The sequence below is a fragment of the Abramis brama genome, assembly GCF_963993115.1.
Source record: "Abramis brama genome assembly, chromosome: 10".
Taxonomy (NCBI): domain Eukaryota; kingdom Metazoa; phylum Chordata; class Actinopteri; order Cypriniformes; family Leuciscidae; genus Abramis; species Abramis brama.
This window is the reverse complement of record NC_139972.1, coordinates 34,951,386-35,023,474: the sequence shown is the minus strand read 5'-3', so window position 1 is coordinate 35,023,474 and position 72,089 is coordinate 34,951,386. Positions and strand designations below refer to the sequence as shown.

Below are 72,089 nucleotides of genomic sequence, written 5' to 3'. Positions count from 1 at the left end.
GCATATGTATTCATATAAAATTCTGTATACCTACCTACATGAAAAACTAATGAATTGGCATCATGGTGACATTAGAGTTACATTCATGTGACCCATAATGATCCTTTTGCACTCTAACAAATTATTGACCTTTCCTTTAGAAACACTCTTATGCCTAATAATGTCAGCTTGCTTTTCACCCTGTGTGGCACTGTTACACAACCTGTTGGTTTAGGGTTAATCCTCTGCCCAGTGCAAGACTTTGCTATCATTGGCATAATTCTATACAAGTTGCAGCTGTTTTACCTGAAAGTAACTTGCACTGACATATCTTAAAATATGTCAGTGTCATTGTTTTGTCTCAAGATGCACACCAGTAATGTTTATTTTTTTTTATTTTTTTCTAAGGCACATCTAAAAGCTAATTAAATGCACTAAGGCCTAATCCTGGCTTAATCTAAACTCTGTCTGTGAAACCGGGTCTGTGTTAGAAATTAAGGGTTAAGGTTAACCCTAACTCTAACCCTAACCCTTGTCTACAGACCTTTATTTAACAGCATGGATACTCCAAGGTGTTGACTGCAGTGGTTAGGTCTTTAGCGTTGATACAGGACGAAGAACTTCTCACTGTGACAGTCTGTAATGTATTTTAGCAAAGAGTGTTTGTATGGATTGTCCCTAATTAAGCTAGAGCTATTGGTGCATTCAAGTCATGTCATAAATATCATATTTACAAGTTGAACGCACATGAACGCCAACACAATGATGAGAATATGAGTAGGAAGCTCAGGATTTTCTTTGAGCCCCGATCTTGAAGAGTTAGGAGTGTGTCAGTGAGAAACATTGTGGAATACCACAATACTTAGGTATTCAGCAGTGACATTGTCAGGCTTTTTTACAATGAAGTAAGCTAATGCCTGCACAAAATATGATAGCATTATAATATAACAATATAATATGTGATGATAAAGTTTACAGTGGCTTCATAAATTAATTTAAAACATTTTAAAAAAAATTGTAAAACCTCATGAATTCAAACTTCCCAGGAGGACTTAAACACACCATATGTTCCATCGTGAACCCTGTTGGCCTGCTGTCTGACCAGCAAGCTCAATTTAACAATAATTGTGTAGTTTGCTTGCTAAATGTTACATTTAAAATGTTAAAGCTAGTTTTGTTAACACATCACATTACAAGAACGTTTTATAAAAAACACTCCATCATCTCAGGCCTCAATAATATCCTCAAAACATTTTACGAACGTTGATTTGATAATGTTCCTCCTCTGTTTTTATGGAACATTGTGCCAATGTTTTATAAAAGATCATTCTACAAACTTTTACCTAAACAACATCCTAAATACATCCTCAAAATGTTACATTTACAATGTTCTAGCTTTGTTAACACGTCACATTACAAGAACGTTTTATAAAAAACACTCCATCATCTCAGGCCTCAATAATATCCTCAAAACATTTTACGAACGTTGATCTGATAATGTTCCTCCTCTGTTATTATGGAACATTGTGCCAATGTTTTACTGAGAACATTATATAATCTGTTATCTCAACAACATCCTAAATACATCCTCAAAATGTTACATTTACAATGTTCTAGCTTTGTTAACACGTCACATTACAAGAACGTGTTATAAAAAACACTCCATCATCTCACACTGTAAGCCCGGATAAGTTGAATTCACTTAAAAAATTTGAGGAAACCGGTTGCCTTAAAAACTTTAAGTAATGGGTTATGAAAACTTGAGTGCATTTAACTTAAATGCATGAAAGGGTGGACTTATTATTTTAAGTTCAAAACACTGAATGCCAAGTTGATTTCACTTACAATCTCTTGTAATATTAATTGTCTTGTCATATTAACTCCACTTACTATTTTAAGTTAAAGTAACTAAACCTTTGTATTCATTGAATGTGCTAAACTAAAACATTTAAATTAAGACAAATACGCAATACAAAAGTCATTTTTTTACCGTTTTATTTGAAAACAGCATTAACTTACAGGTTGTTGTCCCCTGCTTTAACAACCTTGAATCATAAGCCTGAAACAGTGACATAATGTGTGTCATTCATGCCCTGAACATTGCATAAAACAAAGCATCATCATGCCAACAAAAACACTTATTTTGCTCAAGCATGTGTACATTATTATCACAACAAATCACTGTCAACAAATCATCTGTTAGGGAAAACTCCAATGTTACAAACTGTGGCAAACAAATCTGGAACAGTAGTAGAGCCACTTCGAACCCCGTTTTATGCTTCCAGCTGATTTTTCAAAGTTTTTGGGTACCAGCTCACTTCTACCCAGTTTGAGCATTACTTGCTGAATAAAGTTAAAGTGTTTTTCATTCACTTGGGGTAGTCCAGGTACAGGGCATAGATCAGTCCGAAAAGGACACAGAAGGCCTGAGAACCATTACCACAGACCCTTCCAAGATGATCCCTACTCTGGATGGGTTGAGCTGGGTATTTTCTTGACCAAGGCAGAGAATTCCCACTGGAGTTTCAATGTACGAGTCCTTGTCAGTTACATCCTAACAGTGAAAAACGTTTTGACAAGGAGAGAACATAAACATGCCAGTTAGACAATGGTGTTTTGTCCACCAAAAATAACCTGTGACTGTTTATAATGAAAAGCATTGTACAATATAAACCACACTGAAAGTAATTTATATTAAAAGGACGATAACAGTCTTGAATTTTTATCAAATGCCATATTCGGATCTGTACAGGTTGCAACACTTTGCCCAAAATATGGAGTTTACCCACTTTCAGTCACAGTCATGCTGAAACATTTTTTTTTTTATGACTCTCAGTACCTTTCACCTTAATTGTTTTTTGTTTTTTTTTTACAATACCAGTTGAAAGTAACACACACAATAAGGCATTTGATGACTGGAGCAACCAGAATATAACAAGTGCAATCAGAACTCCCCATTTGAGTTTTACACCCAAAAACAATTTCACAAGTTCCAACCGGTGACAGTAAAAAACTAATTGGGCAATTGTAAAAGGATTCATACAACCTTAGTTATTGGGAGCAATTTTCTACTTTTTCAATAGGACTGGGACTGAAAGTGGGTAAACTATCTTTGTTCGGCCATAAAATAGAGACTTAATGGAGACACTGATGCTGATCAAATAATTCTGAAAATGAATGGCAGTGTTCATGAGACAAAAGGAGCATGCACCTGCAACATTTACAAAAACAAATTAACTTACAGAGCATGTCTTGAAGAAGACAGAAGAATCATCCACCAAGATGACAGGCAGTCCCCGAAGACATAGGCACCAGGGGCCGGTTTCACAAAGATAGACTTTGACTATGGCTTAGATATAGTAGATAGTCAGACTTCAGATAGACATCTAAATCAGACCGTTGCACAAAGCACTTAAGACTCTGACTATCTTAAGTAGGACTACAGTGAAATGCATTCTGGGTAAAATAAGACACTTTTCAAAACAAAAAACATGGCGGATCGAGTAAGCGGCGCATTCAACCGCTCAGTGCAGTTTACCCCAGCGGAAAATATGTGTTTGTTGGAGGAGTATAAATGACGGCATATGTTTTTATGTTTCCACTGTTCGATCGCGCCCGTGCCTCTCTCTCTCTCTGACACACACACACACACACACTTCAGCATTGCAATTTTGACATCGCAGCCTGTTGCAGCATTCACACCAAACGCGAATAAAGCGTCAAATTCGCGTCTAGTTCGACACTTGAACATTTTGAATCCATTCGCGCGTCCAAGGCGAATAGGACGCGCGTATAAAGCGAGCGTTTGAAGCGAAATAGACGGGCGTTCAGAGCTATGACTCCACTATGACTACTAGCTACCCCAGTTGCGTGAGCGGTGTATTGCATTTCACGCATCGCCCGTGCCGTGACGCTTGCGTCCACTGCTCAGGCTATGAAAGGGAGCGCGTCGATCGTTGCTCGCGTTGACTATGTAACGGCCCTAACACTACAGTTACAAGGACATTTTACTTGGGAATGTAATAACTGGAAGAAATGTTTAAATTATGAGCCATTTTCCCTTTTCTTTTGGCAGTTTGTAACTGATTGTTACTGCTGGTTGCCAAGGTAACAGAGTCTTAGACCTAAGTTAGCCTGGGGGTAAGGTGTCTAATTTTTTTGGTCTAAATTAAGTCAGTCTTTATTTTTGTGAAACAGTCTAACTTGCATTAGACTAGTCTATGAGCAAATTTTAGACTTGTCTAACACTATAGACCGGTCTAAAATAGCTTTGTGAAACCGGCCCCTGACGTCTGTTGGCTCAGTGGTCTGCAAGATAGTGCACACAAGAGTTAAAACATATCTTGCTAAGGATACTCACATCAGGGTTTCCCATACATTCATTAATTTGTGGTGGCCCGCCACAATATCAACGCTGACCATCACGGATTGATTCAGATTTTTTAACTATTTAATATGGGTAAAATTGTATTTTATTGTAGAGCTGCGCGCAGCTTGCTCTCTCCCTCCCTCTCTCGTGTGTCCACCTCCAGGTCGGTGTGTGTGTGTGTGTGTGTGTGAGCCTGTGTGTGTCTGAGTCTGTGTTTGAATCTGTGTGTGTGAGTCTTTTTGATTGTGTGAGTGTGTGTGAGCCTGTGTTTGAGTGTGTCAGTAAGTTTGAGTGTGTGTGTGTGTGTGTTTGAGTTTGTGTGTGTGTGTGTGTGTGTGTGTGTGTGTGTGTGTGTGTGTGTGTGTGTGTGAGTTTGAGTGTGTGTGTGTGAGTTTGAGTGTGTGTCTGAGAACAAGACTCGGCAAACCCACATGACAGACAGCAAAATTTAACTGGTGCATCTGGTTGCTGCTGATCAGGAGTTTTGGTGTGAAGGCGGGATAAATGTACTTTTAGTGCATTAAGTGATTTAAATGTACATGGACATTCCTGATGTAAACAAGGAAAAGGCTCTGTTCTTGCATAACTTCCATGTTTTAGCCTATAATGTTTAAATAGCTGTGCTCTCTTTTCAGTGTTAAGAGGGCAATACTTACACTTCCAAAGCATATTTTTCAGAGATTGGTATTGTTTGTTGCTAATTTCAGGATATTGGGTTCAAAAGAATCTCTTCCCATGACCTGCAACACAATAAAACAAAGAAAATAAGACAAGGGAACTTATATTAGCTACAGTAGTCTATTGCAACAATATACCTGTATTTTCAAATAAGCTAACATTAAAGCCATAATGTCATTATTAGGGGTGTGTATTGCTAATATACCCAGTTTGCATAATCCGGTTGCAATTCACTTTCTCTTATGTGCTTGAAGGTAAAATAATCACTAAAGCGGAGCCTATGTCATGACTCATGCATAAGACAATAATAAAATGAATGGTCAAAGTTGTCATTCACATTTATTACTAGGAAAAAAACAATCAAATGTGGTCGCTAACACTCCTCTTTCCACCGAATGCGTGTCCCTCGTTCAGCGTGGATCGGGCGGTGTCACGCTAAAGTTACAAGTGAAAAACATCCAGTTGAACTGGTTACAACAACGGTTTTACACTGCTCACAAAAGCCCCTCTAGTAAGAAAAAAAGTTAGCAACGTTACAACCATAGACCGTAAAGGTTACAACGTGGTTGCGCTCCCTTCCCCGCCATGAATGCGCGTGGTTTTCGTCCGCAGCGTCTCTTAATCTGCCGAGAGGCGGTTCAAAGCGGGGCGGCGTCCGCCAAGGCGCTACAGGTGAAAATGTCCCGTTGAACTGGTTAAAACGACAGTTTTCCAAGTTCACAAACAGCGCGTCAAGTGAGAAAGGCAATTTGGCTAGCTAAGCCATCAAACCGGTGGCTACAGGTGATGTCCGTTGACCTTGACGTTGAAAACGTCTTTCACTAAGGTTACTCACAAAAAGCCCCTCCAGTGATAAAAGTAACTTACTTAGCTTTTAGCTAGCTAGCTAAGTACCTTAACGGGTGACAATGTCCATCGACGTCAAACTGCTTCACTTGGACTTCTCACAAACAGCGCACCAAGTGAAAAAAACCTTTCAAACTATAACGTTAGCTAGCAGGTGAAAATGGCTGCCGACCTAACGTTAGTTAAAGTTATAGCGTCCCACTACTCACCAACATCCCCTTATATCCACACACAAACACGTTAGCTAAACAATGGAGGGCGAGACCAAAGCTACTTACCGTGTCTGGCGAGTTTTAGCAGCAACTGGACTGTCCGGTGCGCAGCAGGAAAGTGACGTCTTCGTCTCAGCAAAAAGCATAGACGGCGGCAAAGTGACGGCTTTCACGTTCCCATCGTGCATTGCATGACTAAAACTTGGGAATTTTAAGCTATTTCACTTAAAGTTATTCACAGACTCAACTAGATCTACAAATTAGTTTAACATACTTACATTTGCTAGTAATGCAATCAGAACTTAATCGATTTGAGTCATGTAAGTACATTATACTTTAAATGTTTGATTAGATATGAAATCCGGGTTTACAGTGCAGGCCTCAATAATATCCTCAAAACATTTTACAAACGTTGATCTGATAATGTTTCTCCTCTGTTATTATGGAATATTGTGCCAATGTTTTATAAAAGATCATTCTACAAACTTTTACCTAAACAACATCCTAAATACATCCTCAAAATGTTACATTTACAATGTTCTAGTTTTGTTAACACGTCACATTACAAGAACGTTTTATAAAAAAAACACTCATCATCTTAGGCCTCAGTGACATCCTCAAAACATTTTACGAACGTTGATCAGATAATGTTCCTCCTCTGTTATTATGGAACATTGTGCTAATGTTTTACTGATAACATTATATAATCTGTTATCTCAACAACATCCTCAAAACATCCTCAAAATGTTACATTTACAATGTTATATTTTAGTTTACATTTAATCTTATAGGAACATTATTTGAAATGAGAAAACATCCTTAAAACATTCTTTGAACATTGCATTCAAATGTTTTCTTTAAAACATTAACCAAACTTGTAGGGAATGTTAGCCAAAGTTCTGAGAACGTTCCCTGCTAGCTGGGTTATACCACCCCTTTAACATTATTTATTTCATACATTTCTTTCATATAAAGTACTTGTTGAGAATTAACAGAGATTTAGATGTTGATGTTTTATTGAAAATAATAAAGTTTATAGTCACCATGATGGAGATCAGTATTTGCTTTAGTTGGGCTCTTGACTCTTTAACATTAGCTTTTCTCTGGCTGTTGTAACTGTGTGTTTATAAAGCACATTTCTCATGGCAAGAAAAGACAAGTCAAGGCTGATCATGTGTTTTTGGCTCTAGTGATAATGCCATAATCTTCCTGGACATGTCTTAGTATAGGATTTATCATCCTGTGTATAAGATTTGAATTTATGGGTAAATTAATATTTATTAATTATGTCTGTGAATCTACCTCACCAGATCCAGCAATGTTTCTGTAATCAGTTATTCTGTAGAATATTAAAATCATATAGTGTATTAAAACATTTTGAACTACTGCTTGACATCAACAATCATATGAATCTCAACAATGGTGACAATCAAAAGTCATGTCGCATCTTAAACTCTGTTAATTCTCAATAGTAATAAGTGAAGCTGGTAATGCTATTTGGAGTTGTTTAATCTTGAGAGATATAATGTCTTCTGTGGCCGGAAGTCAGTTGTAATTGTGTTTTGCTTTTTTCTCTTCTTGTTGTTCCTCTGTCTTTCAGTGATTCTGCTTATTAACATCAGGTGTTCATCACTAATGCTCAGTCATCAGTTAATTAATCACTGAATTATATCATTAACTTCTAACTGGAGATTTTGCAGTGGGATTAAAAGGGCATCAAACTGTAGAAAAACAGCAATATACTGGCAACCACAGCTGCCAGTAGATTATCGTAAATTCAAGGAAAAACTAATATACTGTAAAACGTAACAGTCTGATTTATTAAACAAAATAAGTTAATTTCACTGAAATATTAGGGAAAGTTCATAGAAAAAAGTTATGCAAAGTCAATAACTAAAAAAAGGAGAGTAAATATTAAACTGAAGTGCTTTATGTGTTTTTGCACAAGATGATATAGGAGAGATCTGTTAGTTTAATTAATTAGTTTTGTGGGTCACCATTGTGCTGGAGAGAGCCTGTGCTTCAGTCACTGATGTTATGCTGCCTGTTGCTTTATTTAAAGGCAGTTACTTTGCTTATACAGTGACAATCTTCTTGCTAAGTACTTTAGCACATACATGTGTTCTCTTGCTAGATAAATGAGAACTACAAAGATTTAAGTTAAAGTCATGTTTTTAATTAATTCATTATTACGCATTTGGTGTTTGCAGTTTTATGTTAGGAAATGTTCATTTTCAGTAGACACAACTGATGTAAGTTCACAATACCATCTGTATAAATTCTAGTTTTTTTAACTCAAACTGTTTGAAGCAATCGGTCTTCCAAATGATATGCGTTACCTTCCATGGTATTATTAATGTAACATTCTGTAAAAAAGGAGAGCTGTAAATAATGGTAGAGGGCTGTAAATGTACAGTACATTACTGGCAACCACAGCTGTCAGTAGATTACTGTTATTTTACAGCACAATATTTTACAGTGAAACTCGTTTAACCATTATTTATCATGTAATACTTATTTTGTTTGCTACACTAAAATACACTAAAACACAACATTAATTCACAAAAGACATCAATTTAATGAATGCGCTATAATCCAATTCTTTAGAATCCATACGACTGTGAGGAACAGATCAAAATTAAATTATTTATTCACTGTTCCTTATCTCCATCCAGGGAATCATAACTGGGTATCATAAGTATCATTTGGGCAAGATATTGTAGTGAGTCACAAATGGCTTTTTCTTGTGTTAAACTGCAACATAGATGTCTGTCAGTGTTTGCTATGGCCATCAACTTTTCTCTTTATTCTATCTACAAATGTTACCCCCTGACTTCAGAACAATGCACTTTCACACCTTATTTCTCTCCCAGGGACTTCTGAAACTAGCACTTGACTGACATTCACTGTCATTGCAATCCTGTAAACTAACACCCCACTGAAACACATTTAACTGAAATATTTGGTAACACTTTATTTTACAGGGGATTTGTTACATGTTTCATGCATTTATTATACCAATAACATTAAAGTATGCTTAATTTTATGCAACTAACCCTAAACCAAACACTAATTCCAACTAACCATATAGTAAGTACATTTTGTGACTCTGTACTTAATTGTATTAAGGACACATTAAAAAAAGTGTTAACAAATATTTACATGTGCTATGTGTGTGTCTTGGACATAAAAATGCAATACAGATATATTGAAATATAAATATATAAACATATTGTTTGGTCCGAATCAAATTTCAATTTAACCCCCTTCCTGCTTGTTTCAAAGGCATAAAGCAGTTTTTATCTCATTTAATTTTATTCTATAAATATATTGTTGTCAGAGAAAACAACTAAAAAAGAAAATCTGAAAAGTATACATTATCTCTGTGTCATCATCCATTATAATGACGCAATATTCTTCATCTAAAACATCAGTCATAAGCCTCACTTGGACAGGTTTTTTGACCTTTTGACCAAAGGGATTAATTGTTGTTGTAATGTCTAATTAAACCTGAAGGTCTATTTATCTCAGCCCACTGGGAGATGTGGTGGTCAAGATGTTGTCCTGGAATGGTCAAGGGACCATATTAGGAGTGAAAACAAGTTAATGAGTTGTTAATTACATGTTTTGAGTTACATCATTTGGTGGTGCACAAAAAAAAATAAAAAAAATAAATGTTTGCTATTAAACCACTGAACGCTATTTGACATTGAAAATTAGCACATTTAGAGGTCACTAAAAGCTATGATCAGCCCGAAGGGATCTAAGTGTCATTGTATGGTCAGTGGGGTTTAATTAAAGTGTTATCATTGCAAGATAATTATCTGTTCTGTTATCCCACTGAGAGCAGCTCTGGACAGAGAAGCCTTCTGGGTATAAGGACTAAGGCAAAGAGTGGAAACATACATAATGACCTTTAACAACCATGTTTATTAAAGTCAAATTAGTCCATATGGGGCCCATATGAATTGCATCATTTGGTCCATTGCATGATGATTTCAGTTGTTAGCCATGAGCTAAGCAAGAACCATCATACCTGTCCTTTCAAAATGTCTCCTCTTGAATTTTGTAAAACCTTTCTACAGATTTCTTTCAACATGAAATGAAATGAACTGAGATTATTAGACTATTGTTTGTGAATATTTCTGACATTGCATATGACATCTGAATTATTAGCTAACCCTATCACAGGGTCTCTGGCCATAGGCCGGGAAAAACCTTGGACACATGGCCAGTTCATCACAAAGCTAACACACACACACACACACCATTGGTTCCATAGACATAATGAATTTTTACTGTCTAACCCTTTTACATAAAAAAAAAAAAGACATATTTTGTTTCATAAATTTCATATGATTTATAAGCGGTTTTCCTCCCGGGGACCAAAGAAATATTTACAGGTGACAGATAGCAAGCAGGTTAAACAGATGAGAGTTTAGAGTTCGTTTGCTGCGGTCCGAGCCCGAGCACGTTTGTTCCTGGCGCCCCCCGCAGCGTTGGTCTGGTTTCACAACTTGATTCTATCGAACCCTGGTGCATTTGCGTCATCGCAAACGTGCACGGTGCATGATAGAAAACAGAACGCGAGTCAATATATTGTGTTTTTTTATTAATTTGGTGCTATTATGCACAGCTGAGTGAACAATACAGGTTTACTGTGTGTGTGTGTCTGTGACGCATAAGGTGGTTTTCTGCTGCTTGCAAAGAACTCTTTTGAGGAGACAGTGGATTTCCATTAATTTGTTGTCCTGATTCCACGTGCTATGCGCGAATACACTGCAGGCTCACTCTTGCTCATATCCAAGGTAAATCATCAACACTATCATCCCTTACATGCGTTTTATTTAAATAAATACATAATAATCAGCTAAAACGCATGTGCAGGTCACTTTTCTTCCTGAACAAGTGCGCACCTGAGTGGCACGGTTCGAGTGCAACCGAACTCAGACCACCTCCTCCAGGTAGTCTCGGGTTCGGTACCCCAGTGCGCACCCGAGTCCACATGACAGCGTTCACATTAGCGATTTTTCATGCGAACCGTGCCCCGTTCCGAACTAAACTGCCAGTGTGAAAGCACCCTTAGCTGGAATGTAGCAGTCTCTGTGTCTTAGCAAAAGTAAAAGAAAGGGAATTGTGAAGGCAGATGGTGGGAGATCTGGTGAGGAGATGAAGGAAGGAATCTCAATGGTTGCCGGTAAGTTGTAGAGATGGTAACAGCAACATTAAGACCAGACACTGAGGTGAGGAAAGTGGCTGCAGATATATTAAGTGCTAATGAGAATAATGGCTTGCAGGTGCAGGTAATTGGGGAGCGAGAACAGGTGTGAGCCAGAGAGGAGGATAATGGGAAGTGTAGTGCTGAGGGTGACAGAGCTGGTGACTCTGACATTAGTTTTACACCATTATATTTTCGTATGACCTGCTTATGCCCCACTGACAAACCAGTTTGGAGGTAAAGTAAAATGGGGTAGCTTCATGCTTACTTTGTTATTACCAATTGTCTATTTTTCTATGAATAACTAGGAATTTGTATAAAAATTGGAAAATATGTTTTTGTTTTCTCATAAAATCAGGTTGAAAAAAAAAAATCTCTCTTATCAATACATTCCATTCTATTTTCTCATTTTAAGATTGCCTGAGTAATTCCACAACTCTCTAAACTCATATATCTCTTGTGAAAGAATAAATATCTTAACTCTGGACATTTTCACTCATCCTTTCACAGTCACACAAATGTCTCTCTATAGCAGAGATGGGCAAACTTTTTAGACCAGAGGGTCACATCAAGTTTTGCTAACCAACTGAAGGGCCGCATACTAAATCCGTAACAAAGAACTTTTATTTACACTGGAGGTATGCATGGAAAATATATTATCTGACAGAAATATGTGTCACATTTAACAACAATTCTTATTTAATATCTATTATTGAGTCAAATTTACAACAGATATAATATCATGTGCACTGCTATTACTATTTACATATCAATCATCAATCATAAAACTATGTCTGATTAAAACTGAGGGAGAACCTTAGTATTTGTCTTTCCAAGACATGGTTATCAAAGTGTTAATGGCCCTCATTTATCATTCTTGCGTAGAAACGGGCGTATATGTTGGCGTAAGATTATGCTTACACTCCTCTCACCGCCTGATTTATGAAGCTGTGCGTACCTTTGAAATCCAGGTGTACGCAATACCTGCCCTTGATAAATGCCGCGGCTGAAAACGATCGTCATTAGAATAACACGCCCCTATATATTCAAGTCTCCGCTTCCCCCACACCCTCATTTTACGCCATGGACACACGGAAGACGGCAAAAAAGAGAAACTTTTTTCTCTTTCACTTCTGTTTGGATGAGCAAATGACCTATCACAATGCATTATTTTACAGCAGGTGTTTTGAAACAATTAGCATTTAAAGGGTTAGTTCACCCAAAAATGAAAATTCTGTCTGTAATTACTCACCCTCATGTTGTTCCAACCGCGTAAGGCCTTCGTTCATCTTCGGAACATAAATTAAGATATTTTTGATGAAATCTGAGTGCTGGATCACTCCTCCATAGGCTGCTAGGTGGCCGAAACTTGCTGGCCCAGAAAAGTTATTAAAGAGATCGTTAATATAGTCCAAGTGACTACAGTGGCTCAATCTTAAGTATATCAAGCGACGAGAATACTTTTTGTGCGCAAAAACAAACAAAAATAACGACTTTATTCCACTATTCATTTCCTTCTCTCTCTCATTTCCTTCTCTTTATTATTAATAAAGGTTTTTAAATGACAAAACACACTCGCTTACATGTATTTGAGAATCGGAATATCAGATAGTTGTTGACATGGTAAGCAAGTTTGTGAATATTTTGAATAAAAAAGGAAAAACAATATAAAACAATGTATGATATATCTATCATACGGTGTTATTCCTTGCCACTGTTGCCTTTGGCTTGCTCAGTTGGGGATATTTTGGGGATATTTAATTTTATTCTATCAATCAATAAATTCCACTAGAAACAAACTTTGTTGTATTATTTTATTTTAATACTGTGAAGCTGCTTTGATACAATCTGTATTGTGAAAAGCGCTATACAAATATACTTGATTTGATTTGATTTGTTATTGTGGCTGCGGTGTATTACGTGACAAAGCGTGACGCGTCGCCATGGAAACATTAAGGGGGAACGTTCTAAAATAAGCTCGACTTGAAAAAACTCGCTCGGGGGGGTCAGTAAGAATATTTTAAACTTACGCGTGAAAGAGTTAAAGTTACCGAGTGCATTCTAATAATTCTACAGTAGTACAGAGCCGCCTAACTGTACTGCGTGCTATAATGCCATCTAGTGGCGTTCGCTTGTATTGCATCAAATTAGTAATTCTGAACCAACATATACTCAAGTGTAATATTTTTTTAAAACACCCTCGTGGGCCAGATGAAAGTGTTCGGTGGGCCGTACATGGCCCACAGGCCGTAGTTTGCCCCCCTCTGCTCTATAGGGTCACTGAATAATTGCTTTTCTTAAAGGTGACATATTATGCCCCTTTTCACAAGATATAAATCTATGGTGTCCCCAGAATGTGTCTGTGAAATTTCAGCTCAAAATACCCTCCAGATCATTTATTATAGCTTGTCAAAGTTGCCCCTTTTTGGGTGTGACCAAATTCGCGCCATTTTTTTGGGTGTGTTTAATTGCAAATGAGCTGCTGCTCCCCCGTCTCCGTTCAGAAGATGGCCGATCCTTTACACGAGCTTCGGATACTCCAGCAACAACAAAAGCGAATTTCAGTCAAATCTCAGAAATAACCCGTAGTGGAGTGCAGCCTAACCCCTAATTTCCACCAACTGCGGAACGGCTGCGGATCCGCTCCGGAAAGGCGGCGAAGTCAATAGGTTTCCATTAAAGTCAGCGCTCCGGAGCAGACACGCAGAGCTTCTATTTTTGCCGGATGCCAGAGAGCTCCGTAGCAATTCAGCACTTATATCGCGCGATCATACGTGAATTTGCGAGGTCTCGTGGGTCCTCGTGACTTCAGCTGTTAGTCATGGCTGCAGCCATTCCGCAACAAATCCGGACCTGGTGGGTATTGAAGGACAGCTGAGCACGGATCCGACACGCAGCGGAGCCGATCCGCAGCCGTTCCGCAGTTGGTGGAAATCCGGGGTAACAGACCCAGGTAGCAAAAATTTAGCCGATTAAGGCTAAAACACTCGGCCGATCCTCGGCATGAATCTAGGTCTGATTGCTCTGCGAGCGCTCTGTTTTAACGCAGCCCGATTGCAGAACCCCGAGTGAGAGGACATAAAGCCCCCCTCCAATCCAGTTCCTTGTTTGGGCTTATTTAATCTTTATTCATTTCCATTCGTGTCAGGTTAACACTAAAATTGCTGAGCAGCCAATAAACAAGATAAATGCAAATATACATGCAAGATAAACTGAAAATAAGACAGTTTTCATGTTTAAAGCATTTTTTTTTAATTGGACCACACTTCACTCTCCCCCTCCCCTCTGGTAATTTAACGAGTGTCCTTCCTTTATCCAACTGTAACAGGCCTACCACCAAGAGATGGGATGCAGGGGGCTGGTGCAAGTGGAGTGTAAGATTTATTTTTGGTTGGAGTACGAGGTGCAGCAGTCCTCCCCTGCTCCTCTTTCTCCTCCTCTTCACTGCTGCTTACTATTCTTCTACAGCCTCTAATATTGATTACATTGGGATGTCAGTTTGTCATTGCAGTGAAAAATAAATTATATTTAATACATTTTTTAAAAAGTTGGTTTTGTCAGGAGGTTGGGGGGTGCATTGTAAGGCCCTCTAGCTTGCAGCCTAATTGTTTGCCCAGGTGTATTGGACATACACGTATGTCAACACAAATGCAGATTAGGCCTAAATGGAAGGGCTCCTTATTATGTTACTTGTGCAGTAAGGTTTCAATTCAATAAGTGTGGAATTGTGGAATTTGAGAATGAAGCATTACTACACCATGTGAATACATCACACGGACTCTGAATCGAGTCCAGTCAGCACCTGGCATCACCTCATCTTTAGTTGCCCTGCGCAGCTTTGCAAGAGATACAAAAGGGGGCCAGAAACTTTGGCCTCCTTTCAGCCAATTAGAGTGGATAACTTAAACCTCCTTTGAAGTGACAAACTCCATAACATGATACATTCTATAAAGAAGAAGAAATGTAGGCTGGCAGCTATAGAACAACAACATATTAACATACAGCAACATTTTAAAACAAAACATTAAATGGGGCACCAATTATGATCAGCAATGAATCACATAGGCTAATACAAAAGGCAAAGTCACAAATCAGGTGAAAAACCTTCCTAACTAAGTGGTAATCAGTGGCATAAGTAACAAGCCAGAACAATATCTCTAAAAATTATACATAATATATCTCAACACAACAATTAAGCCTAATGTAAATGCAACAAAGGCAATCCCACATGTTTGTCTTTAAAGGGGGAAGGACATATTTATGAAGGCCATCATCAACTTTAACTCACTTAAAACTCTCTGACAACTGTGAGAGAAGAAATACGCCTAGGCTGACAAACTGATGGGATATACGGCCTTGACTGTAATATGTATTTAACTACTCTTACCTGTATACATTGGAGAGTCTAAAAAATGTCATTGTATGTGAATTGTACAATGGCAAATAAAGAAATCTAATCTAATATGTGTAGAATGGCTCAGCAGCATGGAACTGATAATACACCAAGCGCATATTACCTTCAAGCAAGATGATATTCTGAAGCAAGCCAATGTCATTACCTATTTTAATACAGTTATCCCCCTCTGTAATTTTAACACAACATTTATCAGTGTGCAACTCTTTAAACTCCTGTATTCCTCCTGGTAAGGGGCTACCAACATGCTCTTTCCTTAATACAGTTCCAGCTTTCACATGATCCTCATGGACCCTTCTGTTACTGGTATGCTCAGACAAGCGACGGACAATCTGGGCCCCCTCACCATGCTCTTTACCTCACCAAGGAAATTCTCAAAAGGGAACCCAGATATTAGTGGTCGACCGATATTGTTTTTTTGATGGCCGATGCCGATGCCGATATCTTAGAGAGCAGGATGGCCGATATAAAGCCGATATTTTTATATATATTTATTTTAATCAATATTTAATAAATTATAAATAAATTATAAAACAAATCTTTAAAATAAACATGCTTTTATACTTTAGATGGCAACTTCTTGAATCTGCAATCCTATTACAGTATTTTTCACAAAGTAATTGTTTAGAAATATATGAATATGTGAATAAAAAGAAGGTAAACACTGTAACAGGGCACTCAGTAATCTGGTAATATTGTGTGCACTGGTAATCATATTTTTTCAAATAAAGACAAGGTAACGCTAATTTTACATACAGCACACAGTGAAAATGATATGAATGTGACAACAGTTGGCAACTGGATATATCACAGATATGAATATGACACAGTTGGCAACTGGTTATATATCAGCATATTTTAAAATGAAGGATTTAAAGTTTTTCGATTGCGTCTCCTATGAAGCCAATCTTCTGTTCGCATTCACTCACTTCGCACGGACCGACCGTCACTTGCAGACAGTAATGCACACTTCACAAGATATCACAGCTGGATTCGATTAAATCGGCAAGGTTTGTGAAATGAAATGTTTATTAGATATTCAGAGATTTGTTTAAATGACGTAGATGGGCATTTGCTGAATGTTGACGGCAAATGAGAAAGTATTTTAGCCTGATTGTTTGCCTTTTCTGTTACAAATAATAAAAAAGCAAACGCTTTACTTACTTCGCATACCATTTACTTTCTTTGTTTACCAGTTCTGTCTAACAAAGTATTAGATATGACTGACAGAGATCGTAAATTAATGAAGACGGAGAATGTGAGTGAGCGCTGTGTGATCTGAGAAGCTGCCATTGCCGTTCTCTTCTGGCGCTGGTGTTCTCAGCGCCGCCTGTCAAAATAAAAGTCCGGAGCGCCGTCAAAATAAAAGTCCCGCTTCCAACACATCGGCCAATCAGAAAAACTTATCTTGGCGATATATCGGCCTTGGCGATATATCGGTCGACCACTACCAGATATCAAATCAATACATCCATGTCTCTTAACATCATCGCTCAAATGAACAAGGCCATGCAAATTGTACACCAGAAAGCCCTCACCATAAAGTCTGGCAAAATGTTCAACAAATGACACAATAGTGTCTTTGCACAGTCACATATCCCTACATCCACCTCAGGATTAGCCAGCATAAAAATAGTAACTGACAGCAGCATAAAGTTGTGGTAGACTGGAGCAGCCAGAACATCTACGAGAACGACAGGGCCTGTATACAGCAAGAACTGTCGTAGCTCCGTAGCCTTCCATCTCCCTTTCTCCTCAAAAGCTCTAGGCTTTCTAGCAAACTCGCACGGAATGTTATTCGTCAGTTCCTGTAGGTTCTGATATAGTGATTTAACCAGCTGACCAGACAAGTTGGCAAATTCCCACTACACCACAGGTCAAACAACCGACATACAACCCCAAGACACACCAAATGCATGTAATCTTGAGGAAAATCAAGTACCATGTCGATACCAAATCCATTTATCACAAGCCGAATAGCCTGAATGACTCTTTATGCCTTTGAACCAAAACCCTGGCTGAAGACTACTCAACTCACTCACCAGGTCCCTCAAGTACTCAGTGAGTGATTCACGAGTTCACACTTACGAATGATCAGAGAATAAATAGTTATGCGTATTTGGCGTGCTGTCCACGGGGAGGGCTCTGAGCTCGGAAATAGGGCCCGAACCTTGTTAATAAAACATCATTTTGGGTTTGCAATCCCCTCCAAAAAATGTCAATAATGAACCTTCCTTCAATAAACCTAGAATGGGCCACAGCTGCTGGTTATTACTCTTAAACAATGGGAGCCCGTCAAAGTTTAACTGTAACTGCAGGCAATGCTTGCTAGGGAGTTTCATCCACACATTTTCAAGAAGGCCTGTTATAGTATTCAATAACCAAAGTAAAAGAAGGCACCTCCTGCTACAGGTAGTATTTTTGTTTTGTTTTGTTTTGTTTTGTTTTGTTTTGTTTTGTTTTGTTTTGTTTTGAGGAGAGTCCTCCCATCTCTTAGCAAATTGGGGTGGTGAAAATGTAGGATAGACAACAAGGCAGTTAATGAAACCATGGTGATTTTAAACTCCAAAGCCCAATTGACTAAATCATCAGCAAGGTCAGGTCTATGCCTGAAAGTTCCAGTCACGAATCAAGTCATCACTGTCGTCAGAGTTTACAACAACAAATATATATATATATATATATATATATATATATATATATATATATATATATATATATTAAACAGAGATAATAGATAAACAATTAAACAAAGATACACATTATATAGGCCTACACAGTGCTTTAATTTCAGGAAGGTCTACTAACATAACTGTTCAGGTATGGTCTAAAAATAAATCTAATAATAAAAAAAATTCTAACTAACCCACTGATGTCACATGGACTACTTTGATGATGTCTGTATTACCTTTCTGGACATGGACAGTATACCGTACATACATTTTCAATGGAGGGACAGAAAGCTCTCGGACTAAATCTAAAATATCTTTAAACTGTGTTCCGAAGATGAACGGAGGTCTTATGGGCTTGGAACGACATGAGCACGACTTGTGCTTCTGCTCATCTCTTTTTCTTCAGATTCTGCTTGTTCACAGGCTTATTAAGGCTGAGATGACTCCATATATAATATACACAGATTTTGTGGCTCAGATAAGGTCCAGTTCTAGTTTATTTCATTGCTCTTGGCTGACATGTGGCATTGCTATGGCCTTGTTTGTGGCCCAGATCTGGTAAACAGGAGTGACCCACCCAAGGGCCGTCATTCCACGCTGCATGTGGGCCAGATCAGTATTCCACAAGTGCCAGATATGGGCCGGATCTGGGCCGAAACAATGTTGTTATCTGGGAAATTATACACCCATCCATTGATATATAGAAATGAATTGATATCTACCTACCCAAGCTTTATCTAGCTAATCGTTCATAAATAATAAATGTTCCATCATTGTTAAACAACAATAACTTAAGCAGATTATTTAACATACCTCAATTTGTGTCGCTGTACAGCTCCTCCACCTAATGGACGCATCAGGAACAACAGGGGCGTAAAACGCCTCGGTTACGACTGTAACCTCGGTTCCCTGAAGAGGGAACGAGCGTTGCGTCGAGAATGACGCTATGGGGAACGCTTTGCGTAATGACGTCTTGAAGCACATGTAAAATCAGTCCAATGGTGTAGCGGGACGTCAGAGGCGGGTGACGTCACGTACCAGGAAGCTATAAAAGCCGGCCCGAAACAGAAAACGAAAGCTTCGTAAAAGTCTGAAGTCGAGCTGACAGGCATGAAGGAGATATGGCAAGGCGACGCAACGCTCGTTCCCTCTTCAGGGAACCGAGGTTACAGTCGTAACCGAGGCGTTCCCTTTCAAGGGAACTCCCGTTGCGTCGAGAATGACGCTATGGGGAACGTCTATACCAACGCCTCCATAGCTACGAATGTCTGTCCTGTGTGTAATCTAATAGAGCAGCACTAGGATGACAAAACATGAGACCCTGGAGCAGAGTCTAGATCCAAAGAGTAAAACCTGACGAAAGTGTGCGGTGAGGACCAGCCTGCCGCATCACAGACATCCTGTAGTGAAACTCCTGAAATAAGGGCCTTAGAGGCCGCCATACTCCTTGTAGAGTGCGACCGGACAGCCAAAGGAGAAGGCTGCCCAGCCGCCTCATAAGCAAGTGAGATAGCCTCGACCACCCACTTGCTCATCCTTTGCTTAGACACTGGACCTCCTTTGTTAGGGGACCCAAAGCACACAAATAATTGATCACTTTTTCGCCACAGGGCAGCATTGTGGACATATGCGTCTAACGCCCGCACAGGGCAAAGCAAATTATTAGCCTCCTGGTCCGCATTTTGAAAGGGAGGAGGACAGAAGGCCTGCAGAACAATAGGTCTGACCACATTAGTGGGGACCTTGGGGATATAGCCCGGTCTCGGATGAAGAAATGCTTTGATCATACCCGGAGCAAACTCCAAGCATGACGGAGCAACCGACAACGCTTGGAGATCCCCAATTCTCTTGAGAGAGGAAATAGCAAGAAGGAAAAGAGCTTTCAGCGTTAAAAACTTCTCAGGAACCTCCTCAATAGGCTCAAAGGGGGCCAGGGACAAGCCTTGTAATGCAATGGACAAGTCCCATGGTGGCACCCTAGAGCGAACTGCAGGCCTCAGCCTCCAAGTGCCACGAAGGAAACGAGATATCAAAGGGTCTTTCCCCACAGACATTCCACCCAAAGGAATGTGGTAAGCACCTATGGCCGCCACATAAACCTTTAAAGTGGACGGGGTCAGACCTGCAGTGAACCGGTCCTGCAGGAACTCCAGCACTGTACCAATTGGGCAGTTAACTGGGTCCAACCGACGGTCACTACACCAAGAAGTGAAGACTCTCCACTTCAGGGCATAAAGTTTCCTCGTGGAGGGAGCTCTGGACTGTAGAATGGTCTCAACAACCTCAGTTGAGAGACCTGACTCTATGAGCTGGGCCCCCTCAGAGGCCAAGCCCACAGGTTCCACAGTTCTGGGCGGGGGTGAAATATTGAGCCCCCTGCCTGGGACAGAAGGTCTCTCCTGACGGGTAACTCCAGAGGATGCCCGTCGAGGAGGGAGACCAGATCGGGAAACCATACTCTGCCCGGCCAGCGCGGGGCTATAAGAAGCAGGCAAACCCGGTCCCTGCGAACTCTCTCCAGAACTCCCGGGAGCAGAGCAACTGGGGGAAAGGCGTACAGACGTAGCCTCGGCCACGTCTGAACCATAGCATCCAGTCCCAGAGGAGCTGGATGCGTGAGGGAGAACCAAAGTGGACAGTGAGACGTCTCTCGAGACGCAAACAGATCCACTTGTGCTTGGCCGAACTCCCTCCATATCAGCTCCACCACCTCGGGGTGGAGCCTCCATTCCCCGGGCCTCGGCCCCTGCCTCGACAGAGTGTCTGCTCCTATATTCTGGACCCCGGGGATGTAAGCTGCCCTGAGTGACAGTAACTTCCCCTGGGACCACAAGAGGATATGGCGTGCCAAGTTGGATAACGGGCGCGAGCGCAAACCCCCTTGGTGGTTGATATAGGCGACTACCGACGTGTTGTCCGTGTGTACTAACACATGGTGTCCCCTGAGATCTGTGATAAAGCTCCTCAGAGCCCGGAAGACAGCTAACATCTCTAGGCGATTGATATGCCAGGAACGATGATGGTCTTCCCACAGACCTTGAGATGAGCGACCCTCCAGGATCGCTCCCCAACCCGTGAGGGAAGCATCCGTCGTTAGCAGTTTGTGATGACAAGGAGCTCCCAACACTGGGCCCTGGGACAGGAACCAAGGTTTCTTCCACATAACCAGGGCACGTAAGCATCGCCGCGTGACCCTGATTGTGCGAAATGGGTTGCCCCTCGGGGAAAACCCCCTGGTCCTGAGCCACCACTGCAGGGGCCTCATGTGCAGTAGTCCAAAAGGTATCACGTTGGAAGCTGCTGCCATGAGACCCAACAGTCTCTGGAACTGTTTGACAGTGAGTAGCTGGCCTAGCTTTACACCTTTCACAGCTGCAAGGATGGACTCTATACGTGGCGGTGACAGGCGCGCCTGCATCGACACTGAGTCCCAAACCACGCCTAAAAAAGTGGTCCTCTGGAGTGGAGAAAGCACACTCTTCTTGGCGTTCAGCCGTAACCCCAACTCTTTCATGTGGGCGAGAACAACATCTCGATGTTGAACCGCCAACTGATGCGACTGAGCTAAAATCAACCAATCGTCGATGTAGTTCATGATGCGAATACCCTGGAGGCGCAGCGGCGCCAGAGCTGCATCCATGCATTTGGTGAAAGTGCGGGGTGATAAAGCTAGGCCGAATGGAAGAACCCGATATTGGTATGCTTTGCCCCCGAAAGCAAACCTCAGGAACTTCCAATGACACGGACGGATGGAAATATGGAAATATGCGTCCTTGAGGTCTATCGTGACAAACCAGTCCTCGGACCTGATCTGTGGCACGATCTGTCTCAATGTTAACATTTTGAACTTGAGCTGCATGACTGACTCGTTCAGAACTCGAAGATCTAAAATGGGACGCAATCCCCCGTCCTTCTTTGGAACTATGAAGTACCGGCTGTAAAACCCGGCTTCCCTGTCGGAGGGAGGTACATATTCTATGGCCCCTTTCTCTAACAGAGTGTTTACTTCCTGTTCCATAACCAGAACCTGCTCGGGGCCCACCACTGTGGGCAGGACCCCCATAAACCGAGGTGGGCGTTTCTTGAATTGTATCTGATACCCTTTTTCTACGGTCTGCAGGACCCAACGAGAAACATTTGACAGTAGCTTCCACGCTGTCAAAGATTCTACTAGAGGTACCAGCCTCTCGAGACTGGTTTCTGGATTTTGTTGTTGTCGAGTAGTCAATTCGTCGCCCTGTAACGGCGCACCGGCAGGGAACGACCGAACAGACTGCTCTAACACCCTCCTCGGAGGGGGCGGGCATCCCGAGGCCACTACGTTTCCGGGTGGTCCTTGAGATATGTGCTCGCCGGAGACCGCTGCGCCCTGTAACACCTGAGGCGGCAGGGTTGGCAGAACGGTCCCCTGAGGGTACCGAAGAGAGACGGGCACCGTAAAAAGAGGTGTTAACCGCTCTGCTTCGGGGGGGACTACCCTCATTAGTCCTGAGCCCTCGGACGTCAGGATTTCTTCCCAGCAGCCTTCTTGGCAGTAATAACGGTCCGCAGATCCGCTCTACCCCTCGAAGACTGCTGGGTTTGAGCGCGCCCTCCGTGTCCCCGAGATTTTTGTGGGGGAGCACGGGAGGACACACTCTGCTTTTGAGTGGCACGATGATCAGCGCTCTTTTTAGAGGAGTGAGGCTGCTCCCGCTCAGCAGCCTCAATGAAAGAACGGCGGGGGAGAAGTTTCTGGAGTGCAGCAGCCTGTTTTGAAGCTTCTTGCGATTTAGCTACCGCACTGTTCACTGCATCTCCAAATAGCCCAACAGTAGAAACCGGCGCATCTAAAAGAACATGTTTTTCTCTATCTTTGATGTCACTCAGATTGAGCCACAGATGCCTCTCAGTGGCCACCAGGGCTGCCATAGACCGCCCGACTGATTTAGCGGTCTCCTTGGTGGCCCTGAGAGACAAATCTGTGGCTCTACGCAGTTCAGCTACTGTGTCAGGACCAATACCCCCGCCCTCCTCTAAATCACCCAGTAATTCTGCCTGATAAGCCTGCATAAGGGACATCGTATGCAGACACGCTGCAGCTTGACCAGCGGCTGCATATGATTTATGAATCAGGGAAGATGTAAACTTTACTGGTTTAGTGGGGAGTGTAGGAGTCTTCAAGGAAGATGCCGTTGCTGGAGAGAGATAGTTCGCCAACGTCTCCTCCACCTTCGGCATCTCCCCATAACCATGCTCTTTATATTTATAGATGGAAGAGTAATGGGATGTTTGTGGTGTGTATACTCTGTATGACATTGGTTTTCCCCACGATCTCGACACCTCGGTGTGGAGATCGGGGAAAAACGGAAGACTCCTGCGCTGAGGCTGTGCACGAGATGGCAGGAAGCGTTCGTCGAGTTTGCTTTTCGAACGAACGTCCTGCCTATCCTCTGGCCACTCAATAGAAAGTCTGTCAACTGCTCTAGTAACTACATCAAGCAGCTCTTCAAATGCATGAGACTGAGGTGGCGAATCCTCAGACTCAGCTTCAATACTGACAACATCCAACTCCTCAGAGCTGGATAGTTGTAGTACTGGTGCCTCTATCGGGGGGGAAGAAACCGCAGCGCGTGCTTTCACACCCTGATGAGAGGCACTGGATCTGTCAGTAAGAGGCTGAGATAAGGCAGAGCCCGTCTCAACATCCACTGACAGATCCATTTGCGAACCCCAGGTCTGAGATCGCCGCCGAGCCTCAGCCGCGGCGGGACCCGAGCCCTGGGGAACGTGGTCGGGATTGAACCGAGCCAACCGGGATCGGAGCGTCCGCAATGGAAGCGCACAGCAATGCACACAGTCACCACCCTCGAGTGCTGACTGGGCATGCTCCTCTCCCAAACAAACAACACAAAGAGTGTGTGTGTCACCTCCCGTTAAATAACGCGGGCAGGGATGGACACACACTCGATACTGCTGCTTGCTCGCCATATCTGAATAAATATATATATATATAGACAGACAACACCAAATAACAAGGACAGATTTCAACACAGAGCGCGACTGAAGACTCAGAAAGCTTTCGTTTTCTGTTTCGGGCCGGCTTTTATAGCTTCCTGGTACGTGACGTCACCCGCCTCTGACGTCCCGCTACACCATTGGACTGATTTTACATGTGCTTCAAGACGTCATTACGCAAAGCGTTCCCCATAGCGTCATTCTCGACGCAACGGGAGTTCCCTTGAAAGGGAACTGTCTGGACCATAAAACTGCCTGGGGCGTATATCTACCGGCTCCAGGTCTGCAGCCTCCCCCTACTCAAAAAAACAAAACAAAAAAGAGGCCTCCTAAGACTTGTTAGATGATATAAGAACACTAGCATAATGGTGACTCGCAGTTCTTGCAACAATCGTTATTTCAAGGTGTATCACAGAAGGTATTTCAATTATGTAATGTGTGTTTTCAGGTATAGAAAAATGTGCCTGATGTTCAAAATACATTTCAAAGTTGTTATTTAATATGTCACAAATCTATTTTTAAACCAATTTAACCTGAAGATTATATGTATACACAATTATTTAAAGTAAATATTAATCTAATGTTAATTTATAAATATATTATTGTTCATTGATGATTCATTTGTGTTCATAGTTCATTAAATAATTAATTATGTTAACAAATTTAACTTTATTGTTCTCAAGTTAATAATGCAAACTGTTGTTTTTTAAATTGTTTAAAAATCATAGAAACATTGTGTACTTTCTTCTTCAGGTCAATGAAGTAACTCTGCCTGATGCAAAATGGAAAATGGGACATATTTTTATTTCATGTTGTTTGAAAATCTCGGGTACATAAGATATGCTTTCTTCAGTTTAGGATTTATTCTGTACTGTGCTATCATATTATTTAATGTCCTTATTATGCTTGTAATATTTCTGGAAAGGACTTTACACCAGCCCATGTACATTCTGATTTCATGTTTGTCTTTCAACTCTGTGTTTGGAACAGCTGGCTTTTTTCCAAGAGCACTGACAGACTTGCTTTCTGATACACACTCAATCTCCCGTGAAGCATGTGTCTTACAAACTGTTGTAATCTTCACGTATGCCGCAAATGAATTTACAATATTAATGTTAATGGCATTAGACAGATTTGCTGCAATCAGTAAACCTTTACAATACCACAACATAATTACACCAAGGTTTTTGATTGTTTCAGTAGGTATAAACGTGGCTTATCCAATGATTTTACTTGGTATTACTGGTCTTTTAAGTACAAAACTGAGAATGTGTGGTAACAAATTGTTTAAAGTGTACTGCCACAACTATGAAGTAGTCAAGCTTTCTTGCGAAAGCACAATAATTAATAATGTTTTAGGATTGTTTATATTAATCACAACTACTGTCATCCCTTTAAGTTTAATATTATATTCTTATGTAAAAATTCTTATTGTTTGTCAAAGAAGCTCATCACAGTTCAAGGGCAAAGCTTATCAAACTTGTATTCCACACATAGTGGTCCTTTTGAATTTCTCAATTGCTATTATTTCTGATGTCACTTTGAGTCGAGTTGTCAACGTAGAACTTCCTATATGGCTGTCAGTTTTACTTTCACTGGAGTTCCTTATTATACCACCCATCCTGAACCCCCTTGTTTATGCTTTAAACCTGCCTGATATTCGCAAAAAGATTATTTGTCTTATAAAGCCCTCCAGGTAGATGTCTTTTCTTTTTTTTTTCTTTTTTTCTGGTGTAATGTTACACAGAATAATATACAAGGGAGACTATTATTAATATTATTTTATAACCAAATTAAAAGTTTCAGACTCTAAAGTTATGCCTTCCATGCTACATTTTACTGATTGTACACATTGTTAATCCTTGTTGTAAAAAAAAAGGCTAAATTCTGACAATATCATACACTGTAAAAAAGTTTCGTTATTTTAACGGTAAAAAGCTGTAAAAAAGCAACGTAAAAGAAATGTTAATTGCTTAACAGTATATGTACCCTTACTATATACAGTGAAAAACGTACTCGGTTACTAACGTAACCTCGGTTCTCTCTAGAAGAGGGTACGAGTACTGCGTTGAAAACGCTAGGGGAAAAACTCTTTTTCACGAAATACTGAAGCAAAAAATTATCCTTTAATTTTTGAAATAATGTAAAGCGCGTTGCAGCAGCACACAGCCATGGGCGAGACGGCTCGCTCGCTCATTGGCTGCTCTGCGGCAACTGCATAAGCCTATCGAGCGAGGCCTGTGGTGACGTCAGGCCAATGAGGGCGCTTCGCGCCCTCCTCGCCACTTCCCGCCGAAACGGGCGTGGCTTAGCCCTATAAAGGAAGCTCGAAAAGGCTGATTCACTGATTTTATTCATCGCCGAAGCGAACCAGAGTGAACCGTACGCACGGCCAGAAAACGCAGTACTCGTTCCCTTTCGTTGTCACTCCGAGTTACGTCGGATGACGACGAATGGGGTTTCGCTTAGAAAGCCTATCATCTTCGAGTATATAAAACGAGCCAATGGCAATGAAATGCCATGGGTCTGCGGAATTTGCATAGCGTATCTCCGCCCCACGCAGGGGGTATATAAGGAAGTGCGCGAGCAACATGCAGATATGTTTTCGCTTCGGAGCCAAGTTGATTCTTCAGTCCACAGCCAATTCTGAGTTCATCTCTTCATTCTCTTCGAGACGAGCCTCTCTCCAAGTGTTGGTGTGACAGCGAGTTCCAGCGAGTGCACATTCCATGCTTATCTGTGCAGTGATTTGCCAGAGTTTGTGTGTTCATCTCCCTGGTCGCTTCAACATTTGTGGAGAAATCTCCTTTCACAAAAGAGCATTGCACGCGGCACGTCTTTTTAAAGATGCCTCGCCCGTGTATTTCTGGTTGCGGTCTGTATGTGTCTGACTCTGATGGGCACAATCGCTGTCTTGTGTGTCTGGGTGTTGAACACGCTAAGGCAGCGTTTGTGGATGAGTCATGTTCCCATTGCGGGAACATGCCCATCGCACGGTTGCGGTCGAGACTCAATGACCTTCGTGGTAGAGTCCCCTCACCCGCACCCCGATCTACGAGCTCCACGAGAGCTGGTACTTCGGCTGGCGGCCAGGGTGACCTGAGGGTTACGGTGTGGAACAAAGCGCCGACAATTCCACGCTCCACACCGTCCTCTAGCGCCGTGCAACCCGCGAGTGTTTCAAATGAGCCTGCGGTACAGTCCTCTGACTTGCCGCATGTCTCATTTGGCGCTCCAGAGGAGGACCGTATGTCGATCGCTGCATCACAAGGTGGGCAGGAGTCCTTGGGAAGTGACGATTCGGCTGTGCTGCCACCCTCGGGTGTCCCAGCATTGCCCGAGTCTGATCCCGAGCTGACGGCCATGCTTTCCCGGGCAGCCGCGGCCATTGGCCTTGAGTGGTCCCCGCCACCTGGTCCAGTGCGCTCGCGGCTGGATGATTGGTTTTTGGGAGCGGCCGCTGACCCTCGTCGCCGCCCAATACCTTTCTTCCCGGATGTGCATGAGGAGGTCACGAGGTCCTGGAAGGCACCATTGTCTTCCCGTGATCGCTCGGCGACCTCCTCCGACTTTCCTCCTCTCGATCAGGGGGCTGCTAAAGGGTACACTGGGGTTCCCCAGGTTGAACGCTCTGTTGCGATGCAACTGTGTCCTCAGAGTGCTTCTTCCCGTGGCGACCCAAAGCACCCCTCCAAGGCCTGTAGGTTCTCCTCCACCCTTGTGGCGAAGGCCTACAGAGCTGCGGGGCAGGCAGCCTCCTCACTGCATGCCATGGCGACACTGCAGGTCTACCAGGCCCAGTTGTTACGTGACATGCACGAGGGGAGGACTGACCCAGCACTCTTCGATGAGTTGCGTGCCACCACCGACCTCGCTCTCCGGGCGACGAAGGTGACCGCACGCTCGCTGGGTCAGGTGATGTCCACATGTGTGGTCCAGGAACGACACCTGTGGCTTAACCTGGCTGATTTGCGGGAGGCCGAGCGGACCCGGTTCCTCGACACCCCCATATCCCAGGCTGGCCTCTTCGGCGGTGCAGTCGAGGACTTTACCCAGCAGTTCTCGACTGCCCAGAAGCAGACTGAGGCTTTAAAACATGTCCTGCCCCGGCGGCCCGCTGCTCCGGCAGCGCAGTCGTCGGCACAGGTGCCTCAGCCTGCTCGCCGCCGAGGGCGCCCTCCTGCGGCTCCCGCCCCTCCCGATCGGCCCCAGCAGTCCGCTGCTTCCGGGTCGCGTCGTGGAGGAAGCCGCAGGAAGGTGCCACAGCCCTCTCCCGCCCCGCTAAACGCCAGGCCAAGCGGCGCTCCTGAGACGGGCTGCTCAGAGATGGCACTGAGTTCTTTTCAGGAGACGGTAGCAGGGCCGCTCCTTCCCCCGGTGGAGGGCCGGGGGAGAATCCTTGGTTATCCCATTCCCGCTGCTCGTCCCACGACGGGCAGCACCCTAAAATGGTTAAAGAAAGAACTCACACCCCCATCTCTGAGCACACAGAGTTCTCGGATGACAGTGCGCGCCGCTCACGAGCCCCGCCACTCTCATCCCCCTCTGTCGCCAGACCCCTGCCAGAGCACGCCCCCGTGGGACGCTGGTCCTCCCCTGGCCTCCTCTGGCAGGACGCGGCTAATGACCGTGCCCCCGCACCGGGCCGCTATGCCACCCACGCCTGGGCCGGTCATTCCGCCTCGCTGCACCACCGACGGTACGTCTGTGGTCCGTATGACCCCGCTGGTTCAGTTTCTGGGAGCCTGGTTAGAGCTTCCCGGTCTGTCCCGCTGGGTCGCGAGGACCATCAGGCTCAGCTACGCGATTCAGTTCGCGCGGTCTCCTCCCCGCTTCAGGGGAGTCCGCTTCACAATGGTCGGTGGCAATGCCCCTATCATGAGAGCGGAGGTCGCCACCCTACTGGCGAAGGGTGCGATCGAGACTGTCCCTCCAGCCGAAATGAGGTCCGGCTTCTACAGCCCTTACTTCATTGTACCGAAGAAATCCGGTGGGTTACGACCTATCCTGGACCTGTGCGTCTTGAACCACTCCCTTCACAGGCTGCCGTTCAAGATGCTCATGGCCAAACGCCTTTTCGAATGCGTACAGCCACAGGATTGGTTTGCAGCGATCGACCTGAAGGACGCCTACTTCCATGTCTCCATTCTTCCTCGACACAGACCGTTTCTTCGGTTTGCTTTCGAGGGGCAGGCATACCAGTACGCGGTTCTCCCTTTCGGGCTAGCCCTGTCTCCTCGCGTCTTCACGAAGGTCGTCAAGGCAGCCCTTGTTCCCCTACGAGAACACGGGGTTCGCATCCTGCACTATCTCGACGACTGGCTGATTCTAGCTCACTCTCGAGACCAGGTTTGCGAACACAGGGACCTTGTGCTCCGGCACCTAGCTCGTCTGGGCCTTCGGGTCAACTGGGAGAAGACCAAACTCTGCCCCGTGCAGAGGATCTCTTTTCTCGGTATGGAAATCGACTCGGTCGCCATGTGTGCGCAGCTTACGAGCGAGCGCGCGCAGTCACTGCTGACTTGTCTTCGTCAGTTCGAGGGCAAGAGTGCGGTCCCACTGAAACTCTTTCAGAGGCTCCTGGGGCATATGGCATCCGCAGCCGCAGTAACGCCGCTCGGTTTGCTTCATATGAGACCGCTTCAGCTTTGGCTTCGCGATCGAGTCCCGAGGTGGGCATGGCAACACGGCACGCTCCGAGTCCCAGTGACTCCGACCTGCCGTCAGACCTTCCCCCCGTGGTCGAACCTCAATTTTCTCGTGCCCTTAGAACGAGCTTCCAGGCATGTTGTTGTATCAACAGATGCCTCCGCCACAGGTTGGGGTGCCATGTGCAATGGACATGCTGCCGCGGGCTCCTGGACAGGACCCCAGCGCCTTTGGCATGTCAATTGCCTCGAGTTGCTGGCCGTACGCCTTGCCCTGCACCGCTTTCGGGCGCTGCTCAAGGGTCAACACGTACTAGTCCGATCAGACAATACCGCCACAGTAGCGCACATCAACCGTCAGGGTGGTCTACGCTCCCGCCGTATGTCGCAACTCGCCCGCCACCTCCTCATATGGAGTCAGAAGCATCTGAGGTCGCTTCGAGCCATTTATATCCCGGGACACCTGAACCTGGCGGCCGACGAGCTGTCTCGAGTTCGGCCTCTCGCTGGAGAATGGCGACTCCATCCCCAGTCGGTCCAGCTGATTTGGGATCAGTTCGGGGACGCTCAGGTAGATCTGTTTGCCTCCCACGACTCGTCCCACTGCGACCTGTTCTATTCCCTGTCCGAGGGCACGCTCGGCACGGATGCACTGGCGCACAGCTGGCCACGGGGCCTCCGCAAGTATGCGTTTCCCCCAGTGAGCCTTCTTGCGCAGACCTTGCGCAAGATCAGGGAGGACGAGGAGCAGGTAATTTTGGTTGCCCCGTATTGGCACAACCGCACCTGGTTCCCAGAACTAGTACTCCTCGCGACAGCACCTCCCTGGCCTATTCCCCTGAGGAAGGACCTGCTTTCTCAGGGACGGGGCACCTTATGGCACCCTCGTCCCGATCTATGGAACCTCCACCCTCCACGTGTGGCTCCTGGACGGGACGAGGTAGGTTTGAGTACCCTACCACCAGCGGTGGTGGCTACCATCACTTTCGCTAGAGCATCGTCCACGAGACATGTCTATGCGTTGAAGTGGAACCTCTTCGTCAACTGGTGTTCTTCTAAAAATCTTGAACCCACGAAATGCCCCATCAGTGTCGTGCTTTCCTTCCTGCAAGAAGGGTTGGAGCGAAGGCTGTCTCCCTCCACCCTGAAAGTGTATGTTGCCGCCATTGCCGCACATCACGATGCAGTTGATGGTAAGTCCGTAGGAAAGCACGACCTGATCGTCAGGTTCCTGAGGGGAGCCAGGAGATTGAATCCTCATAGAGATGCTCACGAACAAAGTGTTTTGTGGGACATCAGGCACAATACAGAACGACCTGATTAATGCCATTGCTGAAGTGATGGGAGAAGAGATTAAAAGGGAGATTAAAAAAGCACCCTTTGTCGCTGTTATGGTGGACGAGACGACAGATGCGAGTAATGCAGTGCAGCTCGCACTGGTCCTGCGTTATGTGACGGACACGGGTGTCAAGGAGCGCTTTGTCAAATTTGAAGATGTCACCAGTGGCAAGCGATCTGATGACATTGCTGCTCTAATTGTCAGTTTCTTGGAAGAATGCGAATGCCTAGATAAAGTTGTGGCACAGTGTTTTGATGGCGCACCGGTCATGTCATCTGGACTAAATGGGTTGCAGGCTAAAGTCAAGGAGAGGGCACCTATGGCCTTATTCATACACTGCTATGCACATCGACTGAATTTAGTACTGACTCAAGGGGCCTCAAAGCTTAAGGAATGCAAGATATTTTTTGCCCACCTAAATGGCCTAGCTGCATTTTTCTCCAGATCCCCTAAGCGCACGCAACTACTGGATGAAATTTGCCAGCGGCGTCTTCCTCGTGTGGCACCAACACGGTGGCAATACACATCAAGATTGGTCAGTACAGTTTTTGAAAAGAGAGTTGCCCTAAAGGAGCTGTTTGACCACATACTGGAACATCATGATGAGTATGACGAGGACTCTGTGCGATGTGCTGATGCATTTAATGCACGTCTGGATGATTTTGAGTTTTGTTTTTTGCTTCACACATTTAATGGGATTTTTGAGTATTCAGATGTGCTTTTTGCAATACTACAGAGCAAAACATTGGATGTACAATTCTGTCTGGCAAGGGTGAATGAGTTTTGTGACACCATTGAGCGAGAGAGGGGCCAATGGACCACCAACTCCACAGCACTGTTCTGGACAACATTCTTTGCCAGATACGAAATAGATTTCAAGACCACGAAAAATTTATGTTTCTCTCCCTCCTCGACCCCCAGCAGTTTCAGACATACCGGAAAAAATTCCCGCAGGCAGCCTTCACCAGCTTGACACAGAGTCACGGAACACTGTTCGATCTGTCCCGGCTAAAAACAGAACTGACTGTAACGTATGCCATGACAGACTTTGAAGGCAAAAGTCCAGCTGATCTCCTTCATTTCCTTCAGCAGAAAAATCTGTGTGAGAGCATGGGGCAGCTACACACATTGGCATGTTTGGCGCTGACTGTCCCTGTGTCCACTGCTTCTGTCGAGCGGACATTCTCAGCCCTAAAGAGAATTAAAACGTATGCCAGAAATAAGACTGGACAGACTCGACTTTCAGCATTAGCCTCCATGGCGATAGAAAGGGACTTGTTGGAACTGAAACGTACAAATAACCTGTACAACAGTGTAATTGAAGTCTTCTTGAGAAAAGAAAGGAGAATGGATTTTGTGTACAGATAATCAGTTTTGGTGAGTAGGCTATAATGCATTTTATTTAGCCTACATTTGTTTATACAGCGAGTCAACTTTGGCTAACTTGGGCCCCGTTTTTGCCCCATTTTTTTCTGTGCTGAATATGATTTCTTTTTTTATTGTGAATTTATTATCGAAAAGTATTTATTTTTTATTTTCATAAATTATATTATTTAAAACATTTTACAAAATCGTAAACATATCGATTTTCTTAAGACGCGCTTTTTAAAGAAAGCGGCGCGTTTTTAGACGCGATATGTGAACGGCCCCTAGGGTTTCTTGCTTTAGTAATGGCATTCATTCTCGCTGCATGAGAGATACCGTCTGTGATGCAACAGCCTGTTGTACTGCGTTTATGTATAATATTGATGGTTTATAGTCGTGGCGTAATAATGATGGTAGCCTATTAAGAGGTGGATTAATTCGGGTAGGACACCACTGAAGGCCTAGGTGTGAAATGCACGCCCCGCCACTGATATATATATATATATATATCGCCAATACAGATTATCTACCTGTTTATTACTGTGAAGGTGCTTTGAAATACGTCAGTGTTGCAACGTTCATTGTTATTAAATAATTTAAAGCTAGAAAAACATCTCGGAAGTGTACTTATTCAGCTCAGTTAATTTCAAGTTTTTGTATGCACATCTGATAGTGTCAGTACAGTAATATTTTTGAACTTGTCCTTTAGGTCACCACTGAACATGTCAAAGGTGAACTCAAAGACTGGAATATTTACTGCATATATTGATGAATTTACTTTTTTTAGGGCAACGTGTTCAAGAATGCATGAGACGGGTGGATCCTCAGGGTGTCCTTATGCGCAGTCTTCAACTGAACCCTCGGCGGCGTAGAAAATACTCAGTCCCTGCACCCAACAGTTTATGGCACATCGATGGTAACCATAAGTTAATAAGGTATGCTGACAATAGTAGAATATTATTTATTATTATTTATCATGTTCATCTAAATGCATTTTATATTTCAGACTGAAAAGGAAATGTCTGTACAGTTGAACAAAAGAAAATGCAATTTTTGCAAAAAGCAAAAGCATAAATGTGTAATTGGTGGGATGTGTTCATAGGTTAATTCAGTGCAGATCTCTTTAACACCATGAAATTAAATTTCATAACAACCATGTAGATATAAGTGTGAATTTGTTGGAGTAAGGTTGAACGAACTGTTATAAGAAGATGGCAATCAGACCTTTCCTCACTTAACTGTTCTAAAATGTAGATTCCATTTTGTGTGTGTGTGTGTAATGCTAGGTAACTGAGGAACCCACTTGAATGAGTGGTGAAATATCTTGATCAACAGAGAAACATATCCATTTGACTAGAACATCTTTGAAGAATTATTCTAAGATGGTCTGTACAACTGAATTTTCAAAGACATTTAGTGGAATTATACGAGCAGATCTTTCTGATTGTGTTGTTAAAGGTCCAGTAAGGGATTTCTAGAGAAACACTGTTGATATTTGAAATCACCAAAGTAAAATGCCCATACCCAAAAGGATAACACCCCTATTTTGATAGCTCTGCCTCTAAATTCATGAAGACCCCTATGTTATGCGACACAGGCACCTCTTCCATCATGAGAGTACTGTATATGGTCAGTTGGAGCACTAAAATAAAATTTATCATCTGCCTTGCTCAGCTTAACCCTTTCACAGTACGATCACACAGGTGTGATCAGTCTAGGCTGATCCCTGTAGCATATGGTCACACCCATAGACATGTATAGAAAGGCTAGATGGCTCAAGGCGGAGTCAGCTGTGTCGTCACTTGGCGGCCATCTTAGGTCAGGAGACTGCGCTGCTGCTCCCTGCTGCTGTGGATGGAAGGTGAGTGACATACGCCAACTAAAATGCTCGTAACTTGCTGAATTCTTGACGGATTTACAAACGGTTTGGTTTATTACAAACCTTATTAACGTGGCTATGATTTGTGCTGATGCCGATGTTTAAATTGTAGCTTCACGTTTTGAGAAACGCTTAACATTGCAGCGTAGCTGTGTGTTTCATGGCTGCCCTCTACTCTAAAGTGATACCACAGTCGACATTTTCAATTATTAACAGGTTTCCTGAGACCAACAACGTTTCTTGACAACCTAATCTTTTGTCTAAATGTCATTTTGTGGATGTGGTTGTATTTATTTGCTGGCTAGCAGTGAAGAGGTCGTAAGTGAGTCACCAAGCAATTGTAAATTGGTGGGAGAGGCAGGGTTAGTCTTTCGTTTCAACATAGCTTTGAGTTACACATGATTTCCAAGTGGTTTGGTTTCTTAAAAACATCTTTACATTTGGATTACTTTGTTGGTTTTTTGTTTACAGAACTTCTGATTATGCTTATGGAAAATGCCTGATTTTTGTGCCGCCTACGGCTGCACCAACGCACGGAGCCTCCAAACCAGAACGCGTGGGATCACCTTTCACAAGTAAGAAAAGAAAATATTATGACTATTATTAGGATACTTAGTAATACAAGTTCTGCTAGGAATAGTGTAACTGAGACAACATTACAAGATTGGCTACATATATTTGCATACATGCAGTACATAGAATCAAAATGATAATATATTTTATACTGTATTTTAGTCCATACCCTCAATGTTGAAGGAAATAAAGGTGCAAGGTTAACAATCATTTATATCTGACTACTATTTCTCCCATTTGTAAGGTTTCCCAAATGCAGCGAGCGCCGGAGACAGTGGGAGCGTGCCCTGAGAAGGGAAGGTTTTGTGGCTAATGACAGAACACTGCTCTGCAGTGAACACTTCAGAAATGAAGATTTCGACAGGACAGGGCAGACTATCAGATTCAAAGCTGGAGCTGTTCCATCTGTCTTCAACTTCCCTGCTCATCTTCAGAGGGTACGTGTATAATTGGCCAACTAGAATACAAGGTGTTAAAGATGGATGCATCGATATTTAAATGTGATTTAATGTCACACTTTCTGCAAGTTTAGCAATACATAAAGTGTATTACAGATCAATTGAATATTTAACTATTTTTTCAGCCGGTAGCACCAAGAAGCACAAACGCTTCAAGAAAAGCAGGAGAAAACCAGCCCATGGACCCCGAGCAGGATCAACCTCCGCCTGATGTTGTGAGTATTTGTACACATGAGGAATGTCACTAACAAATACACTAACCCTAACCCTAATTAACTTCATTATATATTTATTTATTATTTATTATTTATTGTTTTTTTTTTGTTTTTTTTCAAAGCCACAGCCATCCACTAGAGAGAGGCAAAGGAGTCGGAAGAGGAAGGCCCCTGACCACCAATATGCAATGCCTTCCTCTCCAAAGGCTCTTAAGGCCAAACTTGATGCAGCCATGGCCACAGTGCGTAAACTGTGGCGGGAAAAGAGCAATGCCTTGGCAAGGGTAAGGAGGGCCAAGAAGAACATGAAGGCTCTTCTGGAGGAGCTGAAAGCTAAGAACCTCATCAATGAAGAGCTGAATGACAAGCTGGAATGCTACTCAGGTAAAATAAATAATGACTTTAATGTTTTGTCTTTTTTATGTTCTTTGTTAGACATAAAAATTACTATCAAAGGAGACTTACTAAATCACTTTTTCTAATTACATTTCAGATCTTCCGGTTCACCTCCTGTCAAGACAGGGTGCAGAGTACACCCAGGCCCAGAGAGACTTTGCGCTCACTCTCCACCTGCATGGTCCTAAGGCGTATCACTACCTGAGAGACGACCTGAAAATTCACCTTCCACATCCCAGTTCCTTGCAAAGGTATTCTTCGTCTCTAATTTCAACTACAGTAACAACTTCAGCTACAGACTGTAGTGCCATGAATAGTTAAACTTACTGATCTAAGTCGTGCTAATACATTTTGATGTTGTAGTTTTTTTAGTATGTCCAGGGTCCACAATAGGGGTGATTGGGTTAGTGGCTCATTGGGTAAGTAATTAAATGGTCAATGTCTCAATTGTGTCAAGGTGGCTGAGCTCACTGGACGCCAAACCTGGCCTCAACAAAATGATGTTGGACATGCTGGGAAAACGGCGCCAAGAAGATGAGGCCAAATATGGGGTTGTCACTCTGATGTTGGATGCGATGGCCATAAAGAAGCATGTTCAGTACGATCCACAGTCACAAACCATGTCTGGTTTTGTGGACATGGGGGATCGTATAAATCAAAGTGACATAGCTTCAGAGGCTCTTGTGTTTCTGGTCGTTGGGCTCCAAGGTTACTGGAAGGCTCCAATTGGTTACTATTTGACTAAGAGCCTAACCCCGGAAACGCAGAGTGTCTTAGTTGTGCATGCTCTGGAAGAGCTTCATCAGCGCCAGATCAAGGTGGTGTGCATGACAATGGATGGCCATGCATCCAACATCAGTATGTGCACCCAGCTTGGATGTGACCTTAAGGCAACACCATGTGAGCCCTTGAAGACACATTTCCCCCATCCAAGAACCCGTGACAAGGTTTTTGTTATGATGGACGCTTGCCACATGTTGAAGCTGACGCGCAATATGTTGGAGGTACGTGCCTCTCTGGTTGACCATATTCAGTTGTTTATGTTTTAATTGTATGAAATCTGTGTTATCAAATAATTGTGGAGAATATGCAGATTTACATTGCATGTTTGCGAGCAGTTAAAAACTATGGTTATTCTGCAAGCATACAGCCCAATTTTAAGCGTCACTGGCACCATCAATTGGAAGTACATCGTTCATCTCAACGATGTCCAAAACAAAAGTGGACTGCATGCTGCAAATAGGGTCACTGATACACATGTTTACTTTGGTAATCAGAAGATGAAGGTATGTTTTTATGATGATTTGCTTTGTGTTTTTATCCTGGTGCTGATGTTTGGATCTTGTAGCGCTAATTTTCTCCTCATTTGTGTATTTTATCTCAATCAAGGTCTCCCTGGCTGCTCAGGCCCTCAGTAATTCCGTGGCAGTGGCCCTCCGCACCTTGCGGGATCTGAAGGAATATGCAGTGTTCCAAGATTGTGAGGCTACAGCAGAATTTATCGAGGTAATAAAGCAAGAGATCTGCATCACAATCCAAAGTCATTTCCAAATATTCTACTGTTCTTATGAACATTTGAGTGATTAATTGCTTTAATCCTGTTGGAATTTATGGCATTTGTTACAGGTGACAGATTCCAGATTTTAAGATTTCACAAAAACATGACAACACAACACTTGTAGATCTACTATTTTGGTTGTTAATGTGTACAGAATATATAATTGGTGTATCAGTATCAAAAAAGTATCCTCAAGTCTAGCAATATGCAAGCACATATGTACAGTATGAGCTTTTTGTACTTACCGCAACTCATAATTAGCCCAGGAACACCCCTCATCTCAGGTTTAAATATCAAATTATTCAGACTTAGATGTATACTATGATACTTTAAACTCAGTTAAGGTGATGATTTCAGTGCTTCCAGTCACTTAAGATATTTGTTTATAGATAACGGACAGGCTGTTCGATATCTTGAACAGCCGCAATCCCAGAGCCAGAGGGTTCAAAGCCCCACTTGGTTCTCGGAACTGGACAAGCACCAGGGAGTTCTTGTCAAGAGCCAGGGCTTACTTGCTCGCTTTGAGGATGGGAGATGGCACACCCCTCTACCGTACAAAGAGGTCTTTAAAAAAAAAAGAGAATGTTCTGTTGGTGATGCACTGATACCCCCCCCCCCCCCCCCCCCCCCCCCGACACAAGTACAACTATTTAACTTTTGAGTAGTCACCAATATACACTACAGATTCTTAATTATAATGTAATAATCATAATGAGACTTTATATTTGAATACCAATAGCTCATCACTACGGGTTTCAGTGCATCCCTAGTCTATGAGGTTGTCCGGATATCTAATTCTCTGCTATCTTCTGCATCATGTTCAGATGCTCTGTCTCCTCCTGTTTGCATCGAGTTCATAAGATGCTCTGTCCTCCTCCTGTTTGCATCGAGTTCATAAGATGCTCTGTCCTCCTGTCTGCATCGCGTTCAAAAGATGCTCTGTCCTGTCTGAGTTCATGAGATGCCCCACTCTTCAAGTGGTACGTATTATTTTATAATTCATATTCATATGATAATGTATTTACTTGTCTGTGAATTAGTCTCTGTTGCGATTCTCTTCTTTGTTTTTGAAGGTTCCTCTCTGTCCTCGGCTTTGTCATAAACATTGACACATTGATGGCGATGATTCCCGTGCTCCTCGAAGGACAGCGATATGTCCTGACGTACCGATTCAGCCAGGACCACTTGGAGCTTCTTTTCAACTCCATCAGAGCATCCGGTAGAGTTCATATTTACCAGCCACATAAAGTGTCAGCATATGCTCTTATAGCTTTCACATACAGTATCTGGAGTTGTCAGAAAAACTATTTAGAGTATTTAGAATGTCTGTGTGTTTGCATAAATATTGTTCTGAAGGTGGCTGGAATAACAACCCTAACGCCAGCCAGTTCAAGTACATTTTCCGGAAGCTGATGGCCAGGTGTGGGGTTGTTAAACCGAGCAGCAAAGGCAATGTGACAGCACAGGATGACACAGAGTCCCTACCAGCTGATCAGTCTGCTGTTCAGTCCTACCGCATAGACACATCTACCAACCTGTCGGCTGTAGACATGTCCTCTGCAGAAGGAGAAGATCTCCCTTCCCCGTTTGCAGACATTCCTGCCCTTGTACAAGACCACAGCTATCTTCCCAAGAAGTTTGATGGTCTTGTGGAAAATGTGCTTGTGTACATTTCAGGTAGAGTTAGACTTTATAGTAGATTTAGCCTATAACTAATTCATTTCCCCATGCTTATTAATTAAAAAAAGTCATTATAATGTGAATCTGTCCACCATTGATTTCAGGATTTGTGGTGCGACGCACACTAAAAAAGCTTTCCTGTGATGTCTGCCGGGCAAGCCTGTTGATGGATGCTGAATCTGCCAGTAAGGACCAGAGCTACCATCTGCTGACGCTGAAAAACAATGGAGGTCTTGTCATCCCATCAGCAGGCACCGTGAAGGTCGTCAGGGCAGCAGAGTGGGTTGTTCGGCAGGCAGTAGCAGATTCCAGGAGATCGCAACCCATCAAACTGTTGGAGGTCCTCTACATGGTGAGGAAGAGGATAGGTGGAGAGGATGTGTTTTTGCTCGGGGAGCACATCACTGACACGCGATATGGCATTGACAGTCACCACCATACACTCTTGACTCTGGTTGTGTCCCTCTTCTTCAAGCTAAGGCTGCACCACATTGCGAAAATGTCAACGCTTAGCTTGCAGAAAGACAGTGTGAGACAGAAGCTCACAAAAACTGTCCTTTTCAAAGGGCAGTAGCGCAAACTATTTGTGCACTTAAAGGATGGGTTTTCAACTGGTGGTCTGTTTAGTTTGCTACTCTTCTTTGATGTTTGCATGTGAATGAGTGGTGTATGAGTGTGTGCGTGAATGGGTGAATGTGGGGCTTTGTAAAGCGCTTTGGGCACCAAGACGGTGTAGAAAAGCGCTATGTAAGTTCAGACCATTTAAGAGAGAGGAGGAGAGGGAGGGAGCTGTATTGATTATATTGTATTGATGGAAAGAGTTTTGTGTCCAATTGTGTCTTAATGTTTTTTTTTTGTTGCATATTTTGTATATTTTTTTTGTAAGTTTTTTCTAATTGTGTGCCTTTGGACCTAAGTAAAAAAACAAAAAACAAAGACCCATCTCTTTTCTCTTTATTTTACAGAATGACAACTTGAGACAGATTTATATTATACATAAATTTACACATGTATTTAATAATGTAAATATTAGTAATAAACTAAATTGCACTATTTCATGTTTCATGTACCTTATAAATATTGACATCATTACTGTGTGTGTGTATGGGTATACCTAGTACTTTACCTGTCTAGTCTACTTAATATACTATTTTCTTAATAAACTCCGTGGCTATAATTTTTCACAAGTATGCAGTTAAATAGCCGCATCCCTGACGTTTATGACACACCAAGCCGTTTGAAAATCGGTTGAAAATTGAGCAAAATATAGTTATTTCAGCACTACATGCACAATAGACTTTAATGTTAACTGGACGAGCGGTCCTGTCCTAAGATGGCCGCCGTGTGACGTCGTCGGGTCCCATTGGCTCTCAGCGCCGGTAAGCTATCTAGCCTTTCTATACATGTCTATGGTCACACCAGTGTGATTAGAACGGTCAGTACATCACGTGATCAACTGCTAAATTCAAATGTGCTTTCCCGCGTTGGCTGGCGCTGAGCCAGAGTCAGGCCTGCTCAGAGCTGTCATAAATCACAACTTTTCAGTGTTTTCAACCACAAATTGTTTATTTTAGATTTCAGACATATAAGTACTAAAAAAAAGTACATTTAGAGTTTGTAAAATACACACTGATGTCAAAGAATGAGGCAATAATAATCCTTTCCATTATAATTAGACACAATTTATTCAGATACACATTGTGAAAGTAACTTTTAAGTTTACTCTATTCTTCTTCCAGTTCACAAGCCACTTACTTTTATGTATTTCGGGAGAAGTGGATGAATTCACGTGTTGTAAATCCAACAGATCCGATTCTCTGCGTCTGCGGCACAAACTAAAATGGCGCCCATCGCGCATACAGCTCAACTAACGCGATCGTTTTAAATGTGTTTAAACAACAAAACACTTCCACTTGCATATATTTGACAATCGGAATATCAGATATTTCATACCATATCTAACAAATGTGTGAATATTTTGAATAAAACAGGAAAAATGACATAAAAGCAGATCATCATTCATTCTGCTCTGTTGTTGCTGCGGTGTGTCACGTGACAAGCAATGACGCGTCACCATGGCAACCATAAAGCGACACGTTCTAAATAACGGTCGCCTTGAAAAACTCTCGCTGGGGGGTCAGACTGAATATTTTAAACTTACGTTTGAAAGGGTCACCTGACTTGAGTATTATTGAACTACTGCGGGAAATTTTTGGAGAGAAGTGTGAGTGAGAAGTAGATTCTCAACTTCAACATCTCTGAACAAAATGGCAGATGTTCTGATAGACGACATTCAACTGGAAACTATTAATGTAGTTAATCTGTTAATCTAGTTTAATAAGGTTGTAATCTGTATTAAAGGCACATTTTGATTAAACACAGTAATAAAGAAATATTGTCTATTTCACACCTATTTTGTCCAACCCCTGTATGTAAAAGGTATCGTCTTAAGTATGTGATGTACTGTTTTGGCTGTTTTAATTTACTATAGAAAGTAAAATGTGTTTTCTATCATTACTCAAAAGCCTAGTTGTTAATGTTGTTGAAATACATTTTCCTATATCTGTTCCAGGTGGCGTATTGTGGTTCATGGTGGAATCGATGGCTTTAGCCGTCTAATCATATTTTTGAAAGCTGCCACCAATAATAAAGCTGCTACAGTCCTGACCAGCTTTTTAGAAGGTGTGAACCTGTATGGTGTGCCATCACGTGTGAGGTCAGATAAAGGTGGGGAGAATATCGAGGTTGCTCGTTTCATGGTTTCCACCAGAGGAGAGAACAGAAACTCGCACATCACAGGGAAGAGTGTCCATAATCAGAGGTATAATCAAACATATACAATGCCTTGCTACGGTTTCAGGCCCCTTGATTTTTTATTTTATTTTATTTTTACAAAGAAATGCAAACAATTACCAAGATATGGTTTCTAGAATAAAATAAAGCGTTAGAAAATTGTTACCAGGTAACTATGCCATCAATCTTGGAAACAAAATTCTTTAATTTCTTTTTTAAATGTTTGTAATGTATGTGAAACTAAATCCCCACATCTGTAAAATAGATTTTTTTAATTCATATTTTAGGCTATGGAAACTCCACTTCATGTACAACATTATAAATATTGGTCGTTGTTTTAAATGTTTTGTATTTTGGTTATTTTACTGTGTTAGGATTGAAAGGTTGTGGAGAGATGTTTATGCTGGAGTGCTTGATCTCTTCTACACAATCTTCAGCAACCTTGAGAATGACGGGCTTCTGAATTCAGATGATGAAGTGCATCTCTATGCCCTCCAAAGGTGCTTCTTGCCACATGTACAGAAACATCTTCAGTACTTTCTGGATGGCTGGAACCACCACAAGTTGCGGACAGAAGGAAACCAGTCACCAATACAGCTCTGGTTAAGTCATCAACTGCAAGACCCTATCCAGGTATTTATATCAAAGCTGGTTAGCAATTATGACATGAATTAACATGTGATCGAATGGATAGATAAATATTAGATACAAATATTAGATGATAGATTATAAATTAGAGGATCTTAAATTAGTCTAATGGGCTTCAGTGTGTTTAAATTGAGTTTTAACAGTCTTGGCTCATCAGAAGATTCTCTCCATAATCTATGGGATTTTTCTGAGTTTTGATAATCATTTTTAGGAAAACCATAAGTTAGATCAATTAGACAACATATAGCAACCCCAGTCAGAATTTTTTAATTATCAATTGTCTATTACAGGTAGATGCCATGCAATATGGTATTGACTGGAGAGGGCCATGTGGTCACCATGAACCCGGTGTGGTGATTCCTGAAGTACAAATACATCAACTTACACAGGAGGATGTTGAAAGATTGCCAGACCCAGATGTCCCCCTGTCTAATGTGTTGGAGGTGTACAGAGAGACTGTAATGTTATTATCCGAAATGCTTGAGTAGCAAGTATACACAATTTCAAAGAGCATCAGCAAGTTGCGCTTATGATGCATACAATTATATGTTCCTGTTTTTAACCTCTTATCAACATTGTTTAAATATGTATTTCACTAGTTCTGATCTCAGTAATTCATTAATGTTAATGCTATTAAACCCCCCCACAAATATAATAAGTAAAGAACCATGCATGGACAAACAATCATTTTTATTGAACTTGTGTAATGACTTTGAACAGCCACACAATCTTTGTAATGTACCAAGGTCAATAAATATTTCAAATAACTTGTTTGACCAAAGCTTAGTTTGATATAAATTTGACAACAAAGTTCTGAATACATGTAAAAATTGCTTACAAGATTCACAGACTGGATTTCCAGGAAGAAAAAGTGGGACATTTTAACAGTGGCAGTTAATATGAATGAACTCTTGCAACCAGTGAATATTCTTCCATATTTCCAAACCATTTAGTATAGCTAGAATTTCTAGAACAGTATCTTTTTAGTACATCCAAGCCTATAAATTCTTACATTTAATAACAAATGTTATGACATAGCCAAAGCTCTGAACATTGCAGCATACCAAACATGTTTGAAATTTTCTGACTAAATATCCGATTTAGACAAGAAACATTTTGAAAAATGGCATCTGATGTTATAAACTTAGACCATTCCAAATCCATAATCTGAGCTCCAGATAGCAGCTAAAATATCTCTCTCAAAGGAAACGTAGTCCTTGTAATGACTAGGAAGCTTGAGAGTTTGATAGCATGTGGAAGACTTGGGTAGGTTTCCATCCACCACCTCAACGTCTAGGCTTCTGGGCAGCACATCCCATCCAGTTCAGAATTTCATTAGAAACTGTAAGATATTATAAGAAGCTGCATTAAAAACAAAACAAACAAAAAAAGAAAAGAAAAAGGCATTTGTAGCATCACAGATTTACATATTTGATTTAAATGTTAATTAAAAATATGCTACCTGCTCATTGTGATTTCAAAATAAAAGTTAACCCTCACTCAGCATGTTCTTGTTCAAGAAATTACAGTGGCTGTAGCATTTCTAAATGTCCAAATATACAAAATTAAGTGGACATTTGATTAAATGTTCTAAGCCAATATTATATTATGTAAAGGCAATCATTAGACCACAGGCGTCCTTTGCAGGCTCTTGTTATAATACATAATGTACATAAGTTATATTCTTTATATTATATTTCATTATGTGTTTTAACAGTTTTGTTCTAATAAAGCATATGATTATTACTTTTGAACCAGTTATTGCCTCATTGTTATTAACAATTGTTTAAATACCTAGATATATATTCTAAGTCAAGGCTGTTGTTCACTTACAAATGTGTACTATTTTTATTAATCACAAAAAAATAAATCAGATTGTTAAATTAATCGTCGGAATAATGAACCGACTACTCGAATACCAAAATAATCGTTAGTGACAGCCCTATTAACATGAGTGCACCTCAAAAAACAAAATAATTAAAAAAAAATCCAGCATCTAAAGCAAAAAAATCTGTTGATTTCTCATATAATTACCATTTCCAATGAAGGTGCGAAGGAATCCGGTGAGCCTACATGTGTCTTCAAGAGAAGCCTCGCTGTCTTCATCATGTGTTGGCCAAAATATCCTCTCTAAAACCATCTGACACATTGACAAAATTATCATTACTTAAGAATTGTAGAGCTCAACAAAATTACATAAATGGTCCATATCTTACCAGTGGGGTGTACACTGTATCACAAGTCCTAGGAAAGAGAAGAGGAATAGTGTCTTTCCTCTCAGTTAGCAAAGGCCAGATCAATGTTTCCTTCAAACCCCGCCGAAGCTGCTTTACTTGCTTGGAAGTTCTTTCAAGGACCTTCACATAATTTAATTTGGATTGGAAACATACATTACATTTCTAAATTTTAAGAGTATTCCAACCAATAGTGCATACTCACTGCATGAATGAGCAGTTTGTCAAGGAGCCATCTTCTGTTATCTGATGTCACACCAGGCAAATCCCAGGACACTGCAAGGTCTGTAATAGCCCTCTTTTCCTCCTCTGATAATTCACCTGTGCCTTCCAACTGGTCATAAAATAATAATTATATACATTGCCTGGCCAAAAAAAAAGTGTCAAAGTTTGGATTTTAATAGGCAAATACTTAAAGAGTCAATCTTGTATTGACAACGCAAGAGGTGAGCACTCTGTAAAGTCTCCAGCACATCCAAAAGACTTTCACTGAGGTTAATGTCAGGACTCAGAGTTGCCAATTCACGTGTGAAAATTATTCCTCCTAATAGTCCATTCTTTCACAATTTGAGCCTGTTGAATCTGGACTTATTTTTTTTATTCCCAGCTAATATATTTAATGAAAATTAATAAGAGTAAAGATTAACTAACCATCTCTATTACTTGACGGACATCAGTGTCCACACAGTCCAGTATATCTATTGTGGCAGTTTCAGGGGGTCCACCAAAAAGCACGTGGATTATTGCTGGGCTTAAACCAGTTAAGCATGGACCGCCATGCAGGAATGAGTGTCCGATTATACGACCTGCCACCACAAAGAAGTCACTATCCAGAAGACTCTGTGATGTTGAGGGAATCAAGTGATCCTTTTCACCCTCAAAAAGTAGTGTTCCTCCGGGCACTTAAAGAAATAAAGCCAAGCAACATGTAACAATCCGGCATGCATTACAATAATACAAAATGCAACTCCGGTTGCATACTTCCGGTTCGTAGCGCTTGACCTGTACTAGCAGCGAGAGAATGAGTTCAAGCTCCTCATGTGCTGTTGTTGTTTGTTTTAACAATTCAAAGAAGATTTCAAACTTTTTAGAAACTGAGTGTTTCGAGCATAAGATAAGAAGGAGATAATGCCCATGTCCGGTAAAGTAATAAAGTAAACGTTTAGAGTGGTTAGTGTTAAAACTGAACTTCTCTCGTTGCTAGTACAGGTCAAGCGCTACGAACCGGAAGTAGGCAACCGGAGTCGTCGTTATGGCAGCGCAAAATAGAGCAGAATAAGGTGGATAGCAGGGGTGTCCAATCCTGCTTGTGGAGTGCCACTGTCCTGCAGAGTTTAGCACCGACCCTGATTAACCACACCTGATCCAACTAATTAAGACCATTAGACTCACTAAAAACTTCAAGGCAAGTCTGTTGGAGTTAGTTGGAGGTTAAAGGGTTAGTTCACCCAAAAATGAAAATTATGTCATTAATGACTCACCCTCATGTCGTTCCAAGCCCGTAAGACCTCCGTTCATCTTCGGAAAACACAGTTTAAGATATTTTAGATTTAGTCCGAGAGCTTTCTGTCCCTCCATTGAAAGTCAATGGACGGTATACTGTTCACGTCCAGAAAGGCAATACAGACATCATCAAAGTAGTCCATGTGACATCAGTGGCTCAATCTTAAGTTTATCAAGCGACGAGAATACTTTTTGTGCGCAAAAAGTAAACAAAAATAACGACTTTATTCCACTATTCATTTCCTTCTCTCTGGGTCTCGAGTTATTTCACGTAGTGTAATAACGTAGCGCGTCTGTGTTGTGTCTATGGTTGTACGTCACACGCATCACACATGACCAGCGTCGGCCAACAGTGAGCCTACGTGTGACGTACAACACAGACGCGCTACGCTATTTATAAACGAATATTTCCCCCCCTACGTTTTCAATAATAACATTGTGCACACAACATTGTTTTCAAAAAAGTTGTAATTTTAATAAAGTTGCATAAATCTGCTAAAATGCTGTCATTATTGCACTCCCTCACGCTATTCGAACCCAAATGAAGAAGACGTTTTAAAGAATGTCCCATCTGCTTTGATGTTGTTGATCCGCTGGTGTCTGAGAATTGCCAACGAGTTTTTACAACAGTGTTGTCAAAAATATATTCCGAAGCTGTTGGGGGAGCTATAGAGAGAAACCTGCGAGCAAAAAGCAAGAATACAGCGAAGAAATCCCGGAACTACTGAGCCCTGCTTTAACTCTGCAGGACAGTGGCCCTTCAGGAGCAGGGCTGGACACCCCTGTATTATAGGATTTACTTTACCTACCATGTAGTGTACATTTTATAGGACAAGCCCATTCTACTTTTGCCATCTTGTAGAAAGTCAAGATTGCTCTCTCCCTGTCTTCAGGACTGTCTCTCATGTCCATCTGGAAACTGAGCTCCTTTCCCCTTTCATGTGTCTTCAAAAGGTTTTCTCTGTACTTCTTTGAGGCCTCTGTTGCATCTGGCTCAAATTTCCAATCTAAAACCAGAGACATTATCCACAGAAACAAACATTAACAGGCATATGATCGGGTAAAGAAAAAAATAAAAACACAAAAAACATGACCCGTAATCTTTGAAGACCGTAGGCACATGTTGTGTTTTCAAATGAACATTATGAGATTTGCTTTTTGTTCTATACCTGTATTTCTCTGCTTAATTTATTAATTGTGGAAATAAATAAATCTAAAAATAAATGAATGCATAATTCAAAGATATATTGTGCAAGTCAACTATACAAACCATCAAGTTCAGTGCTCTCTTCATCTATTGTGATGAGCTGTGAAACTGTCATGCTTTCCTGATCTTGCATTGTGCAGTAACTGGTGCTGGGATTTACATCATTTCTTTCCTGCCTCACAACTGTACTTTCAGTGCTGCTTGAAGTGGCCCTTTCTGTAGCTCTCTCACTCACTACCTCAACACTGACCTCCACTGACCTTCAGAAAAGGGGTAAACACAGACTGTTTAAAGGGATAGGTCATGCAAAAATTGAAACTCTGTCATCAATTCATCCCTCTCATGTTGTTCCAGAACACAAATGAAGATCTTTTTAATGAAATATGAGTTCTCAATGGACACTATTCTGTCTAATGGAGGGACAGTCAGATTTATCTTCATTTGTGTTGTGAAGATGAATGAAAAACTTTTGGGTTTGGTAAGACATGAGGACAAGTAATTAATACAATTTTAATTTTTGGGTGAATTTAGCCTTTAAATGGTTTAAAAACAACAATAATAATAATGACATTTTAGTAACTAGGAGGGTTTATATATACATTGACTGGTTCAAACTGACAAAGTCTACTGTAATTCAATAGATAATAGTTCTGTCCTGTAAACCCAAAACAATGATAAATAAACATTTCCATAAGAGACTCCACATTTAAAAAATAAAACCTCAAATACCTCCCGCACTCATCACTGTGAGACTTGATAGCTGCAAAGGAAAATTCGTCTCCACACACAACACATTTCTGAGGTGGTCCAATCAACTCATCTCTGCTAGAAAGACTCTCCTTCAAGAAAACATCACAACAAAATAACATGTTATTCATGTTTAATGTAAATGTTAAAACATTCCCTGTTTGAAAGTATGTAACTTACTGGTTCAACTTCAATGTTACGTTGAAGTGGACGAATGAAAATGGTTGCATGACCAATTTGGTTTTGAGGATCTTTCAAATATTTAACATTGTATCCCTCATTTGGACAGGGTATCAGGCTGAGATAACGGCTCCTTGTGTTCCCAGATATTTTTAATAACTCAAACCCACCACCTTGTCTGAGTTTTGGATAAGCCTCCAAGATGACATCCTTACATTTTTGGGGATCTGCATGGCACCCTTTAATAAAAAATAATAATAAAAAGATAAAATGTAAGATACTGGGACAAATCTGACAGTTATCACTTATTTTTGACATACAGTTCAGTTCAGTTTTGAAAGCTCCAGACAACTTCTGTTAAAATTTTATTTAAAATGACTACTGACAGACCGTACTGTTTTTTTTTTAAAAAGGAATGTTTTTAAAAGAATATTTGCAACCAACAGTGTTGGGGCACCACTGAGAACCATGTCCTACTATAGAAGACAACAGTTAATTAATAATCCAAATGTGTTCAAGAAAACCTTGCTTTTAAACAATAACATTCCAATAAGCTGCTTTTTACATACCTCGAAAGGTGACACGTTTCTCCCCTAACCCAGCAGAGAACAAACTGTCTTTTGCACAGCGACTGGGTACTAATTCTGCATTTTTGTCATCAAGACAGCAAAAGTTATGTGTAAAGCTGCAGGATACTGCTCGACTCATTACAGGCAAGCTTGTTCGTCTTGCAAATCCTCTTCCTCTGTAAGGTGTGAATAGTCTTGCAACTTCAGCTAGAACGTGTAGGAAAGTAAACAAATCAGCCATCATTTTTAAATGAATGGGACAATAGTAACAGAAGTGCAATAAAAAAAAAAAAAAATTCTGACCTTTGTCAAATTGACATGTTTTATTTTTCTTATTTCTTGCTTTTAGCTGGCAAAAAAAAAAACTACTACTGAACAATAACCACTAATTTCTATATTTTATTATTCGAAAATGTGAGGTGAACTTTGAGAAAAAAAATTAGGGACTGAAACCCTATGAATAGCCTGTGAATAGCCAGTCGTTAGTAACTATAATGCAGACAAAAGAAATGCATATTTAGAGCCATAACCATGCTGGAGAGGTGTGAATGTGTGCAGGGGGAGACTGAGACTGAATGGGGATCGTTTGCACCACAAAACAATAGAGACAATATACTGGATAGATGGTTAGAAGATGACAATAAACATCAGTTGCATTTTAGAGTCAAATCAAAATAAAGTCATTTGACATGGTCTTGAAAAACATTTAACTAAATACAGAGTTTTGGACTTATTATCTTCAGATTTTAAACATAAAATGTTTAGACATGTGGCTTTAGCTGTAGTGCATTTCTAGATTGCTACTGTGCCAACTTCAATTTTGTTTTCATGAGGATGTTTCATAAAAATTAATTTCTAATAACTTTACAAAACTTTGAAGCTATTTATAAAAAAAAATTTCATTATGACAATAATTAATTCTACATTTACAATAAACTGCCAGGTGTCAGCTTTCAAATGAGATCATACTTGTGCTTTTAGTACAAAGGGTTCATGAACTGTATCTGTTTCAGTTTGGGTATGTCATTTCTGGGGATTTTTCAAAAGTGGGGTTGCAGCTTAACAGGTTAAATATTAAATTAAAACTGCCAGTAGGTGATGAGTCATCGAGTCGTTGCTGTATTTATGAATTAATCATTGAATCATTGACTCTAAAGATTCGTTCACAATCATTGCTGTGTGCTGCAGTTCTGCTGTGGCTTGGAGCTATTAATTTATTGTAAAAATACTGACAACTGGGTTGAAAATGAACATCACTTAATATTAATATTTCGTTTGTTGAACTGTTGTATAAAATCAATGTCACATTCGCAATCGTGTGGATCTTAATATAATGTGATCAACATTAAACACAGCAACTCACACAGTGTTTGTATCGAAGAGAGTTTGAATTATAGCGATCTCCATGCTCAGCCTGTGTCTATATTTGTTCTTAATGCTAGTAAGTGCTGACTTAAATCCCTACTTTTACAAAGGTAACCTACATTGTCGAGAACGGCAGTATAGCGCGATTTGCCGAGGCAGCAGTCTGTACGAGACCAGCCTATACACGCTGCTTAAATGCAAAGTTTTGACCGCAAAAAGATGAGGTAATTTGATCGTATGTCATGTATTTACAGCATTTAACCTGAGAGAAATGCATGCTCAGTTTAAATCTTATTTTAAGATGAGGTAGTATTAACGTTAAAGGAACGGCAAAATTCAGCATTTTGTTCCCGCACCCCCTAGGTAAAGTTGGTTTTATATTCGCACATTCACACTTTTTTGCTTAAAAACTGTCTCAATAACAAGCGCAATAAAGCACATTTTTGCAAAATAAAAGCAGCTACATGATCTTTAGGACAAAGATGGTGAACTACAACACTCTCCACAATCGATCACAATGGGCAAATATTGTTTTAATGGCATACAAAGTTGCGAATGTCCACTGAATGTCCAATGTAGTGTGGGAAACAAGATAGGGACCGTCTAAAAAGTTCTATTTTTTTTCATTGTGTGCAAACAGACAACTACATTTTTGCAAAGTACAGATGTACCAGCAAATATCTCTCACATTATGTCTTCTAATGCTATTGATTGTACTTTAGCAACAATAAAAAGTGAATTATAATGATTGTATTTAGGAAACCTGCCTCACTATACATAATGTACATACATATTTTTTGAATAAAATTACATTAATTCACCAAAAGGATTTTTTACTATCCGAAGGTTGTAGCATGTTCCTAGTGACCAGTCTGACTTACTACAGGTGAGATTTTGACAAAAAGTCCCTTACTGTATGTACAGTTGATAAATATGTTTTTTTTAAAAATTACTGTAATTCACCTAAATCATTTTTTCGTGTTCCAAAGGCTGTAGTGTTTTCCTAGTGACCAGACTGACTTACTACACGTGAAATGTTGACAATACCTCCCTTACTGTACGTACAATTATCAAATAAGTTTATGAAAAAATTACTGTAATTCATCTAAATCATTTTTGCATGTTCCAAAGGCTGTAGTGTTTTCCTAGTGACCAGACTGACTTACTACACGTGAAATGTTGACAATACCTCCCTTACTGTACGTACAATTATCAAATAAGTTTATGAAAAAATTACTGTAATTCATCTAAATCATTTTTGCATGTTCCAAAGGTTGTAGTGCTTTCCTACGGACCAGACTGACTTACTACAGGTGAAATTTTGACAAAAACTCCCTTACTGTACGTACAGTTGACAAATGTTTTTAAAAAAATTACTGTAATTCACCTAAATCATTTTTTCGTGTTCCAAAGGCTGTAGTGTTTTCCTAGTGACCAGACTGACTTACTTCAGGTGAAATTTTGACAAAAACTCCCTTACTGTACGTACAGTTGACAAATATGTTTTTTAAAAAAATACTGTAATTCACCTAAATCATTTTTTCGTGTTCCAAAGGCTGTAGTGTTTTCCTAGTGACCAGACTGACTTACTACACGTGAAATGTTGACAATACCTCCCTTACTGTACGTACAATTATCAAATAAGTTTATGAAAAAATTACTGTAATTAATCTAAATCATTTTTGCATGTTCCAAAGGTTGTAGTGCTTTCCTACGGACCAGACTGACTTATTACAGGTGAAATTTTGACAAAAACTCCCTTACTGTACGTACATTTGACAAAAACGTTTTTTTAAAAATTACTGTAATTCACCCTAAGTATTTTTTCGTGTTCCAAAGGCTGTAGTGCTTTCCTAGTGACCAGACTGACTTACTACAGGTGAAATTTGGACAAAAACTCCCTTACTGTATGTACAGTTGACAAATATATTTTTTTTTAATTACTGTAATTCACCTAAATAATTTTTTCATGTTCCAAAGGCTGTAGTGCTTTCCTAGTGACCAGACTGACTTACTACACGTGAAATGTTGACAATACCTCCCTTACTGTACGTACAATTATCAAATAAGTTTATGAAAAAATTACTGTAATTCACCTAAATCATTTTTGCATGTTGCAAAGGTTGTAGTGCTTTCCTACGGACCAGACTGACTTACTACAGGTGAAATTTTGACAAAAACTCCCTTACTGTACGTACAGTTGACAAATACGTTTTTTTTTTAAAATTACTGTAATTCACCCTAAGTATTTTTTCGTGTTCCAAAGGCTGTAGTGCTTTCCTAAGGACCTGACTGACTTACTACAGGTGAAATTTTGACAAAAACTCCCTTACTGTACGTACAGTTGACAAATATGTTTTTTAAAAAATTACTGTAATTCACCCTAAGTATTTTTTCGTGTTCCAAAGGCTGTAGTGTTTTCCTAGTGACCAGACTGACTTACTACAGGTGAAATTTTGACAAAAACTCCCTTACTGTACGTACAGTTGACATGTTTTTTTTTTTTAATTACTGTAATTCACCCCAAGTATTTTTTCGTGTTCCAAAGGTTGTAGTGCTTTCCTAGTGACCAGACTGACTTACTACAGGTGACATTTTGACAATATCTCCCTTACTGTACAATTATCAAATATGTTTATGTAATGAGCATATTATTACATATGTTTATTACATATGTTTATGAAATAAACTGTAAATCACATATAGTGTTTTTTTTTTTTTTTATATCCCAAAGGTTGTAGTACTTTCCTAGTGAAAGGACTGACTTATTACAGGTGAAATTTTGACAGAAACTCCCTTACTGTACGTACAGTTGACAAATACGTTTTTAAAAAAATTACTGTAATTCACCCTAAGTAATTTTTCGTGTTCCAAAGGCTGTAGTGTTTTCCTACAGACCAGACTGACTTACTACAGGTGAAATTTGGACAAAAAGTCCCTTACTGTACGTACAGTTGACAAATATGTTTTTTAAAAAAATACTGTAATTCACCCTAAGTATTTTTTCGTGTTCCAAAGGGTGTAGTACTTTCCTAGTGACCTGACTGACTTACTACAGGTGAAATTTTGACAATAACTCCCTTACTGTATATACTATTATCAAATAGGTTTATTAAAAATTTACTGTAATTGACCGTAACTATTTTTCCGCGTTCCAAAGGGTGTAGTACTTTCCTAGTGACCTGTCTGACTTACTACAGGTGAAATTTTGACAATACCTCCTTTACTGTACAATTATCAAATAGTTTTATGTAATAAACATTATTACATGTGTTTATTACATATGTTTATGTAATAGACTGTAATTCACCTATAGTGTTTTTTATATATATATTCCAAAGATTGTAGTGCTTTCCTAGTGACCACACTGACTTACTCCAGGTGAAATTTTGACAATAGCTAATAATACTGTTTTACATAATAATATATATAATAACTGTAATTCACTAAAAGGGGTTTTGTTTGTTTAAGGTTGTAGTACATTAATAGGGGCTACATTATTATTAACAGTAGTGACTGAACCTGTACGCATTGGTGCAGCAAATCTGACAGATAATGAACAGCAAGATCATGGAGGCATTCAAGATACTGTACAGTGCACTGTTTTATTTCTATTATCTTTCTAATTGTTCCACTGAGATTATACATAAAAGTTGTAATTAATTCCTTGTAGTTAGAGTAATATTTCAATATCACCTCTTCAAAATTTTGCTGTTGTTGATCCTCTCTTGGTTTAAGTTGTTCTTATATTATCATAAACCCTTTAACTGATTGTTTTGTCAAGTACTTTTTACTTTACTATATTTTCTTTTAGTGAAGTGACGTAAAAGTTTAAGTAAAACAAATGTGTGTGTTTGAATACATTTTTTTCAAATGTTTCCAGTCAGGACTACTTTGGGTAAACAAAAATATGTAAGCAATTGAACATGTTATTTAATATTTATTCATTGCATTATGTAATTGGTTAACACACATAACTATAACTGTTAGTGGTTTGTTACATAGTTAATCCTTGTCATGTTTACCAACGTGAACAGTGTCAAAGATGGTACCCAATGTATGCTGCATTGGACTATCGCCAGACAAGCTACCTGAAAAAGATGCCCAATGGTTGTGCTCACTGTGTACCTTAAACAGTGGAACATCATTAAAGAATATCTGTTGAAACTTCTGCTTTATTGTCCTTGTTGCAATATGGATTACCATTGTATATCTGTATTTTGGGACTTACAGTTAAAGACCCATGGACCAGATATGATTTATTAAGACCAGGAGTTAGAAGTGCACTCAATTTAAGACAAGAGTCAGAATTATAATAAATTAAAGGAAATTTTACTGAAGAATGTTTGCAGTTTATTATCAGGCAGAAGTCAAGAATCAGAACCAGTGATCAAAAGTAGGTTCTGATTGGCTAATAAATAATCACACATTTTCTACACATAGATAGACTGAAGCATATCTCCATCAATTATACGGCTGACATTCGGACCCTGAATTTAGGCACGTCGTGACCTTCCACACTTGTAGTGATTGTAATGAATAGTAATTGGACCAATTTTTGAGTCTCCAGTCTAGGACCAACTCTATAGCGCCACCACCAGTTCAAAAATTCAACATTAAAAGGATTATAGCTTTTGAACCCTTTGATCTAGATGTGAATGTAAATAGATGTAAAATGACACTTAGTACACCTGATTCCACTCATTATGGTGATCACAATCAATATCTTACATTAAGACTCTGCCCATTACAGTAGTGGCCATTTTGAAAAGTACAGTGTTCAATTTTTTTGTGCTACTCCTCATTCAAATTTTGTTCAATTTTTACAAAAATTGGCTCAGATGATCTTTGGACCAAGCCACACAGAAGTGACTGAACAGATTTTTTATTTTTGCTATCGTTCCTGATATACTTTTCTCCAAATTTGACCCGTATTTGTTGCCTTATGGTAGTTAGCTTAGCATGCTAATTGGTTAGCATGCTAACCTGATGCCATTCTTTCTAATGTGGCTCTTCAGCTATAAGGTTAACCATAAACTACATTAGCATTAAGCTAACTTAACTTGCTAACTTAACTAATCTGGTTAACATGCCTTTGTGTGCTCATTCTTACACTTAAGCCTCTCCTCGGCAGCTTGGTAAGACGGTGTCAACTGAGTGGCGCAAGCTGCTAAACCACGTGCCACGAGCCCTGAACCATTCCGGTTGTGGGTTTGAATCCTGTGTGGCACATTCCCAGACCGCAAGAGGTATTGTGGTGTAAAAGTTGCTTCTGTTCCAGACATGCTGTCTATATGTGAGCGAACTCGATAAATACAACATGCAGCGAATTTATACAAAAATTATTCATTTTGAATTGCTTCTCACTTGAACTACTGGACCTTCTTCATCTTGCTAAAAACGCAAATTCCCAGTGGCGCAATGATATGAGTGACAGGTATCTGACCCAGAGATAATGGGTTTGAGCCCCGTGTGGGATGATTTAAAAAAAATTGTGTGTCATGTCGATTCCTTTATTATTCAACGTTGTACTAATCTTTCTTCCTCTTGGATTAATGTATGTCTTGTTCATTATATGTTCATTCTCATCTGAACTTCTGTTCATTTTGAGTTCATTTTCACCTATACTTCTAAACCAGCTCTTTTTTCTTCAATTTCTGCTGTTTTTACTATTACTGCTCTTGCTGCTGCTTCAGCTTGGCCCCGTATCGCTGCTTGCAGCTATATTTCCACTTGTTCCTTAACATGTAACCAAAATACTAACAGACAGACACAGTTTCTTCAAGATTGGATTTGGTGAGGAGGAGAGTCTTCTCAAAACATTAATATAACATGTTATTTATCTCAAGGAGAGGATACTTTAAATCTAACTGTAAAGTAAAGACTTTAACTAAGAAATGGTCTCTCAACTATAGGTTTCAATGACTCCTGAGACCATTGCTATCAGGGTAGCCTAGAAAAGCAGATGGATGTAGTGACACCTGTTAAAGAAATCCATATTTCATCTCTGGAAGCCAGGCTAAATGAGCAAGCACTGTTACTGCATTCCTGGCATGGGCCAGACCCATACGTTACACCTCAGATATCAAATACAGACATTTAAAGGATACATGAAATAACATTTTCGATAATCACACTGATAATTTCTATAACAAAGTAAAATCTCATAAGCCTAGAGAATTCATTCAACTCATTTGATATATAGAAGGAAAACTATTGATTAATACCTTGATTATAATCACTCATTAGATATACATTGAAGCAGCAGTGTGTTCCAGAATCCACTTCTTCAGGACTTCATAACAAAAACTTAACTTGAATAATTACAATAAGGGTGTTGCTTATTTATAACATTGAAAATATTATTAACCTAAAATATCTGCTTTTTTTAATCAATGAAAGAATTGTGTTGTACAAGGAACAGCAGTTCTAATACATACTTTTACCTAATACATTTATCCAAGTTAATTGAGTAGAGTGATCACTGGGAACATACTATAACCTTTGGAACATGAAAAAAGGAGAAATTACAGTAACTTTTTAATAATAATATGTTTGTACTATACTTACAGTAAGGGAGGTATTGTCAAAATTTCACCTGTAGTAAGTCAGTCTGATCACTAGGAAAGCACTACAGCCTTTGGAACAGGAAAAAATACTTTAGGGGAATTACTGTAATTTTTTCTTAAACGTATTTGTTTATTGTACGTACAGTAAAGGAGGTATTGTCAAAATTCCACCTGTAGTAAGTCAGTCTGATCACTAGGAAAGCACTACAGCCTTTGGAACAGGAAAAAATACTTTAGGGGAATTACTGTAATTTTTTCTTAAACTTATTTGTTTATTGTACGTACGGTAAAGGAGATATTGTCAAAATTCCACCTGTAGTAAGTCAGTGTGGTCACTAGGAAAGCACTACAGCCTTTGGAACAGGAAAAAATACTTTAGGTGAATTGCTGTATTTTTTTTAAATTAATATTTGTATACTGAACGTACAGTAAGGGAGGTATTGTCAAAATTTCACATGTAGTAAGTCAGTCTGGTCAGTAGGACCATACTACAACCTTTGGAACATGAAAAAAATCCCTTTGGTGAATTACTGTAACTTTTACATAAAACATATTTGCGTACTGTACTGTATGTACAGTAGCCTACACAAAAGTAAAAATATGCAGCAAATATCAAACCTGAAACTATTTCTACCCTGGTTGGCAACTTTATTTATTTATTTTTTTACTTGACTATGTTCATGGTGCTGTCCACGTATGTGGTCCTGAAGGTCCTAAATGATCAAGTCTGCAACTTGGGTAAAGTTGATTTTATATTCGCGGAGTTCCGCGTTCAATATCTCGTGAGCTGAATATTGTTACTACACAAATAACATTGTTTTAATATTTAAATCTTCTTCTTAAAACGAGCTTTCCTTCGGGTTTGCACTTTGCAGATGGTCCCTTCTTAGCAGCCTGCGCATAGAGATCAATGTACGTCCAGTGCGAAGGAAAGATCGTTTTGAGGAAAATGATGTTGTAGCTTCTGGTGTTTAATCTGTAGTTATATGTGATAGGTGTTTTGTGTAGCAACAACGTTTAGTTCACGAGTTATTGAACGCGGAAGTCCGCGAATGTGCGAATATGCGAAAAACCAACTTTACCTCTTCTGTCACCTCACGGTTTGAGAACCACCACAAACCCAGTTTGAGAACCACTGCCTTTACATATCTTTGTAAAACGAAAAATAATAATAGGCTATTACAAACAAAATAATTATTAGTATTAACCACCCAAACACAATTTAACACAAACTGCATGATACCAGTGCTCTGTGAAAAAGTCATTAATTATTTAATGCCATATTACAAGGCTGAGGCATTTACACAAAAACAAACAAATTGCACAAACTTTCCATTTGCATTTGAAATTTAACTCAAAAAGTTTAGTTACTTTCTCAGACAGGTCCCTCACTTCGGTAACTGTCCATGTTGGATCTGTCCCTGTTGTTTAAAAAAGTAATCACGGAAAGCAAAACAAGGCATTAGCATGACGCATCCAGCTAGCCAGGCCGATAGACCGCTGTCTGATGGAGATAGCCGCGCATGAGCGCGAGCGCGGACGGGCACGTGCAGCTTGGGGCGCTAACAGAAGCGCCCATAGCTGACTAGATTTGAGCTCGCTGATTGGCTACAGTTTATGTCAATCATGTATATCTTAAAGGGGCTATATGCTTTTTTCTGAAATTTAAACTCGCGACTGACACCTGTGGCCAAAAAACGGAACTGCTCTTCCTTTCTGCTCGCTCTCGTACGTGCACACTTCACAAGTCATCCGCTGCAAAGAAGTCTACATTATGTTTACAGAGGTAAGAACAGTCAAATACATATATTGTTTGAGAAACTAAGTTTGTTTGCTGACTAGCGGTGGTGGCAGAGTGATCTGAAACGTTTAACATGAACGCGCTTGACGTCACATCCGCAGACAGCGCGCGAAAAATCCGACCCGACAGAAAATAGGAAAAATAGGATACAGGCTTATAGGTGCACCCACTGTGAGCTGACAAGGTGTCAGTATGCTCATCAGGAGATGTTTGAGTCATACATGGTCAAATAAAAAGGCTATTGTTACGTTTATTTTGGGGAAAAAGTTGCATATAGGCCCTTTAAATCAGCAATTGGCTAAGCTGCTCCACAGACCCGCCTCTCTGGGGCGATTTCTCCAGCGCCCCAGAGCTGATGAGACGTGCACGCAGGTGGAGGAGACGTGTTGAAAAAGCAGACATTTTTAATTTCTATCATATTTTTCACATATACTGGGTGTATTTAATATCTTAAACACACAAATACTGACAGTTTGTATGTATGATTTATGTATGTATTTACTTATTTATTTAATGAGTGTGGCTCATTAACTATGGTCTGGCTCATGGGGGGGGCGGCCCCCTAGCACCCTCTATTGGCCAGCCGCCCCTGATGGTCTGGCAACAGAAGAACACACCACCACAACTTCAATCAAAATATGCAGTTTTTATTAACAGAGGTCTACAAGAACAGAGATTCCACACCGTTCCGTGAAGGGAAATGTGAGCGGGTTTGTCATCACTTCAGCACTCACGTTGACGTCTGACAGTCTCCGTCACAAAAGGGGAAATCCCACCGTCCCACATAGCAACATTGTTTCGGCCCAGATCCGGCCCACATCTGGCACTTGTGGAATGTGGCCCACATGCAGCGTGGAATGACGGCACTTGACTGGACCGCTCCTGTTTGCCAGATCTGGGCCACAAGCAGGCCATAGCAATGCCTCATGTCAGCCAAGAGCAAAGAAATAAACCAGAACTGGACCTTATCTGAGCCACAAAGTCTGTGTATATTAAATATGGAGTCATCTCATCCTTAATAAGCCTGTTAACAAGCAGAATCACTGAAGGAAAGAAGAGAACAGAAAAAGAGACGAGCAGAAACACAAGAACTACAACTGACTTCAGCCACAGCCTTAGATGAAATCAACTGAAGAGAAAAGAAGACATTAAATCTGTGAAGATCTCAGCAGAGGAGTATTAAACAACTCCACAAACAGCATTACCAGCTTCACTTATTACTAACCAGACTGACTTTATTTCTGTCAGACGTCTACAAAAGTTTTTATTGAGAATTAACAGAGGTTTAACTCTAATGTGTTTTATTTGAAGTCACCATAACAGTGATTAGTGTTTCCATTAGTTGGGCTCTTAACTCTTCTTTTATGTTTTGTCTTTTTTTGGCTGCTGTGACAGTGTGTTTGTCAAACACATTTGCAGCAGCAAAGAAAGCTAAAGTGAAACGAGATCAGGTAATGATGATTACTTGGTGATGGTTTTCAAATCATAGACCATTTGTCCGAATTGCTCGAAACTACACATGCATCATCTAAGGACCCTCGTGGCAAAAAGTTATCAAAAGAATTTCGATCGATGAAACCGTTTAGCAGATACAATTTTTTATATATTTCTGGTATGGCCCATTGTGAAACTGAGTATATATGGAGTACAACTGATTTTGAAGAAATGTGCCAGGTTTCAAGGATTTCTGATGCTCAGAGGGCTCACAGTACATTCTATCAAACATTTAAACTGAAGATGAAGCCTTTAATACTACTGTTGTCCACAAGAGGGACCCCTTAACCCCTTAAGCCCTGAAGGCATTTTTAGAGTTGTATTGTCTGAGTGACACACACAAAAGTAAAGACTCATAACTCCAAAACTATAACAAAGAGAGTCAAAAGGTAGGTATCGTTTGATAGAACACTTTTCAAATATTTTGAAAATATAAATTACATTACATTTTGGACATTCTCCTGCCGAGAAACTGCTGATAAAAGACAAAAAATATATATAATTTTTATGATGATTTTGCATATCTTTCTTATTTGACATTGAATAACTCAGGAAGGAAGTAAGGTAGAAGGAAAATTATTTTTTGGTGAAGCTACATGTTAGCTGCATTTGGATAAAATGTTGTGGTGATTGGATAAAGGAATCAAAAGTTACAGCATTTGGAACCAAGATAGCCTTTTTGTTCAGTCCTTGATGCCCCCATGGGCATTTTTAAAATTGTTTCTCCAGGAAGAATACCTTGTCATAAAAGCAATAGATTATGTTCATTTTGGGCTCATTTTAATTGTAATAATATGCTGTAAAATATTAAGTGCCATTTTCAACGATCTGTGAATGTTTCATGAGCTGTATAATGTTTTTGACACATTGCAGAACATACTACAAAAAAGTATAGTACTATAAAAAAGATTAGTTTTTATGACATATAGATTATGAAAAAAAAAAATTATATTTGCCAGCAAAATAACTCAGCAATACTTAGGAATTTGTCAAATTGGCTACATTCACTGTAAAGTTCAGACTCTATGCTTTCAAACGACACCAATTTTGTTTTAAGGCAATATTTTTGAAAAATATGATGAATATTTTCGCAGCTAGGTGGCGCCCGCGGGCGGTTTAGAGCGACTAGTCAGCTCTCGTTCAGAGTTGATCAAAGTGCACCCCGGAAAGATGAGAGCCTTGTTTTTTAGCTAAGTATGCATCATTACGTGAGGAATATCTCGTGATCAATGCAATGGATCATGTTGGGCTCTTTGTAATCGTGAGAATCTGCTGTCAATAAAGATGTTCGATTTTTCACAATCCATGCATGTTTCATGGAAATATGAGCTGAAAGGTCACATCAAAACAACATAGCATCACTGCTACTGCTACTTCATTGTTGCGCCTGTGCAACTTCATGTGTTAGAAGTCTATGAGGAATATCTTTAGATCTGAGTGATGGATTAAGGTGAGTTTGGGCTTTTTTTTAATCTTAACAATCTGCTGTAAATAATGATGTGCCATTTTCCACAATTTATGCATGCTTCATTGAGCTATGAGCTAAAACGCGACATCAGTGCTCCATATACAAGGCTCTGTGTGCGCCTGTGGGGGTTTGTGTGTTACAACTCCATTAGGAATATCTTTAGATCTGAGGGATGGATTATGCTGAGTTTGGGCTCTTTTTAATCGTGAGAGTCTGCTGAAAATAATGATGTGCAATTGTCTACGATCTGTGCATGCTTCATGAAGTTATAAGCGAAAACCAAACGCGAGTGCTTTATGAGTATATACTTGGCTAGGTGCGTCTGAGGTATTTTTTGTGTTAGAACGCCATGAGGAATATCTTTAGATATGATTTATGGAATATATTAAGTTTGGGCTCTTTTTAATCATGAGCTGCTGTTGTAAATAACAATGTGTAATTTTTCATGATCGATGTATGTTTCATGAAGATACGAGTAAAAAGGCCAAGTCTAAGCTACCTTGCTTGGCTACGTGCGTCTGTGGATTTTTTTTGTGTTAGAACTCCATGAGGAATATCTTTAGTTCTGAGATATTAATACCTAAGTAAAATAAATAAATAGCTAAAGCTATAGGCTAACATTCATGTAACATGTGGGCAGTGTTTGGAATAACGGCGTTTAAAAGAACGGCGTTAGGTAACGACGTTATCTTTTCAGTAACGGGGTAATCTAACTAATTACTTTTCCCGCCGTTACAACGCCGTTAACATTACTGGACGTTAAATGCGGTGCGTTACTATGCATTGATTGAATAAACTGTGTAATCCGAACGCACCCCTGGCTCACACAGCGAGTGAGCAGGTGGGTTAATAACAAGGTAAGCGATTATGATTGGCTAAGGCAGAATCATGTGTTTCATGGTAGCCAATCAGAGCCAGTGTTTTTACACACATGCCAGCACACGCGCCACACACACACACACACACCAGCTAAACAGAGATTCGATGAAGCAGCAGCAGAGATGGCGAGTCAGGAGCAATCCGATGAAAAGTTGCCATTTTCAAGGTGGAGATATAAGCACTACTTCAAATTAATTGAGGTCAAAGGCAAGAACTAGGGGTGGAACGGTACATGTATTCGTATTGAACCGAAAGAGAGAGAGAGAGAGAGAGAGAGAGAGAGAGAGAGAGAGAGAGAGAGGCGCGGGCGCGATCGAAAAGTTGCAAAGTGTTTACATTTGTGTGTGTGTGAGAGAGAGAGAGAAAGAGAGACGCGGGCGCGATCGAAAAGTCGCAAAGTGTTTACATTTGTGTGCGTGCGTGTGTGTGTGTGTGTGGCGCGGACGCGATCGAACAGTGGAAACATAAAAACATAATCCGTAATTTTGTTTATACAGGACATTCAAACTGCAAAGTGTTTAAGTTACTGCTAATTAAAATTAAGGAAAACAAAGGTTTATTAATTTAATAAATAAACAAATTATATAAAACATATATAATGTTATATAATGTGCACAGTCAGTGCACTACAAATAAACTGGTTCAATGCCTTTACTTTATTAATAAAACTTTTAATAAAAAATTGAGAGAGGTTGATTTAATTTGCAGAGTTAAATGCACTTTATATGGTGTAACTGTTTACTTTTCTTACAAAGATAATGCTTGAAGTGCAGGATAAACCTCTTGCTGTCTGTCAACGTGCAATAAATATCGAAAGTTATGTACAAACACCTGTCTGTTCTACTCATTTCAACTGACTTGTGAAAACTGCTAAAAAAAATCCAAATTCTTTGACATATAGCAACTTTTTTTTTTTTTTTTTTTTTTTTACAGTAACGCAAATAGTTACTTTCCCTGGTAACGAGTTACTTTTATTATAGAGTAATTCAGTTACTAACTCAGTTACTTTTTGGAACACGTAGTGAGTAACTATAACTAATTACTTTTTTAAAGTAACGTTCCCAACACTGCATGTGGGTGGCACTGCCAATAAAGCACCTAAAAGCTGTCACAAAGAACCGGCAAAAGTCATGATTATGAATATGTAAAATATAGCAAGGAGACATTTTAATTGTTTATTAATAAACAAGTGTTTTCTGTGTCGGCTGCAAAGATGAAGTTGACAATGCTGATTCGCGATCTTCGCAGTAGTGAACGCGCCACAGAGAAATGCACATTTCATACAGACTACATAGTTTTGTTCTGTTTAAAAGTAGAGGTTTCAAGCTTTCTGTAGACAATAGATATATTTCTCAGGTCTGTGAGGCAAGTATGCTGAGTTTCGGTTCATTTATGAGACAAGCTCCAGTTCATGTGCCGGCGCCTCCGTGTCTTGTTTATCTATTGTCTGCTATATATTTACTTATTTATTAAATCCAGGTAATTGGTTGATGAAACATTGATTAAAATTAACACACACTTAATACAAAACGAAATTCACTTTAATGAAAGGCTTTGTGCTTTCTGTTTGAGGTCTCTGTGAAAGTTTTAAAGCAGTCTTTTAGTGCCGCTTTCAGAGCGGTCACGTCCGTAACCGGGAACTGACACGTTCGTAACATTGTTGTTTTCCTCATAAATGTGAACACGAAAAATAAAATAAAATAAATATATTATGTTCTGTGGAGAGCCAAACATTCTTCATCCGGTGGGTAGTATTAATTTTGGTTTGCGTAGTGTAAATCACAGAATTACAAAAAAATATTTTGCCACCTAAAAGTTAAAAAAAAATTGTGTCACATCACATTCAAGCATGTGTATTTCCCTCATATTAAATATAAAATGCATGTGTAGACTTATATTTTTCTAATGTCTGGACTCCTTTATTAAGGGAGTATGGATATATAAACAGAAGTTTCAATATATTGGTAATAAAATGCATTTTCTGAGAATTTATATTTCAAGTTTTGACTGCAAATGCCACGTCCATAACGTTGAAATTGCCCAATTTTAAATAATTTATCCTCAACTAGTTCTGTGGTGTAGGTCTATGTATTTTATAATGTTAACTTCAAATTATACTAATAGTAATTTGAAGAAGTGGTAGCATTAGATCTATACTAATAGTAATTTGAAGAAGTGGTAGCATTAGATCTGGATGGGAAGGATAACTCTAGGAGTTGGAATTGGGGTGTGTTGCGATTCTGCCTTCTCACACTCGACACAGGTTCGTGGCTCTGAGTATCGCGATTTCAGTTTTATATTGCGTATCATTACAGCCCTAGTTCTGAGTGATGGATTATGTTGAGTTTTGACTCATTTTAATTGTAAGCATCTGCTGTAAATAATGATGTGTCATTTTCCACAATCTGAGCATGTTTCATGAAGTTACGAGCGGAAATGTGTCTAAAATTCAGCATCCATATATGATTTTCATATGGGTCTCTTGAGGGGCTTCTTTTACAAAACCTCGCCCAAGTTTAGTAAAAAGCCTGAAAAAATTATGCTTGTTGTATTCTACTCATTGAGTATGGAAGCAGATTTGTCTCAAATATAATTCACGCAAAAAACATGATTCACAAATGCGTAGACAATTTCACATGCATGAAACCTAATTCACGTACACACAAAAAAAATCCACGTGCGTGAAAAAAAAAAATGTATTCACAAAAAGCAATTCACATGCGCAAAATAAAATTATATACTCATAAAATACATTTCACAAATGCAAACCACAATTCGTAGATATACAACTGTGCAAGTTTAAAATGTACGAGTGTATCCTTGCATTTGAATGTGCAAATCGTCATTCACGTAGGAATCGCCTTAGATATGTGTGTGTGTGTTTTTGAGACGTTCCTGGCAGCATAACACTCGTAACACAGAGCAGTCGTACTCTTTAGCCAATCAGATTTAAGCTTATCAATCGACCAATCAGTATCACGTGAGGGCGGGCCTACCTGCATGTTACGTCATCAGCTTTCGACCAGTTCATGGCTGAGCAGAGGTAAGTGCAGTTAATCGTTCATTTCTGTGTTTAGAAGTTAGAGATCAGTTGAAGCAATAGTTTATTAACTGCTGTTTAGTCCACATGTGAATATAAACATTTATTTTTAGTATTGATGGATTTTCATGTCCTGTCCACCACACATTCAACTGATGATAATGTATGTAATGACGTGCATATATAGGAGACATGTTTTGATCTGCATATATTATGTAGTTTTATTGTTTCAGATTTCCAAGACAGATGATGTATGAAGTTGCAGACAACCAGTACTGTTATCTTACCATTTCTACTGTAATTCTTTGAAAACAGTCATGTTGCAAGCCATCCATTTTGACAGTTGTTTCAACAAGTGGTTGAAAGTGATGCATTGTTACTGTATTAATTTGTCTCCTGCGGACTATATGTACACGCTTTAGGAATAAAGCCTTGCTATGCATGCATTATTAAATGTTCTTGTAAGAATTAAAAGATTCAGACATATTTCAATTTGATGTACACGTTTTATTAATTTGAAAGTTCCCGAATCCTTTGGGAATAAAATATATAAAATGACTTGATCATGATTAATGTTCCTGTTACATATGAAGATCATGAACTGACAGTCTAAACTGTGAAGCACAATATTCAGTACAGATAAATATACGTCTCTTCAGGAGTTGTGAGATCCAGTCAGAGTGTACTTTGCTTTTAAAGTATATAAATATAAGTGCAATACATCAAGTGAAAAGTTAAAAAATGCATTGTGTTCAGTCCGGTCATCAGTAGACCTCTCTGTTAGGACATATAAGATTTTGTCCTGATATTTAAAGTACTAAAACCCTATAGTACAAGAGGTGCAGACAGAGGACGTGGGAAATTAAGTGATGGTATTTGAATAGAGTTTACTGAGTAATCTTAGTCGCATAATCTTAATTGCCTCTCTATGATAAGTACCTTTGTCTTATCAGCATAAAATCAGATTTGCCTATTTTACTAGGCAAAGTAAAATTAATGCTTCACAATATTGTCCTGTGAGACCTTAAGATGACAATAAAAAACCTTATTTAAAAACCTTGACATTACAATACAGCATAAGGAAATGCATGTTGAATATATTGGTAACACTATAAGTTAACATTAGTTCATGTATTAAATAACCATGAGAAATACATTTGTTGCTGTGTTTGTTAATCTTTGTTAACGTTAGTTAAAAATACAGCTGTTCATTGTTAGTTTACAGTGCATTTACTAATGTTAACAAGATTTTAATGAAGTATTAGTAAATGTTAACATTAACAAAAAATAATAAAGGCTGTTCACGTGCAGTTCATTATTAGTTCATGTTAACTAATGAAACGTTTTAATAAAGTGTTACCAATTAAGACATAAATACAAAAAAAAAAAGGATAAAAGAGAATAAAGAAACAACATGAATTAAGATGTTCGTGACTGCTATCCAGATGTCACACCAAAGGTGAGTAATCCTGAAAAATGCAGGGAAACAAGTGTTAATAATAATTTAACATCATACACAAATGGCAAAAAACACTGGCTGCTCATTAAAATAGGTCTATTCACTATTTAAAGAACAATCTCGATGGGTATTGACCACAGATGATTGTTTTGCAATCATTAGCGTGATTGTAGCTGTGAGAGCTGTCTGTACCTTCAGCTAAAATACAACAAAACAAGCATCATTCTTCTTAATTTTTGACACGATATGGGACATCTGATTACAACAACACTTGCTTACATCAGTTAATAGTTCATAAACTATTGCTTCAACTGATCTCAAACTTCTTTAACTTCAGTTAACACAGAAATGAACGATTAACTGCACTTACCTCTGCTCAGCCATAAACTGGTCGAAAGCTGATGACGTAACATGTAGGTAGGCCCGCCCTCACGTGATACTGATTGGTCGATTGATAAGCTTAAATCTGACTGGCTAAAGAGTACGACTGCTCTGTGTTACGAGTGTTATGCTGCCAGGAAAGTCTCAAAAACACACACACACATATCTAAGGCGATTCGTACGTGAATGACGATTTGCACATTCAAATGCAAGGATACACTCGTACATTTTAAACATTCAAAGGTTTTTGTGCACAGTTGTAGATCTACGAATTGTGGTTTGCATTTGTGAAATGTATTTTATGATTATATAATTTTATTTTGCGCATGTGAATTGCTTTTTGTGAATTTTTTTTTTTTTTCACGCACGTGGATTTTTTTTGTGTGTACGTGAATTAGGTTTCATGCATGTGAAATTGTCTACGCATTTGTGAATCATGTTTTTTTGCGTGATTTATATTTGAGACTAATCTGCCTCCATAATTGAGACCTTTCAAATGACATATGACACAGGACTATCTGAGCTGTATGATGTATTTGACATATTGCAGTATGTAGTACAAAAAAGTAGTTTATAAATTATGCATTTTTTTCTTCTATTTATCAGCAAATAACTCAGCACTACTTAGGAGTTTATCAAATTGGCTACATTCATTGTAAATTTCAGACTCTAAGCTTTCAAATGACACCTATTTTAAGTTGATCACAGTAATATTTTTGAAAAATATTATTATTTTTTCGCAGCTAGGTGGCGCCTGCGGGCGGTACACTTCGTTTTAGAGGGATTACTCCGCACTTGTTACAAGTTGATCAAAGTGATTAGATGCATTAAAAAGCTGAGATTCTAAAATGATACATATTTTGTGTTGTTCCATTCAGTGGTTGCTTACTAATTTGATTATGAATTTTTTTCGCGGGGTTAATCTAAACTTTATCATTATCCAGCATTAGCTGATAAACAAATGTTTAAAACCATAATTTTTTTTCAAAGAATTAGGGTGCACTGGTACTATAGATTTATATCATTTGTGTATTTTCCATCATGGATATTTTATTGTTTCAAGCCTACATTTCGGTTCGGCCTATAGCCCAACAGGATAGTTGGCATGATGGTCTTAAATGCTTGAACCCCGTTAATTGCTGCTTGCAGCTATATTTTGTATAGTGTTTGTTAAAATTCAGTTGTTGTTGTTTCAGTTGTTATGTTGTTTTGCACTTTTTAGCACAAATATTTTTAAATATTTGTATAGTTTGTTAAAATGGTTCCTCAACTACATCAGACGTTCATAATAATAACAGGGAAAAAAACTTGCCATAGTTTTGTCCTTTGTGGCAGTAGCCAGTTTTGGTGTAACAAGTTTTACATTTTGCTGCCAATTATTAAATGTAGTCAGTGTATTAAGAGGCTACAATTTCCAAGTATGCCTAAGTGTAACTTGATCCCATCCCATTAAGCAGAGGTGGGTAATCCAGGGGTCAAAGAGTAAAATCCTATGTTTATTCCACCCATAAACTCAGTCAGCTGATTTCACTAATTAGTTATATCTCCTGTCTGAATTAGCAAATCCAGGTTATTGGAACAAAATACTGAGGAGGACTTTTACTTTCTGAACCTGGACTTTAGACCTCTGCATAGCAATGCCACATGTCAGCCAAGAGAAAAGAAATAAACCAGAACTGGACCTTATCGTAGCCAAACAATCTGTGTATATTAAATATGTAGTAATTTCAGCCACAGCCTTAGATGAAATCAACTGAAGAGAAAAGAAGACATTAAATCTGTGAAGATCTCAGCAGAGGAGGATTAAACAACTCCACAAACAGCATTACTAGCTTCACTTATTACTAACCAGACTGACTTTATTTCTGTCAGACGTCTACAAAAGGTTTTATTGAGAATTAACAGAGGTTTAACTCTAATGTGTTTCATTTGAAGTCACCATAACATTGATTAGCGTTTCAATTAGTTGGGCTCTTAACTTTAATTATATATTTTGTCTTTTTTGGCCGCTGTGACAGTGTGTTTGTCAAACACATTTGCAGCAGCAAAGAAAACTAAAGTGAAATGAGATTAGGTGATGATGGTTACCTGTTGATAGTTTTATAATCATCATGAAATAAACTGATTCACTGAGGTTTTTATAATCTAACAATTATGTTGTTCCACTAATATTTTCACAAACCCTGTGTTACTGCAGCATGAGATCCAGCAATATAACAATTGGTTTAAATCTTTTATCAAACATGAAAAAAAAAAAAAAATTGGCCTACGCTGACACACACAGATATCAACAATCATCGTATGAATCTCAACAATGGTGACAATCACAAATATTTAGATAAACAGATTAATTCAGAATATCACTGAAAAGCTACTAATTCACAACAAAAACAACAGCAAAAAAATAAAAGCAAATATTTAGAATCAAACAAAATTATAGGACAATTCAGCTGCATAATTTATTCATGTTGCAATGCATGCTGGGAGTTTTGTACTATGCTGGTACCCAGCATGCATTGCAGCAAAGTACTTTTGATTGTCACCATTGTTGAGATTCATACGCTGATTGTTGATGTCTGTGTGTTAGAGGTGGGCGGATCGATCCTAAAATATCGATACTTCGATACTGACGTGGTATCGAAAAGGATCGATCCTCACATAAAAATATCGATCCAAAGGTGCTTCACTGAGCTCACAGGCACGTTTGGGAAACGAAGCCTTGCTTAGATGACAGAGAAACAATCGGGAGTTATTTTGCAATAAACAAAGCAAAAGTGTATATAATGGTTCAAAATGTTGAGGACAGTAAGATTTTTTTTAATGAAATTAATATTTTTATTCAACAAGGATCGATGCATTAAATTGATCAAAAGTGACAGTCAAGGGTTTTTCACTGTTAAAAAAATCTACTTCATATAAATGCTGTTCTTTCAACTGTGTTCATCAAATAATTCTGCATCATGGTTTCCACAAAAAAATATGAAACTGTTTTCAACATTGATAATAATAAGAAATGTTTTCTGAGCTGTAAATCAGCATATTAAAATTAAGTATCATCATAACTGGAGTAATGATGCCGAAAATTACGCTTTGATCAATTTAATAAATTACAGTTTAGTATGACATAGAAAACAGATAGCCTATGTTAAATTGTAATATTACAGTTTTTACTGTATTTTTGATCAAATAAATGCAGAAGAGAATTAAAAATCTTACAGACCCCAAACTTTTGAACAGTAGGCTAGTGTACAATAGTACTTTTACTATAATTAGGGTAGTTTTTTAAAAGTCACTGACTAATAATTACAGGTGAGTTGAGAGCACAAATCACAAAATATTTAGTAGTCATGAAAACGTTTTCAGATTTAGCATATTAATGATGCATTCACCTCATAAATCATGACACACTGCTCTAGCACAGGAAAGTGCATACAAGTTCAAGTGCATGCTTTTAAAATTAAAAAGTATTGGTATCGGTATCGATATCGGCGATACTGGCCCTGTATTTACTTGGTATCGGATCGATACCAAAATTTGGAGTATCGCCCACCTCTACTGTGTGTGTCATCATAAACTGACTTTTTTTGTGCTCATGTTTGTTAAAGTCTTCTAACTTGTTATAATATTGCTGGATCTCATGCTGCAGTAACACAGGGTTTGTGATGTGAAAAAAATATTAATGTGACAACATAATTGTTAGATTAAAATACCTGAATCAGTCTATTTCATGATGATTATAAAACCATCAACAGGTAACCATCATCACCTGATCTCATTTCACTTTAGCTTTCTTTGCTGCTGCAAATGTGTTTAACAAACACACTGTCACAGCGGCCAAAAAAGACAAAAGATATGATAAGATTTAAGAGCACAACTAATGGAAACACTAATCACTGTTATGGTGACTTCAAATGAAACACATTCGAGTTAATCCTCTGTTAATTCTCAATAAAAACTTTTGTAGAAGTCTGTCAGAAATAAAGTCAGTCAGGTTAGTAATAAGTGAAGCTGGTAATGCTGTTTGTGGAGTTGTTTAATCCTCCTCTGCTGAGATCTTCAGAGATTTAATGTCTTCTTTTCTCTTCAGTTGATTTCATCTAAGGCTGTGGCTGAAATTACTCCACATTTAATATACACAGATTTTTTGGCTCAGATAAGGTCCAGTTCTGGTTTATTTCTTTGCTCGTGGCTGACATGTGGCATTGCTATGCAGAGGTGTAAAGTCCAGGTTCAGAAAGTAAAAGTCCTCCTCAGTA

At 39.8% G+C, this 72,089-nt stretch overlaps 3 protein-coding genes and 1 long non-coding RNA gene across 5 annotated transcripts; 3 read left to right on the top strand and 1 right to left on the bottom strand.

Annotated features, from left to right (window-relative positions):
* Positions 1-25,167: 25,167 nt before the first annotated feature.
* On the top strand, positions 25,168-26,085 carry LOC311091053 (olfactory receptor 51I2-like; the record flags this gene model as incomplete). The annotated part of the gene is made up of 1 exon (XM_084126784.1): positions 25,168-26,085. One exon carries the CDS (start codon positions 25,168-25,170, stop codon positions 26,083-26,085), a length of 918 nt encoding a protein of 305 aa, XP_083982910.1.
* A 7,416-nt stretch (positions 26,086-33,501) lies between these two features.
* On the top strand, positions 33,502-43,425 carry LOC311090403 (uncharacterized protein; the record flags this gene model as incomplete). Its single annotated transcript, XM_084125658.1, has 4 exons — positions 33,502-33,672; positions 42,069-42,317; positions 42,664-42,922; positions 43,228-43,425. The coding sequence occupies exons 1-4, from the start codon at positions 33,506-33,508 to the stop codon at positions 43,423-43,425; spliced, it is 873 nt and encodes a 290-aa protein (XP_083981784.1). The 5' UTR covers positions 33,502-33,505.
* LOC311091058 (uncharacterized protein) lies at positions 37,426-40,448 on the top strand. Of its 2 annotated transcripts, XM_084126789.1 has the most exons (6): positions 37,426-37,544; positions 37,648-37,764; positions 38,678-38,796; positions 38,890-39,035; positions 39,173-39,493; positions 39,601-40,448. In XM_084126789.1, exons 4-6 carry the CDS (start codon positions 38,933-38,935, stop codon positions 40,068-40,070), a joined length of 894 nt encoding a protein of 297 aa, XP_083982915.1. In that variant the 5' UTR covers positions 37,426-37,544; positions 37,648-37,764; positions 38,678-38,796; positions 38,890-38,932; the 3' UTR covers positions 40,071-40,448. The 2 variants fall into 2 exon arrangements, with proteins under 2 accessions (XP_083982915.1, XP_083982916.1); XM_084126790.1 differs by lacking the exons at positions 37,426-37,544; positions 37,648-37,764 and adding an exon at positions 38,259-38,378.
* A 1,472-nt stretch (positions 43,426-44,897) lies between the features above and the next one.
* On the bottom strand, positions 44,898-46,068 carry LOC311091060. Its single transcript, XR_014607988.1, has 4 exons — positions 45,823-46,068; positions 45,377-45,505; positions 45,154-45,294; positions 44,898-45,077 (listed from the first exon to the last, which is right to left on the bottom strand). It is a non-coding gene; the product is annotated as an uncharacterized lncRNA (long non-coding RNA).
* Between the last annotated feature and the right edge of the window lie 26,021 nt (positions 46,069-72,089).

Bases quoted from the DNA above. Each gene is read 5' to 3' on its own strand.
- LOC311091058 (XM_084126789.1), top strand. From the start codon at position 38,933: ATGGCGATGATTCCCGTGCTCCTCGAAGGACAGCGATATGTCCTGACG. The intron at 39,036-39,172 runs GTAGAGTTCATA...ATTGTTCTGAAG, and splicing joins CAACTCCATCAGAGCATCCG to GTGGCTGGAATAACAACCCT. The intron at 39,494-39,600 runs GTAGAGTTAGAC...CATTGATTTCAG, and splicing joins TGTGCTTGTGTACATTTCAG to GATTTGTGGTGCGACGCACA.